This window comes from Balaenoptera ricei, chromosome 4, assembly GCF_028023285.1.
Source record: "Balaenoptera ricei isolate mBalRic1 chromosome 4, mBalRic1.hap2, whole genome shotgun sequence".
In the NCBI taxonomy this organism is placed as follows: Eukaryota; Metazoa; Chordata; class Mammalia; order Artiodactyla; family Balaenopteridae; genus Balaenoptera; species Balaenoptera ricei.
In genome coordinates this window covers 6,551,474-6,623,562 of record NC_082642.1, presented here as the reverse complement: position 1 = coordinate 6,623,562, position 72,089 = coordinate 6,551,474, and the positions used below count along the sequence as shown (strand labels likewise).

The 72,089-nt window shown below is 37.5% G+C and overlaps 1 protein-coding gene across 1 annotated transcript; it reads left to right on the top strand.

Moving 5' to 3' along the window:
- The first annotated feature begins 17,061 nt into the window (after positions 1 to 17,061).
- Positions 17,062 to 70,333, top strand: SUCNR1 (succinate receptor 1). The gene is made up of 2 exons (XM_059921804.1): positions 17,062 to 17,124; positions 69,380 to 70,333. Exons 1-2 carry the CDS (start codon positions 17,062 to 17,064, stop codon positions 70,331 to 70,333), a joined length of 1,017 nt encoding a protein of 338 aa, XP_059777787.1.
- Positions 70,334 to 72,089: the final 1,756 nt, after the last annotated feature.

Sequence of the window (72,089 nt, the reverse complement as noted above, 5' to 3'; positions counted from 1 at the left end):
TTCTGTACTAGTCCCACAAGTTGCTTTTTTTTTTTTTTGGTGGTGGTAAGCTGTTATTACTGACTCCTAGATTGTAATACTCTGTGACTTATAGCTGACAACAGATGCGTCAAACATTCAGCAAGATTGCAGTTTGTCTGGGAGGCCTTATGCCCCTGTGAAGGAAAGCCAAATTATCAATCTTGCATTGCTCTCTAGCTGTTGACACTACCAGCAAATCATCTACATATTGAGTAATTACAGATCCCTCTGGGGGTGGGACAAATCTCTTGCTCACTTTTTGTTTTGCAAATAATTTTAAAAAAATAGAGTCCCAAAAACCTTTAGGAATCCTTTGCCGTAAATACTGGATACTGGATTCCTTTATAAGCAAAAGCAATAATAATTTAGATTTATCCGCGAGAGGGACAGAAAGTGAGAAATGCAGAACATAGATCAACTATTCAGTACAGAGAAAAACCTTGCAAACAATGGTATTGAAGTCAGAACAGTTGCAGGGTTAGGAACCACACTGATAATGGAACAACAAATTTATTTGTTATTTGTCCGAAACAAATAACAAATTTGTTATTTGTCCGAAATTTTGTACAAAGCCGTATAGTCATTGACCATCCATATAAAATTAACGTTCCTTCTTTATTGGACGCATGGGAGTATTACAGAATGAGCATTCTTTTTAAACTACCCCTTATTTTTCTGATTCTCTTAGTGGTTCTAGGGCCAAAAGTGATGCATCAACCTGTTTCAGGGTGCTTTTCCCACATGGTGTCACACTGCTACTCTCTGCAGTATCCCTTTTCTTTCAGACGACACACAGTAAACAAATCAGGTGGCTTTTTCCCCATAGAAATCCACAGACATTCTGCCAGAGTACAGAATATGCTGACTTTTAAGTTGCACAGCAGATCTCTTCCCAGGGGATACAGGAAGTAAGAAAATTTGCACTTCAATCAGAGGACCGATTTGTATGGGAACCTCGGAGGAAAAGGAACATGGTGGATCCAATATACCAATATCTTATATTGATCTATCACCAAATGGAAATGAGAAATTCTCAAGGAAATTGCAGAGTAAGTAGCACCAGCATGACCATTTCACCAGTTTCTGTCTCTGAGATCCCGGAATTTGTCAATTTTAAGCCATTTGTCAATTATTTCCTAGCCTCTGGCCTTTCTTGCTTCCCTTGTTCATGAAATTCTTGCATCCTCCAAAGTAACTTTTTACAGTCCTTCTTCCAACATCCCGTTTTCTTGCAATAATTACATATTATCTCTTTGCTTTCATTCCCTTCATAGGTTGTCCAGAGTAGGGATTATTTCTTTTAGTAAAGAGTTCTCAGCAGCTGACATAGCAGTTTTTAATTTATTCCTTTCTTCTTTATCCTTCTCTAGGTTGTCCCCAAGCTAAGTAGTCACTGTTAAGATTTAAGCAGTAGTCTGTACTGTTCATCCTCCCACCTTTTCCCTAATTCGAGTTTGGATAATCAGTAAAAAAGGCAAGACAAAAGTGGTTAGGGCCAGAGGATGATTTTGATCCATCCTTGCATCCATGCCAATAATTTCTGAGAAAACCTCAATAAAGCACTGATGGAAGTCAATGGGGGAATGTACCCATCTTCTGGATACACCACTTCAACTTCTCTGAGCTCACCTGTAGCAGAAAGCCTTCTAACGTCACTCATTAGCGACCCCTCCTCTGGGTCTCTAAAGTCCTTAGGTCTTCCAGAGCAGTGTGGGTGGGTGGGGGCAGTAGATAGCTGGCTTCCCTTGGCCACCGTACTTTGATGTGGTGATCTTCTGGATGAGCTTGTGCCATCAAAGGAACAAAGTCAGCTGGTGGCAGAATTCCATGCTTTGGCCAGTGCACGTCTCCATCTGTGAGGTTGTAAACTGGACACAAGCTGTGGAGTACGTCTGCAAACATCTAGGGCACTGGGAAAAGAGGTCTTTAAATAAGTAGTATCAGCTGGCGACAAAGTCATGGGAACTACCTGGGTAGCTTCCAATGCTGGTGATCCAAATAGGAAGGTCTGGTTTTCCTATTAAGATTAGAAACATGTAAATTAGATGGCACTTTTGTTTCCTTCCTGTGTTGACATTCATCAGCTTAACACCTTGTTCATTTGCCTTTTGCAAGTGACCGTGATATGCAGCTGATCTCAGAGAGACAGCAGTGAGTGGTCCTGAAGAGAGATCTTATTTCCCTGACCAGGAATTGAACCTGGGGAGCCTGGATGAAAACCAGGAATCCTAACCGCTGGTCCACTAGGGGCTAGAGGCTAGAGGCAAAGCGGCCCTGGCTCTTTTCCCCGTTTAAAAGCAAGAATGTTTCAAGGAGTCAAAAACTGTAAAAACAGGTGCAAAGTTTATTATTAGAGACACAGCATAACATGTGGGAGACCACACAGAGAAACAGTTTGTTTATTTAAGACAGAGTAAGGCAGAAGTACGCACCCAGAGAGAAAGGGTATGGGCGTCCTGTCTAATGAGGAGGAGTGCAGTAAGTCAGAAGCGAGGCAGAAATACACACCCGGAGAGGAGTGCAGGCATCCTAAATGAGGAGCACAGTAAAGAGGTGATTTAAATTACTTATATAGGACAGTCCTTCCCCGTCTCTGTTTACCTTTGGCCAATTATATTCTTTCTTTTTTCACAACTGACTGGTCCTAGGACCCTCCCCAACACGTGTACGCAACTCTTTGCTAAGATGGATCCCACTGCAGAGGCCTGTGGGTGCATGTCCACACATATTATGGGGTGGTGCCCCCTCCCTTTTTGACCCCCAAAGGAGCCTTCCTGTGCATGTGCAGACAGGGAAGTTTTCCTTGACCTCAAGAGTGGACACCTTATCTTTTTTTTTTTTTTTTGTAACATCTTTATTGGAGTATAATTGCTTTACAATGGTGTGTTAGTTGCTGCTGTATAACAAAGTGAATCAGCTATATGTATACATATATCCCCATATCCCCTCCCTCTTGCGTCTCCCTCCCATCCTCCCTATCCCACCCCTCTAGGTGGTCACGAAGCACCAAGCTGATATCCCTGTGCTATGCGGCTGCTTCCCACTAGCTATCTATTTTACATTTGGTAATATATATAAGTCCATGCCACTCTCTCACTTCTTCCCAGCTTACCCTTCCCCCTCCCTATGTCCCCAAGTCCATTCTCTACGTCTGCTCCTGTCCTGCCCCTAGGTTCTTCAGAGCCATTTTTCTTTTTTTAGATTCCATATATATGTGTTAGCATACGGTATTTATTTTTCTCTTTCTGACTTACTTCACTCTGTATGACAGACTCTAGGTCCATCCACCTCACTACAAATAACTCAGTTTCGTTTCTTTTTATGGCTGAGTAATATTCCATTGTGTATATGTGCTACATCTTCTTTATCCAGTCCTCTGTCGATGGACACTTAGGTTGCTTCCATGTCCTAGCTATTGTAAATAGAGCTGCAATGAACATTGTGGTACATGCCTCTTTTTGAATTATGGTTTTCTCAGAGTATATGCCCAGTAGTGGGATTGCTGGGTCGTATGGTAGTTCTTTTTTTAGTTTTTTAAGGAACCTCCATACTGTTCTCCATAGTGGCTATATCCGTTTACATTCCCACCAACAGTGCAAGAGGGTTCCCTTTTCTCCACACCCTCTCCAGCATTTATTGTTTGTAGATTTTTTGATGATGGCCATTCTGACTCGTGTGAGGTGATACCTCATTGTAGTTTTGATTTGCATTTCTCTAATGATTCGTGATGTGGAGCATCCTTTCATGTGTTTGTTGGCAATCTGTATATTTTCTTTGGAGAAATGTCTATTTATGTCTTCTCCCCATTTTTGGATTGGGTTGTTTGATTTTTTGATATTGAGCTGCAAGAGCTGCTTGTAAATTTTGGATATTAATCCTTTGTCAGTTGCTTCATTTGCAAATATTTTCTCCCATTCTGAGGGTTGTCTTTTCGTCTTGTTTATGGTTTCCTTTGCTGTGCAAAAGCTTTTAAGTTTCATTAGGTCCCATTTGTTACTTCCATTTCTCTAGGAGGTGGGTTAAAAAGGATCTTGCTGTGATTTATGTCATAGAGTGTTCTGCCTATGTTTTCCTCTAAGAGTTTTATAGTGTCTGGCCTTCCCTTTAGGTCTTTAATCCATTTTGAGTTTATTTTTGTGTATGGTGTTAGGGAGTGTTCTAATTTCATTCTTTTACATGTAGCTGTCCAGTTTTCCCAGCACCACTTATTGAAGAGGCTGTCTTTTATCCATTGTATATTCTCGCCTCCTTTATCAAAAATAAGGTGACCATACGTGCGTGGGTTTATCTCTGGGCTTTCTATCTTGTTCCATTGATCTGTATCTCTGTTTCTGTGCCAGTACCATACTGTCTTGATTACTGTGCTTTGTAGCATAGTCTGAAGTCAGGGAGCCTGATTCCTCCAGCTCCATTTTTCTTTCTCAAGATTGCTTTGGCTATTCGGGGTCTTTTGTGTTTCCATACAAATTGTGAAATTTTTTGTTCTAGTTCTGTGAAAAATGCCAGTGGTAGTTTGATAGGGATTGCATTGAATCTGTAGATTGCTTTGGGTAGTGTAGTCATTTTCACAATGTTGATTCTTCCAATCCAAGAACATGGTATATCTCTCCATCTGTTTGTATCATCTTTAATTTCTTTCATCAGTGTCTTATAGATTTCTGTATAGAGGTCTTTTGTCTCCTTAGGTAGGTTTATTCCTAGGTATTTTATTCTTTTTGTTGCAATGGTAAATGGGAGTGTTTCCTTAATTTCTCTTTCAGATTTTTCATCATTAGTGTACAGGAATGCAAGAGATTTCTGTGCATTAATTTTGTATCCTGCAAATTTACCAAATTCATTGATTAGCTCTAGTAGTTTTCTGTTGGCATTTTTAGGATTCTCTATGTATAGTATCATGTCATCTGCAAACAGTGACAGTTTTACTTCTTCTTTTCCAATTTGTATTCCTTTTATTTCTTTTTCTTCTCTGATTGCCATGGTTAGGACTTCCAAAACTATGTTGGATAATAGTGGTGAGAGTGGACATCCTTGTCTTGTTCCTGATCTTAGAGGAAATGCTGAGGTGACCCAGCACTGGAGCCTATGGGCTCTTTGGTGGGGTTAATGGAGGACTCCGGGGGAGCTCACACCAAGGAGTACTTCCCAGAACTTCTGTTGCCAGTGTCCTTGTCCCCACAGTGAGCCACATCTGCCCCCCATCTCTGCAGGAGACGCTCCAACACTAGCAGGTAGGTCTGTTTCCGTCTCCTATGGGGTCACTGCTCCTTCCCCCTGGGTCCTGATGTGCACACTACTTTGTGTGTGCCCTCCAAGAGTGGAGTCTCTCTTTCCCCCAGTCCTGTCAAAGACTTGCAACCAAATCCTGCTAGCCTTCAAAGTCTGATTCTCTGGGAATTCCTCCTCCCGTTGCTGGACCCCCAGGTTGGGAAGCCTGACGTGGGGCTCAGAACCTTTACTCCAGTGGGTGGACTTCTGTGGTATAAGTGTTCTCCAGTCTGTGAGTCACCCACTCAGCAGTTATGGGATTTGATTTTACTGTGATTGCGCCCCTCCTACTGTCTCATTGTGGCTTCTCCTTTGTCTTTGGATGTGGGGTATCTTTTTTGGTTAGTTCTAGTGTCTTCCTTTCAATGATTGTTCAGCAGTTAGTTGTGATTCTGGTGCTCTTGCAAGAGGGAGTGCGATCACGTCCTTCTACTACGCCATCTTGAACCAATCTCTCAACACAGAGTATCTCACCGCTTGTTTGTTTATTTTGTTTTTTGGATTCAACATAGGATTGGAATCATATGGTATTTGTCTTTCTCTATCTGAGTCATCTCACTTAACATAATACCTTCCAGATCCATCCATGTTGTCACAAATGGCAGGATCTCATTCTTTTTTTATGGCTTTTTTTTTATGGCTGAGTGGTATATGTGTATATTTACCTCATCTTCTTTATCCATTCATCCACTGATGTACACTTAGATTGTTTCTATATCTTGGCTATTCTAAATAATTCCTCAATGAAGATAAGGGTGCATATATCTTTTTGAATTAATGTTTTTGTACTTTTCAGATAAATACTCAGAAGTAGAATAGCTGGATCCTGTGGTAGTTTTATTCTTAATTTTTTGAGGACTCTCCATCTTCCACATATTTTATTCATAACCCTATGCCTCAGACTTTGAGCATCATTGGATCTGCTTGGTAATAAGGCCTGAGGGGCCTTATTTTTTTCAGTCAATTTACATATCTTCCAGGCTCAGACACTGTAATCATCATTCTAGGTCACCAGGATTTTATTCTGGTTGTGAATCTGGAAGCAAAACAAGGTGATGGGAGTGAATCTTGGAAGAAAACTGACTCAAGTGAGGTTATTACATGATCTTCAGGAATTGGAAGATACATTCTTCAGCCAGAGGATGAAGGAGAAGGATGATTGCTGCAGGCAAGGCAGGTTTTGTGGACCTTTGACGTTTAAGCATTATTTAAGGAATCAGAATCCACACCAATGTTATCAACACAATTCTCTGATCTCACTCTTCTTTCTCAAGTTCTTAGTTGCACATAAGAGGCCTGGAAGGACAGTGAATTTAACTGGCAAAGTTTGGGTTTAATTTTAAATACATTGGGCCTACACCTGTAAGAGATGCTGTTCTGTCAGGGCAGACAGAATTTCTGAATTTCTGATGGTGCCATGAGCTGGATATCTAATGGCTTAGACTTATAGTTTTTTCTTTCTTTAAATTTTCCATTGCAATCCTTACTTAAACTCCTTATTTTCACCAAAATATTTCATTGTCACTGTGATTTAATCTCCCAAATAGGCATTTCTGTATCCATCATAGTTCTGTAAGAAAAATAGCAGTTTTTCTGCTATGTATCTATCTATGTATTTATGTATCTATGTATCTCTATAGAAATAGATAAAGGATAGAAAATTAGGTGTACAGCACCTTTCATATGGTTTGGGAATGAAAGGAAGCAGTAGCCTCAGTTGGCTGCCGCACTGAAGTGCTATTGTGTCTGTGAATCTAAGATATTTCTCCCTGGAGATACCATATCATTAGTTCCTGCTTTTTCATCTGGTCTGACAACATCTGTTTTTTATTGGAGACTTGGTCTATTCACATTCAGTGGAGTTACTGATATCATTGGAATTTTGCTATTTGATATCATTGCCATTTTGCTATTTGTTTTCTATACGGCTTGAGTAATTTTTTCTTCAATTACTTTTGAATGCCTTATTTTTATGAATCTTTATGTACCGGTTAAATCCTTTACTGATGACTTAAATATGCTTGTGTTCTTTTCGTGGTGGTTGCTCTATGAATATGTACCCTTATTGTATCACAACCTACTCTGTTTAATACTGACTAAATTACAGTAAAATATGGCAACTTTACTGCCTTTGCTGCAATATAGCTCAATTTTTTTCTCTTCTTTCTAGCTGTCAGTGTTATATATTTTATATCTGTATATGTAATAAACAGAAGCTAGAAGAGAAAATATATAAGTACGCACACACAAATAAGTTGAAAGTAAAAGGACGGAAAAAGATAAACCATGAAACTATAACCATAAACATACTGAGTGGATCTAATAATATCAGACAAAATGGACTTTAAAACAAACATTGTTAAAGACATAGATATCCACGCAGAGTCTTTTATACTTACCAATATGTTTACAATTTCCAGCACTCTTCATTCCTTCTTGTGGATTTATGTGATCATGTTGTATCATTTCCATTCAGCCTGAGGGATTTCCTTTAGTATTATTTGAAGGGCAAGGTTTTGCAAGCAACAAAGTCTGTCAGTTTCCATTTATCTAGTGATGACTTTATTGATACTTTGACTTAACATTGAAGGATAGTTTTTCTGGATATAGAATCCTTGCCTGACAGTATATTTCCCCACCCCCCACGCCCAGCACTTTGTATGTCATTCTACTGCCCTCTGGACTCCATTGTTTTTGTTTTTTTGGCCATGCCACGCAGCTTGCAAGATCTTAGTTCCCCGACCAGGGATCGAACTCATGCCTAACCACGTGCCTAACCACTGGACTTCCAGGGAATTCCCTAGGCTCCATTGTTTTTGATGAAAAGTCAGCACTGTCCTTGAGAATAGGTTTTGTTTTAGTCTCATGTGTAATTAGGTGACTAATTGCTTTTTTCTTTTGAGGGAGTACTAAATGACATAAACTACTATGAATTTTAAATATATTTTATCACTTCCTCCTCAAAAAAATCCTATGATGTAAAAACTTTTATAGTGATCCCAGTACACAGATGAAGAAACAAGGTAGAGAAATACTATTTAACTTACACAAAGTCAATTAACCTTAAAGACAGGACTTAAACCTTATCTTACATCTCTGGAAGCCTTATTCTTATTCACTCCGATAATTCATGACTGACTAGAAATCCAGTGGTAGCCTTTGTGTCCTTGAGCTGTCATATTTTAATTTTATTAAAACACGTTGGCACTCTGCATTGGTTTCCATGTACATCATTATATCACCTTTTCTCTCTAAGTACTGAAAAGACCGTAACACGCTTTCTCTATCCTCTATTACACATAATTTCATTAGAACCACAGATTTATAACTAGAGTTATAACCATAACTAATCACCATGGAAACTGAGAGTATTATCACATATAAGGCCTTTAGCTTAAAATGAAACTAACATAGAGCTCTTACTTGGCTGGCATGACAACAGAATCCAGCAAGTCTAACAGACATCTGTTTTCATAGATTATAATTATTCAAAACTGAAAAGAAAAGAAAATTAGGATACTAGTTAAAATTGACAAATAAATTGATGGTTATTTTCTTGAGCAGAAACCCTGCAATAATGTTTTTATATTTCCACAGAATGGAAAATTTACAGTAATAAACCCTACAGTTATGTTTTTATATTCCCTTAACTAAAACCTTGCTCTTCGCTGAAATGCCCTGGAGAAAAAAAAAATCTGACATTTAGATTCATCGTAGCTATAGACCAAGGGGCAGCAAAATCTGTCTCCGACCAATTGCTTCTGACTTACTTGGGGACCCATGGTTATCTGGAGAATTTGCACCTCACGTTACATCAGCAGATTTTGTGAGTAAATTTTGCAAGCAACATTATGACGTTCACGTTTTTTGGCTTCTCCTTTTGTTCTGCTTTAAAAGAATTGATTAAAGGGAAGGGTGGGTGGGAGGGGTAGATTGGGAGTTTGGTATTGACATGTACACACTGCTATATTTAAAATAGGTAACCAACAAGGACCTACTGTATATCACAGGGAGCTCTGCTCAATATTCTGTAATAACCTAAATGGGACAAGAATTTGAAAAAGAATAGATACATGTATATGTATAACTGAATCACTTTGCTGTACACCTGAAACTAACACAATTGTTTAATCAACTGTACTCCAAAACAAAATAAAAATTTAAAAAACGGAATGTGTGGAAAAAAGACTGATATAATTTTGACAAATGGGTATACAAATGCTTGTATTATCAGGGTCCAGATAGGAAATTGAAATGATGCTAAGTATACCAAACAGAAAGAATCTGATTTGGATAGTTGATTATACAGGCATCAGAAGTTTCAAAAAACAAAAACAACGAATCCCAGAGATCTGTAACTACGTGAAGCAACTAGCACTCCTAGGACCAGGTGAACAAAAGGGCAAAGGTAGTGACAGAGGAGCATAGAAACTACATCATGAGGAGAAAATCACTGTATCTTCTAACCTTTTAGCATATTATGTTTATATACCTCTCCCAGATAATTTTGAGGAGCCATGGAGAATAATATGGTTGAACACAGGTGAAAACTATAGCACATGTGGTAAGTTTAGAATTTTATGAATTCAGATGTGTGTATGCAACCATTTGATCTGGAGAAGTAAGTTCCAGGATTCGGCTCTTTTGTTTGTTTGATTGATTGATTGATTCACTTTTTAAAAATAAGTGCTGCATCTTTTGTCTATATAATGTTTAGAAATGTTTCCTTGTTTGTTTGCTTTCTAGTTTATATATCAGAATCATGTTTTTAAAAATCAAGAAAAACAAGCAAGGAGGCATTGGAGCAGGTTTTACTAAAAAATGCTTTGTTTAGGTAGCATGAATGTCAAGAGAGTGGCAGTTGTTTGAAATTCTTATCTTAGATGTTGTCTGGTATTTAACTTCATCAACAAATCAGAGATCATCTGACGCTGAGTTAGTTATAGAGTGTTATGCCATCATTTGGGGATCCAGAGTACAGACCAAGGACATGTAAGGAAGGTCTCAAGGAAATGCTCTATAAGCAGGCTGGTTGGCATGTGCCCAGGGTTAACCATGAGAGATATGATATTCAGAAGTGGAAGGAGAGGAGGACCCTAGGATATCATGGCAACTGACTGACTGCCTGCCAAAGCAGCTCTGATGCTGGCCTGCAAGAAAGGTGTGCCTCTGTCTGGCTCCTTGGGGATGTTTTCCTATCACTTCTTTGATTATTTTATTCCTTCAATAAAAAAAAAAACTCTTTCTAGAGATGATCTATTATATCTCTTTTATTAGACAATTGAACTCTGTTAAATTCTACCAGGCAAATAAGGAGTCTGCCCCCACAGAGCTTACATTCTAGTGGTGGAGTAAAATAACAAATTAGTATCAAACTAACGAATAAATGAATAATTTAAGATCATGAGAAGTGTTTTGAGGGAGACAAACAGGAGGAAAAGAGAGTGATTTGGGCAGATGGCAGGGGCAGGGCTGTATGGTCAGAGAGAGCCTCACTGAAGAGGAAACATCGGCTTAGAGACTAAAATAATGAAAAGGAAATAGCCACCCTGAGTGTTGAGGAAAAAGTTTTCCAGCAGAGCCAGTAACAAGAACAAAAGTCCCTGCTACAAAATATCAAGTTCAAGAAATCATATGAGACATCTGGGATTGATGGGGAAGCTGTAATTTAGTTCGAAGATGTTAGATTAACAGTGGTCTGTGGGCAACCGCAGCAAGTTTTGCTTTCATTCTATGTGCAATGCAGAGCTACCGAAGAGTTTCAAGAAGCAGAACAATGTTTTTTCTCATATTTGCTTTTTGCTCTACAATTTATGAGGTCCTTGATTATTTTTTCTTTGAGTCCTGCAATTAATTACTTTTTAAACATTGGCCTTGAAAGGATTTAGTTGTGAAAGGAATAAGCAAGAGGATGATAGATTGAAGGGAGAGTAAAGTGAGATCATTTAATTTTAAATTTTTTTTAATGTGAGAGAGACCTGACAAACTTCATAAACTGAAAAAAAATAAAGTTAATTAATAGCATTATGTTAGAGAAATAGATGGACTGTAAGTGTTGACCAATGGAGGAACATCCCAGAGGAAATAAGAGGGAAGAAGATTCAGAGCATTGGCAAAAGAGTTAGATGCAGATAAAAGGATTAGAAGTGCTTACAGAGAGCATCGAAGCTTCCTCCTAGACAAGAGAAAAAGAGGCAAAGTCAAGTCTTAGCTAGATACGTTTTTAGGATAGTAATGCAGATGTAAGCAGTAAATGAGGGCATTCCAGCTTTGTGTTTTAAGGGAATGTAGTTCTATCCCACTTATTTTCAGACATTTTGCTATTGTCCATGCAGATTTAAGTGGTCCTTCTATATTACCACAATTCTGTTTATAATTCCTTGGCTCACATACCTAACAGGACATTGGTCAATTCAGTGACTTGTGTTTTCATGTTTAAATATCCATCACCTAACACAGAGCCAAATCAGTATCTCTTCCTGTAAGGGTGTTGGGATAGTCTTTTGGAGAACGAGGCTGGTTTAGAACAGCCTATTACCAATGCAGGACAAAAGATGAAAGAGACAGGGCAATTAGGAAGTCCGCTGAGAAACTCCAATTCTACTGAATTTCTTACAGAAAAGTCCAGCATTAAATTTGTCTCCCTAGTATTTCAGTGTGGAACAGATGGAGAACTACCAGAATATAAAGTAAGTGCAGGGACTTCCTTTGTGGCCCAGTGGTTAAGAATCTGCCTGCCAATGCAGGGGACACGGGTTCGATTCCTGGTCTGGGAAGATCCCACATGCTGTGGAGCAACTAAGCCCGGGTGCCACAACTACTGAGCCTGCGCTCTAGAGCCTGTGAGCCACAACTACGGAAGCCCGCGCACCTAGAGCCCGTGCTCTGCAACAAGAGAAGCCCCCGCAGTGAGAAGCCAGCACACCACAATGCTGCTTGCCGCAACTAGAGAAAACCCATGCACAGCAGTGAAGACCCAACACAGCCAAAAATAAAATAAAAGTATGTTTATTTTAAAAAAAAATAAGTACAATAGGATTTTTGTGAAACACCCTTCTCTTCATTTGTTCATTCTCACTAATATCCTGCTTCTATTCCTTTCATTTCAGCCTCACAAAATTATGACCAGCTGTCAAGATGGACAGCAGACTTGATGTTAATGTCATATCAACCAACCAAGAGCTGTGTGGATTTGTTTTCAGACCAGATGCCTTACATACCAAGATTCTCTCAGCTTTATGGGCTGATGTGTGATTATGCCAAAAATAAATGTTTCTTAGATAAGACTGAGTAGGTGATAAAAAGTGAAGGCTAGGCCTACGCTGATCAGAGTCAAGAAAAAAAAAATGTATATGTGTGTGTGTTATTTAGGCAGAAAGGAAGACGTAAAAGTAAATGATTTCATTTCTCAGTGATAATGGGTATCATTTAAAATATGTCAGATCTTACTTTAGGAGACAGAAGTCCCAAGATCACATGGCTAGTAAGTGGCAAGACTGGAAATCAACCCCAGACAGCCCAGCTTCAAAGCCTGTCCTATCATTTACTTAATGATATTGGAGGCTACTCTTCCCTTCCTTAGGGAGGGTGGTTGGGAGAGGAGGGATAAGTATAAAACTGTTAACTACCTAGGTCACCTTAGGTAAGTCTCAAAGTTCCTGGGTCTGCCCCAAAGGCCACAGCTCCACTGGGGATAGTGTATCGTGTAAATCACCAAGAATTAATTATGCATAGTTGTTTACCATATAAACCAATCAACACCTTCATTCAGAACATATTTCTGATGTACCTCAATAGTGCAAACAACATTTAACACTCTGCAAAATAATCACTACAAATAATAACATGTATTCTTCCCAGTGGACCGGGCTCAGGTTGGCTCTTGTCACAAGTGGATGTGTTGGGGGAAGGAGCAGGAGAGTGTTTGAGCTGCACAAATACCCAGGTATTTAGATACTCATCAGCCTCCAGAGGGGGCATGAGACACAGGAGCCAGGAGCCAGGAGCCAGAAAAAAAGGACTTAGATTTCCTCTGTGCTCTGAGCATTTTAACTCGGACTTGAGAATCTGCCCGGCAACCTATCAAAAGGAAGCAGTGGGGGAAAAGCCAAGCTGCTGTGGCTGGTGGATTTAGAACATTTTAGCTCAAACATGGCAAATCTTTGTTTCCAAATCACCCAATATTATTGATTGTGCCACATAATTTATAACTACCCTTCTAGTCTTTAAAACTTTACATATTTTGGCATGCCTCTTTCAATTTCTTTTTTGATATCATTTTTTAAAGTGGAGTCTAATGTTGGTAGGCCTTACTCTAGATAGGAATGTCCTCCCAGGACTGGTATTCACTTCTTTCTCTTGATTAGGGTTGGAATTATTTCTAATTGTATTTCTAAAATAATCAGCTCTCCCTTTTCCCTAGGCTCTAGGCTAGGGTATCATTATAAAATAAAATCATAACCCTTTTTGGAAAGCCTAAGAGCCCTTAAAACTTAAATCTCTTATGAAAGATTGTAGAATTCTGACAGGAGGCTGAGGGTGGGTTAGGGAAGCATCTCATTTGTCAGTTTCTAGAGAACAGTAGTGGGGTTTTTTTGTGTTTTTTTTTTTAAGTACATTTAAGGCTCTGAAGAAGACGAGGTGCCTGCATAAGAAGAATGAATGTTTCATTGTGGAGCTGTTTTCCCTCAGAGAACGTCTGTTGACACCATTCAGAGGGTGTATCTAAGTGAGAGATCTCTCTTGCAAGAAAAACCCTAAATGACTGTCAGAGAAGCATACACTCCATTTTGTCTCCTAGAGATATGATGTCACTCTTCTTTTCCAAGCTGAGGTCTCAGATTATCAAAAGGCCTCAACTCCCCTAAATTCTCAGGAGATGACTCACTCTGGAGGGAACCCCAGTATTATGCCTGTGGTATAACGCAGCAAGCCTGCAGTCTTGGAGAGACATGTTCTCACTACTGTCAGGATAAGCCAGGCATACGAGTTGAGATCATGTCATCCAAAAACTTAGTGTCACTAAAGCTAAAAGCTCTATCCTTCTGATCCTAACAGTCTCCCAAATTATGCTACCTGGAAATTAAATCTCTTCTTCCCTAAAAAGTGGCCGACTCTATGCAATGATCTTTATCAACTTTTGTCGTGGGCTTTAAAATTCTATGCCGGTAAAAGACCTGAAGTTTAGAATATATATTTCCTCTTTTTCAAATGCTTCTCCCTAACTTATGGGGAGTGGGGATCAGTTCAGCAGGGGGTTGATATGTGGGTTGGCTTTTCAGCTATGAACAGTTCTAATTTCAGTTGCTCTTTCATTCTCTTTATCCTTAGGTTGAGATGAATGGTGTCTGTTTAGAGATCTAACCACTATTTTTCAACTTTTAAAATCTTTATTCTTTGAATTAAATACCAAATTTAAATGTGTGTATTTTAAAAATCTCAAACAAAAGAATAGGCAGTGAGAGTAAATTGTGACTATTTGGAGTGTAGGATGCATTATACCTGGGCTAGATCTCACGCAGTAATTTGGAATTAGAGACTGGGGCTAAGTGAATAGGAAACTTCATATTTTATCTATAGTAATTTAAATGAAATACTTCACTTGGATATATTTAAGTATGTAAGCTGTTGGATAACTTCCATGTTTAAATCTAGTTGAATTTAGAAGTAATATAGCTGAACATATTAGCTAAATCTCACTTATTTATAATGGATCAAAACGTTGACTGCAGTGAAGATCTTTTCTTCATTCTAACCATGCATTCATTCTTCATGAACATTCAGTTAATTATTAAGGATTAATGCAAACATGAACTTTTCCTTCTTGTGCCAAAGAATGGTTTTCAATATGTTAGTCTTATAATTGTTACACAATAGTTATCATTTTTAGATAGATGAGCACACAAATATACTTCCCTGAAAAAAAAAATTGATTCTGTTAGAAAATATTTTTCCCAACTAATCAAATTACCTTCAAGTAAATATAGAGGAGTGTTTAAAAGTTTCAATCAAGGGACTTCCCTCATGGTCCAACGATTAGGACCTGGTGCTTTCATTGCCGTTGCCCAGGGTTCAGTCCCTGGAGGGGGAACTAAGATACCACTAAGCTGTGCAGCATGGCCAAAATAAATAAATAAATAAAAGTTTCAGTCAACCTATGAAGTCGAAATAAGAGTAAGATGAATACAAGAGTACCCAAGCCATTTCTTTTAAAAATATTAATCTATATAATTGTTATGAAAACAAATAAGACATTAGTTGTGAATAATATTTTTCCATATTTTAAAATAAAATATCAAAAAGAAAATTAATTAGTGGAAAATAATGGGATGAAAATTTATTCCTCCAGCATAATTTGTGACTTCAACACAGTTCTTCTATCTACCTCTTAGAAGAAAATAAGAGATAAACTGGGTATGGTCAATCAAATAAATTTAGATTTTTAGTGCTCAATCAGTTTTTCAATATTTGCAAAGAGATTGTGAAATTGTTTTCACGGTCAGAAGAAAACAATATAAAATTCAGTAAAAAGAAATTAAAACCAGATCCGTTCAGTCTGAAAGTAACTTTTAACCAGAAAAAGAGGCTATAAATTGATTATTTTCTTTCATTTGTTCTTAGTCTGCCCCCTTGTGGTCTCCAGGAAGCTGTTACCCAGCACAAGCTAAAATGGCAAAGCTATAAAAGCCTTATTATATATATATCCAATAAGATCAAGTTTTAATATCCCTTAAAGTGGTTTAGAAAAATGTCTCATCCTGCTTTAGTTTAGCATACAAAAAAATATTTAAAATTAGAAATATATGCCTCGGGGCTTCCCTGGTGGCTCAGTGGTTAAGAATCTGCCTGCCAATGCAGGGGACACAGGGTCGAGCCCTGGTACAGGAAGATCCCACATGCCGCGGAGCAACTAAGCCCGTGAGCCACAACTACTGAGCCTGCGCTCTAGAACCCGCCAGCCATAGCTACTGAGGCCACATGCCACAACTACTGAAGCCCGTGCGCCTAGAGCCCGTGCTCCGCATCAAGAGACGCCACCGCAGTGAGAAGCCAGCACACCACAACGAAGAGTAACCCCCACTCGCTGCAACTAGAAAAAGCCCACGCGCAGCCACGAAGACCCAATGCAGCCAAGAATAAATAAATAAAATAAATACATTTATTAAAAAAAAAAGAAATACATGCCTCAAAACCTACATCTTTGAATAAATTGAAGATATTTCCTTTAATTCTTAAAATTATTATTATTTTTTTTAAATAAATATCTGTTTTTTTTGTTTTTGTTTTTTTAATTTTTATTTATTTATTTATGGCTGTGTTGGGTCTTCGTTTCTGTGCGAGGGCTTTCTCCAGGTGCGGCAAGCGGGGGCCACTCTCCATCGCAGTGCTTGGGCCTCTCACTATCGCGGCCTCCCTTGTTGCGGAGCACAGGCTCCAGACGCGCAGGCCCAGTAATTGTGGCTCACGGGCCCAGCCGCTCCGCGGCATGTGGGATCCTCCGGGACCAGGGCTCGAACCCGTGTCCCCTGCACTGGCAGGTGGATTCTTAACCACTGCGCCACCAGGGAAGCCCCTGAGCATTTAATATTTAATTTTAAAATCTGATATTCACTTACTTTAAATGGAACTACCAGAGGAAGGCAGCGCACCGCTAAAGAAAGACAAATTGATTTTTCTTTATTATTTTTGGGTGTTCAGTTCCTCTACGCATTTCAAAAGAAGCAAACCAGTTTAGAAGACTATAAGGCATGTGATGTCTAAAGCGAAGCCGCAATAATGTTTGTGAAGAAAACTGACAGCCTCCAGGAAGTGCTGGCTGAAATTTCTAGCATAATGATGGTAATCTGGGGTGCCCCTTGGTGTGGTAGGGGGAAGGGATGTCATGAATTCTGAGGGAAAACATAGGGCAAGAAACCAAAACATATTTGTGACATCAATGATACTTAAGCAAAGAATGTTAAAAGTTTCAAGGAAATACACTCCCCAAGCACACAAGTCATTCCAGGAAGCCTTTAAAATAATTGAGCTGTTGCAAAAATGAGGTTATAAATGAATGGACTAAACAATAATAAGAGCAATTGATCAAGAGACAGGTTGGGGGCTTCCCTGGTGGCGCAGTGGTTGAGAATCTGCCTGCCAATGCAGGGGACACGGGTTCGAGCCCTGGTCTGGGGGGATCCCACATGTCGCAGAGCAACTAGGCCCGTGAGCCACAACTACTGAGCCTGCGCGTCTGGAGCCTGTGCTCCGCAACGAGAAGCCGCGATAGTGAGAGGCCCGCGCACCGCGATGAAGAGTGGCCCCCGCTTGCCGCAACTAGAGAAAGCCCTCGCACAGAAACGAAGACCCAACACAGCCATAGATAAATAAATAAATAAATAAAAGAGACAGGTTGGTTGCTAATGAGGTTCGGAATGAACATACTCCAAAGGAAAAGATGGTTCAGAATACTTGGACTAATCAACTGAAATAACTCCAGACGGAAAGAAATAGGTGGTAAATAAAAATAATATCTATTGGGCTTCTAGTACATGTTTGTTTATAACTAATAATAAACATGTTTGTTTATTTATTCTACAAATAAAAACGATAGGTTCAAACTCTGTCTCCACTAACAAATAGTTCAAGAGCCACAAATTTGTTAAGATCATTTAAAAAAGCAGTATTCAAAACTTGTCAAATACAGCATTTATTATTAAAAGTCAATATAGTTAGCTACCAAACTATTCAATGACTACATTGATGGTATTTCCTGATATGATTATTTGAGTTTTGTTTAATTTGGTCTGATAATTCGAGTATAACACAATCATGTGTCTGTTACCAAAATATTTAATGGTTAAAATTTTTCATTAAATGATTATAACTGATTTAAAATTCATAACTGAATAAGCATTTTATTATAAAACACACTATATTCTACAATTACTTTCTTTCTTAGTCACATAATATGTTTTATTACTCTACGTAGATTAGAAGGGATATACTTCTAGTTAATAATGAAATATCATTTAAATTTCAAAAGCGATGCATTTTTTTCATAAAGAGAAATTTTTTAGTCCTAAAAAAAGAATCTTTATAGCCCTATATATTCATTCCTTATCAAATACAGTTAAAATAAAAACAAAAATTCAGATAAAAACAAAAACTGCACATCTATATTGGATCTGCCTCTTTTCTCTTACCAATAATGGAAAAATAACCAGCTTGAGCAACTTTGTAGAAAAGATGCACGTGACCTCAAGGTCAAAGACAAACAGCAGAAAAGGTCATATTTTATCATGGCGCTAACACAAATAGAAGAGAAAGCAAACATCTCTGTCCCTGCTTTCATAGTACACAGGATTAAAAGCAACAGCTGGCTTTGCCTTCCTGAAGCCATCTATCATGAACACGATTGCCGAACATCAACTTAGAGAGATCGCTATTTCATAAACTGAGTTGAAGGTGTAGGCAAACAAAACGTGCCAACTTGCCACCCCCAAATGTGTCTGGCATGCCGATTATTTAGGTTGAAAACAATCAAGGCCCAAAAGAGTCAGGAAGAAACTGTGACTTTCCCCCTAACTGCCTTAAAACAATTTAGATAGAGGGCCTGTTCCTGGAACAGAGCTATCACCAGAGACCTCTGCAAAGAATATGGGTTAGATGTGGTGAGGGAAACTCAGGGGGGCCTCGTGATTAGAGTTCCCTCAGTGTCCCACTGTCTCTGCAGGGCCCAGCAAACATTTATTTACCAAACATTTGCTTTTCCATCTCCATGTGAATTGCCATTCTCCCCTCTGAAGTCCCAAATCACGATGACCAACACCTTCTTTTGTCTTTAGCTGAAGATGATATTTAAGGTGAGGGTTTTAGCCATTTTGGGGACTTACTCAGTTCTTCTGGGTCTCTCCCATATATACATGTTATTAAACTTTGTTTGATTTTCTCCTGTTAATCAGTCTCATGTCAATTTAATTTTTAGACCAGCCAGAAGAACCTGGAAGGGTAGAGGAGAATTCTTCCTCCCCCACAAAGGTACATGGAGAGAAGGGGCCTCTAATTTCTGTTCTGGGACTTCTAGCTGACAGCACACCCTCTCACAGCTTCTCCCTCAGCTCAGAGCAATGGCTCAACACGTCACTAATTTGTGTAAAATCCTCACAATTTTGCCTTATCTAGGTGAAAACTATACTATTAATTGTCTTAATGTTTCTTAATAATTAACTATTTGTAAATTAAATACATTTATTTTTAAAAAGTAAACTTCAGAGACTTCCCTGGTGGCGCAGTGGTTAAGAATCCACCTGCCAATGCAGGGGACACGGGTTCGATCCCTGGTCTGAGAAGATCCCACACGCCGCGGAGCAACTAAGCCGGTGCGCCATAATTACTGAGCCTGCGCTCTACAGCCCGCAAGCCACACCTATTGAGCCCACGTGCCACAACTACTTAGGCCTGTGTGCCTACAGCCTGTGCTCCACAAGAGAAGCCACCGCAATAAGTCCGTGCACCGCAATGAAGAATAGCCCCCACTCTCCGCAACTAGAGAAAGCCCGCGTGCAGCAACGACGACCCAAGAAAGCCAAAAATTAAATAAATAAATAAATTGATTTAATAAAAGTAAACTTCGGGACTTCCCGGGGGGCGCAGTGGTTAAGAATCCGCCTGCCAATGCAGGGGACACGGGTTTGAGCCCTGGTTTGGGAAGAACCCACATGCCGCAGAGCAACTAAGCCTGCGAGCCACAACCACTGTGCCTGCGTGCTGCAACTACTGAAGCCCATGTACCTAGAGCCCGTGCTCCACAACAAGAGAGGCCACCGCAATGAGAAGCCCGTGCACCGCAACAAAGAGGAGCCCCTGCTCACCGCAACTAGAGAAAGCCCGCGCACAGCAATGAAGACCCAACGCAGCCAAAAATAGATAAATAAATAAATAAATATTTTTAAAAAGTAAACTTCATATTACATCATAAATAGTAAACCAATATCACCTTTCATGAATGTAATGAACATAGAATACTAATAAATACTATCTGAATACTCTTGCCTGTCAATGCTCTGAGCCTGACACCTCATAGCCCCCCCTTTAAAAAGGGCAATAGTAAATGTTAAAGAATTGTTTAAAAACTTAATATTCTTTAAAATATTAAAATCAGGCTTTCTTCTTGATGTATTCCCAAAGGTTGAAAAGGGACTGAATCTTTCTCAGTATGTGAGCAGATGTCATGGTAACCCCTACAATCATGTGGTGTCTTGCCATCAGTAAGAGGACCATACTTGGGAAACAAAGGGTGAGAGCTGAGTATAAGGCCAAGAATGGTGACAGTTCAGACCCTTCATACAGAAAAATGTGAATTTCATATCAAGCTCCAAGATGACTCAGCTTAGACCATTAGGCCTCCCAAGATTGGAGTGGAGTGTATTCAGTACTTACTGCATGAAGCACAACAGATCTGATCCTCCAAAGACTCTGTGCTCTGCACCTGTCCTTATCATTCCTTTTTCCTGATATGCTGTTGTCTCACCGTGTTTGCTCCAAGTCAATTGGCTGTTAATGTACACAAACTATTATATAAGACTCAGAGCAACTTAAGGATATAAGTTAAACACAATAAGATTTGGCAAAAATGTGCAGTTTGGAATTTCCTGTTGTTTCCAAGTTTACTAAAATCTAACAGTAATAGCCTGAAGTCAGAGCCGTGTTTAGTTTGCTTGTTTTATCTTCAGTTTTATCAGTCATTGAGTGTTTAAGATCCATTTTTTGTTTGCCTCCAAAGTCTACCACTGATCAATATATAATTCCATTTCCAGAAACAAATGATAAAACCTGATAAAATAAGTTATGCCCAAAGTCTTTGGTCAATTAACACCACTTGGCTGAATGTAATCCATTTCATTTTCCAAGGCTCAATTCAAAATTGTATCCTCTTCCTTTAATTCTCCAATAAGAACTTTACTTACTTATTTGCAGTGACAATTTCATCCTCCTTTTCCTTAGTAGTAGTTCACCCGGTTTTCATTTCTGTATTCCTCTCTGGTGCCATCACAGGGTTTTGTACTTAAAAACTAAATAAATACTTCCTGAACCAGTTCATGGAATGAGAAAATATGAAGTGATTATATTCAAACAAGTCTATATTACAGTCTTCACAAATAATATGTCGATTTTTATGAAGAGAATATCCATTGTTTTTTGCATAACAATATACTAAATTTGTAATAAAAATGAGCTCTGAAAATATGATATTTAGGAGGTTAACTTTGTATTTTAAAATCCAATGTGCAGAATTTTTACATAGGTAACAGAGTTGCGTATACAAAGGTTCTCCCCCTACTGTTAAGAAGAATGGAAAAAGTCATAATTTTATCCTTATTTCATTTAATAGAATATATATCTGCCCTCAGATAATTTATTTCACCAAATATTTTATTTTTTATAAATTGAAACTGCCATAACTATGTCATATAATTGCAACTTGTATTCAGATGTAGAGTCTAAAGCTTTTAGAGTTGTTTCAAAAAAGCAGAATTAACAAACTTTTTAAAAAATGTTTATTTTTTTGGGCCTAGCTGTAATTTATTACTGAATAAAATAGAAATCAAAGTTAATCATTCTCCATATCTTTATCATTTTAAAAACATGTCTGAAATGGTGGATTATTTCCTCATTGAAATTTTAATCAATTACAGATGTTCTATCTTATAATTTATTTATTTACTCAGCAAATATTTAATCTGCTCTTATGTGTCAGGCACTTCAAGTATATAATAATTAATTAATTTTTGTTCATTCTTTTTTTTTAAACCATTGAATTGTACTCTTTCTTTCTTTCATTCTTTCTTTTTGGCCACGCTGAAACAGGAGGGAAGGGGGCAGGGCACAACCTTTGAAAGAATGGCATAGCCCAAGGACATGACATAAACTGATTAGAACCAAATGGGTCCAAGATGGCAAACAAGTCGACTTCCACTAGACCTTGAGCCTCAGTATACGCTCACTGTAACACATCAGCAAACTAAATGACACACCCACAGGCACCATGACAGTTCCAGGATGGACCATAAGCATCATAAAGTAGGCGGTGACCCAATTCCTGGAAATCCCCGCCCCTTCCTAAAATAGCTGGAATACTCCTCCCACTCATTAGCCTGTGAAATTATACACTCCTATAAAATCTGACAACCCCATACCCTGGTGCCTTTCTTACCTCTGAGATGGCCCACACTCTGTCTGTGGAGTGTGTTTCTCTCTAAATAAACCCACTTCTTACCTATCACTTTGTGTCTCACTGAATTCTTTCTGCAATGAGACATCAAAAACCAGAGCTTCATTAAGTCCTGAAAGCAGGTGTGTGATCACACTTGGAAGACTGTGGGTTTTGGCTGGGTTCGAGTCCCAGCATCATGGGTTCAAGTCCCAATCTGGGTTTTGGCCCGGTTTGAGTCCTGGCACGTGGGTTCAAGTCCCAATCTGAGGTGCACGGTTTCAGTGCCACGTGGCTTGCGGGATCTTAGTTCCCCCACCAGGGATCGAACCTATGCCCCTGCAGTGGAAGCGTGGAGTCCTAACCACTGGACTACCAGGAATTCCCTAATTCTTATCCATTCTGTTTAGTTGGGGCTCCTTTGGTTTAAAGTAAAGGAAACACACTCAAGCCTGCTAAATAATAGAGCAGTACGTGGAGAAGAAATGGGGGAGAGAAAGTACAAAGAATGTCTCATAGAAAGTCAAGGGCAAGAAATGTACAGAGCAAGAAATCAGGGAAATATGAAGGTAACAGCAACTGGGGACACAGTCTCTCTCTCTCTCTCTCTCTCTCCCAGAGAGGGGTCCTCTTCTTGTTCTGGACTGATTTAAAATTGAATGAATGACACAGCAACGGCCTTAACTTCATAGAAAATCTTGATATATGTGTTGGCTTCTGCTCTTGAGGCTGCCTCATTTTCTGATTGTTGTGCTTACTTTTGAAACCAGGCCATTTAAACCAAAGGTCAAACCACGAACAGCTACCCCTTCACAAAACTTCAGAATAAGGACTTACTTGCTCAGCAGGGCCTGGAGGTGAGCAGAATTTCTTAAGTGTGTGAGTGGGCTTTTTCACACATTGCTCTCCAAAGGTTACGATTTTGTTGAGGTAGATAGCACATTATCCAAAGCCTTCTTTGCATGTTCAGAGGTAGAACCTAATTTTACTTACTACTTTTTTCTTTTTTTCAAATAATATGTTGACTTAATATATTTTTTCCTAAGTCACTTTCCAAGTGAAATTTTTAACAGGTTAGAAACTAAATTCTATTTTCTAAGACATTTTTCAGTATTTTATTTTTTAAAATTTCAAACTATTCCCTAAGATTTAATTTCAGCTCTATCTATCTTCATAATACACTAGTGCTAATATTTTCCTTTCAGTTTTGCTTTTGTCAAAACTGGGAAGAAAAACCATATTTTTAAGTTCTTGATATAAGAAACCGGACAATAAACCATGCTTTTTATATTTGAAGAAATATCAGTAGCATAAAAATTATTCATCACTAGAAATTTTTGAAAAATTCCATGTAGTTTAGTGTTTTTTTTTTAACTTTGGGTTTATTTATTTATTTACTTATTTATTTATGGCTGTGTTGGGTCTTCGTTTCTGTGCGAGGGCTTTCTCTAGTTGCGGCAAGCGGGGGCCACTCTTCCTCGCCGTGCACGGGCCTCTCATTATCGCGGCCTCTCTTGTTGCGGAGCACAGGCTCCAGACGCGCAGGCTCAGTAATTGTGGCTCACGGGCCTAGTTGCTCCGCAGCATGTGGGATCTTCCCAGACCAGGGCTCGAACCCGTGTCCCCTGCATTAGCAGGCAGATTCTCAACCACTGCGCCACCAGGGAAGCCCTGTAGTTTAGTTTTGAAGTTATTTCCTTTTTTCCCCATTAATTCCTCTTTTATTGTTCCTGTCATAGTCTCTATTTGATATTATCAGAGATATTTGATATTATCATTTTTGCCATTTTATATTTTTAAGTATAAAAGTTTTCCATTTCCAGTTGGAAATTTTAAAAATTTGTATTATTGAAATATAATATATTATTTCAGCTGAGACTGTATAAGCAACCCTTCTCTATTAATGACAAGTCATATCTTGTCTTTCATTAATTAGGCTATACCTTGTCTATTTGAAAATTCAAATAACTTGATTTCCTTTGCTTTCAATTTTGTCTAGGTTTGCTCTTTTAATATATTTCCTCTTTCTGGGTTTCTTTAGTGGGAGACTGAGTGGTAGTAGTTACATTGTACATGCTTTACAAATATAGACATTTAGGTCAACACATTACCCCTTAAGGAAGAGCTGGAGACAAGGCATACCTTCTGTGAAATGGTATGTTTTTATTTTTAGCTTTTTGTCCTTTCTTTTTCAACATTTAATGTAAAAATTTTCACATGTGCAGAAAAGGTGAAAAAATTTTATAGTGAATACTTATATACCCACCCCCTAGACTTGACAATAAATATCTCATTACATCTGCTTCATTAGCTCCCTATTCATCTATCCATTCTCTATCAACTCCATCAATCCAATTTTTTTTTAATGCATGTCAAAGTTGCAGACATCAGTACATTCCACCCCTAAACATTTTAGCATACATTTCACTAACCAGAGTACAGTAGTTATTTTTGTTTTTGCTTTCTTTGAGACTATATATATATATATATATATATATATATATATATATATATAAAGAAATGCACAAATCTTAAACATATCATCCACTGAGTCCTGACAAATGTGTATACCTAGACAAATCCTATCCTAACAGGATAGAGAGCACGCTAGCACCCCTCAAAAAGTTTCCTTATGCTCCTTCTTCAGTGACTCCTAGCCCATAGCCACAGACGTAAACTTTGTTATGATTTTTTTTTTCCACAGTAGACTTGTATTTGTGGTTGTAAGAAATCTTCTAACATGCTTTACTTTTTATCATTTACTTTTTATCAACCAAAGCATTATTTGATAAGATGCTAAAAAATTTCAGTTATAAGAACAATGTTATAGTATCTTACTGTCTAAAAGTATTTCAACTGTACTGTGACATCTGATTTGACACTCTAGCAACCTTATTTTACAGAGTAAGAATCTTAGGCTGTTAGAGGTGAAAAACCCACTTCAGTGCAGTAAAGACTCAGTCCCAGATTTACAAACTCCAGAGCCAATGCTTTTTCCCATTATTTCATAATGTGTGATTGTTCTGATTTCATTGTACTGTGGAATGAGAATACACAGATTGGCAACAAAGTCTGGAAACATAGATAATGTTTAATTGTTTTAAACAGAATGAGACTACTTATTTTGTCTCTGGAATATGCTAAAAATGAAGTTTTATTCAGTGAAAATGTGAGACACATCATATGAGGTAGCACATCACAGATGCACCTGTATGGTTTAGGGAAATGCTTTGTGTTCACTATAATCTTGCACAGCATCTTGAACTCTGTATTGCTAATAATAACAACACATTGAACATACCATGTGATGTCACTGAACGCTGCAATGCAATATCAATAATTTTTTATGTATCTTTGCATTTGTTTCCAAATTTCATAGAAACCCTGTAGCATTTAGAATTCTGCCTATTAAGAGTATACAAAAGGAAACGTTTCTTGCTAGAATATGAATAATGTTTACTAATGATTTTAATGAATGAAAAGAAAATGATTGTGCTGTTTTCCTGTGTCGGTCCATTCAATTTATTAACTGATCAGAGTAATATTTCGATCTATTGTTTACATGACCTTCAGTATTCTGGAAGTGGAATGCTAAACAAACTATTATATTTCTATTTTTCTGTCTTTTAGTTATCTCATTGTATACTTGATTTCTGTGGTGTGTAAAACAAAACTATAGTATCAAATTGTAAAGTTATAATTTTACCATTTTCACCATTTTTATGTTGGGGGGGTTGGGCTGCACCCCACAGGCCTGAAAGCCCTGTACTTACCCAGCCTTGAGTTGGAAGAAAGAGCCTGGCGTCAGTGGCAGCGGCATCAATGGTTTAGTAGATAGTGGGATCTTACATGTCTGAAGCAAGGTCAATGGAGTGACTCCTGCAGGTGGGCAGGTGGGCGGGACGTGGCAGCAGTCTTCACTATGGGGGCACAGGGAGGGGAGGTTACTAGTTATAGGGGGAATTGACGTCAGGTTGGCTCATCGGCTACCAGGGAAACCAGCAGAGGACAAGCACAACCATCACTGCCCCTTTGATAAGCTATCATGGTGGAGATGTTCTGAGCTAAAGATTAGAACAATTACTAGTTGGGGCTGGGAGCAAGTATGTAGGCATTTACTGATTAGGCTCCGTGATGAAGAGGGAAGGTCACTCAGGTTGTGCAGGGTGTAGGTGAAGCAGGGACTGATCGAGCAAGGCGATGTACTGAGAGCAAGCGAACAGCGATCTTGAATGGCCTCATCATATCGGGAGAAAAGAAATTTTCCTCTACACTTATTGGTTCTTCTGGCTGGTCTACACATTAAATGGACATGAGACAGATTAACAGGTGAAAATCAAACAAAAGTTTAATAACACGTATTCATGGGAGATACCCAGAAACACTGAGTCATTAGCCAAACTGTCCAAAGTCCTCACTTTAAATACTATCCTCAGCTACAGACAAAAGAGGATGTTGAGGGTGGAGAGAGTCAGTTATGGGAGGTTACCAAGAAAAGCACAGTAAACAAGGGGGATTGTGATGCAGATTGACGTCCTTGCCTTCTCGTTGTTAAGAATTTCTAGATTTTGTCATCTTTCTCTTCCAGATATAGAGAGGGAGACACCCTTACAAATGGAGATTTCCTTTACAAATGTAAATTTTTCTTACAAAATAGCAACTCCTATTTGGTTTTTCAGAGCCCTTCCCATGTCTGCTGTTTCTCAGAAAAGAAAGAAGAAAAAACAACTTAAAACAATTAATATGCCAGAGAGACATATCTTAGCATGGGGAATTCTGCTCCTGTATATCATAAACTCCATTGTATCATTCAATCTATTCCTTATCAGTTCTCTTAAATTAAATTACTATACTGAATTGTTCTACAATCACAGAAATTTAAGCTTATTAAATAATATGTGTGTATCCTTTGGTTTCTGGTGTGTATTTTTAAGAGTTTTTAAATGAACTTTATTCAAATATTTTATAAGATTAATCAATTCATAATAAATAAATTTGTATTATTCTTTATTTTTCTGAAAGTTTGGCTTTGAGGTAGGCTTTATGATCTTTAATGTTACCTTTCTGAAACTGAATGATTCCTTCTTCAGATTATACACCAAATATGGTATTAAAGAGAAATTCTAAATGCAGTGAATGAGAATATAATTTCAATTTAAAACTTTTTATTTATTTAGGCCTAGGAAAATAAAAATTAGGGTGAAAATAAATGCTAAATTTATCCTAAAAGTAAATTTAGTAAACTGATTTTCATTCAATACAGGATTTGGATGAGGTGACAAACTTTCCCTAAGAATCTGTGTTGTTTCTCCTTAAACAGAGTATTGAACAAATACAATTCCTCTGCCTGCTCATGAAACACCACTAAAATGAGATGAGGGAATTGCATCATGTAAATTCGTAAGAAAAAGATCACAGAAATGGAGAAAACAGAGCTCTATAAATTTTTGGAAGACAAAAAGAGTTGAAAAAGCTGAAGTAGGGAATTCCCTGGCAGTCCAGAGGTTAGGACTCTGCTCTTTCACTGCTGAGGGCACGGGTTGGATCCCTGGTCAGGGAACTAGGATCCTGCAGGTTGCACAGTGCAGCCAAAAAGAAAAGAAAAAAGAAAAAGCTGAAGTAGTGATGCCAAAAGCTTGACCTCTGTACACTGGTGCCAAATTGAATCTCAGAGACAGGGTTTTGGGTAAAGTAGTAAAGAATAGCTTTATTGCTTTGCCAGGCAAAGGGGGACACAGTGAGCTAATGGCCTCAAAACTATGTGTCCCAACCCAGGGGGATTTGGTGAGGAGTTTTATAGCAATGGTTCAAGGGCAGGGTTGCTAGTAAGGATCAGGGTATGTGCAAGGCCTGTACTCTTTAATCTGGCCTCAGGTGGTTCTCGAAGTTATCAAACTGTGACTGTCTCTGGGATGAAGAATGCTTTATCAAGTAGTTAACATCTTCCTTTTGGTGGGGCTTTTGACTTCTGTAGAAGTGCTCAGAGATACTGTTATGTGTACACCTTGAGGTGGAACCAGAACCCTGCCCCAAGGCTGCCCTATTGTTTCTTGACGGCTCCTGCCTTGTCTCTGCCTCCCCTCCCTTCCCTGATTAACAACTGTTTGAACCTGCCCTTTGGAGCTCAGGGAAGGTCATAGAGGCTGAAGCCTAAATAAGAAATGGGAGATACAGAAAGGCTTCCAGGCCTAGGAGCCCCACGGTGTCCTGCTGGGTTTCAGTAGCAGATCTCACAAGAAGCAAGCTTCTCCTGGCCATAGAAAACGAGGTAAGCTTGGAGTTTGAGATACAAGGTGTTTTGAAAGTCAGTGGTTAGATGAGGGATTAAAACATAGAGAAATTCTCCAAAGTGTTAATGCTAGGCTCCAATTCCTCTCCATTTATCCTCTCTTATATCACTGCACTCTGTGTTTTACCTCATAAATCCACCAAAATACTCTTGGAAACATCACCAATGACTCCACGCTGCTAAATGTAATAGTTAATTCTCAATCAACCATATTTTCTCATCTTATCAGCATATGTCCCTTGGAACTCCTAATGAATATATCCAAGAGTTTAATTCTAAAACTTAGAGAAAAAGGAAAATACTTTAATAAATATGAAACAGAAAAAGAAACATGATTCAATCAGATTCAAACATTCAAACATGATTCAAACATGATTCAATCATTCAATCATGATTTAATAGAGCTTCCTTTTATTTCAGGTGATACTTATTGACGATAGAGAGAGCATACAATTATGTTCTCTCTCTGAGAGGTCTCTAGAACTTCAACAATGGAAATAATAAAGTAACTTTATACAGCAAAATGTGTTATGTGCCCCAACAAAGTTATTAAAAAATGATAAGGGAAAGCTGAGATTTCAATTGGCTAAAGGGAAGGAAGTTTAAAAGCACGGTACAAAATAGTGGCCAATAAGGCAAAGTACATTTTCTCTAGAAAATAAATAACAGATCATAAATCAAGGTCCTGTAATGCTGAAGGGAAAACATTTTGTATATACAATCCCAACTGTCTCTGTAAATATATTGCTGTAAAATCAGTCACAAAGTGGGACATTATAAAATGGTTTATAGATTTCTATATGAATCTAAGAATTAACACCAAGTAAATCATAGCTTTGGCTATCAATGTCATAAGAACAAATATGCAACAATTAGATGCTTATTATTCAAGTGAAGTTAGCAGGAATCCTACTCTAGTTACACAATTTACACTCTTTGCCACCCACACACTCTCTTACACAAACATATGCATGAAGACTTGGGGCACACAATGATCATAAACAATTATTTGTAAAGAATTAAGACTGTTCTATTCTAAATATTGAGGCAAAGATGGCAATGTTTAATCAAATCTGAAATAGGGACCAAGTTGGATAAAGAAAAAAACCAAACTGAAATAATAAAAATAATATTATAGAAATAATAATATAATAGATTCAATTCCCTGCCCCAATCTGAAATTTCTTTAGATGATGGGAAAGAGTAATAAACTGTGCCTTTCTCTTCGTATTTTATTTTTAAGAAGAAGTACTGATGAGTTTGCTTAAGTAAGGTGAGATTGTATTTAAAATTGTCCTTTCAACACTTCACAAAGTGGAGATCCAAGCATTGAACTGAGCCAGGCATTCCGGGTACCAGGATGGTAAGGAATTCTGGCCGGAAAAAGAAATGGAGGCAGGAAATGATACAGACATAAGAACCGAGCAGTCATAATTTCATAATCACCGTCCAACTAGTTTCCTTGCAGTTGATTAAGGTAGGAATTAATCAGTAACGTGCCCAATATAAGGTTAACATTAGAAGTAAAATAACTGCAACAATTTCAAGTTTTCCTGACTCTCCTGTTTACAAGTACTCCAGTCTCCTGTCAGGCTAGGCAAGGGACTACTTACTGCAGCGATATTTCTAGAGTCAGAGTGCTAGGATTAAAAACTCTGTTCTGCCTGTTGCTATGCAGGTCACTTTGAGTAAGTTAGTTAATTGCTCTAAGTATTTGTTTCCTCACCTATAAAATATGGGTACTGTTTTAAATTTGTACTTTTTTTTTGAAATTGAAATGAAATAGCATATATAAAGTTCCAGTAAGTGAATGGCATTAATGTCATAAAATCAGTGAATCATCAGCCTTCAAGAGCTGATTGGATATGTGGAGATAAGGAAGAAAAATCAATCGTGTCTTCCATCCTTTTTGATTGGATAACTAGATTGGATAACTAGATGAACCATTCATGAAGATAGGGATACAAAGAAGATGAGTATGGTGTAGATATGGATTAGGAAGGATGTGGAGAAGAGAAAGATGATTCTAGTTTTAGGCATGTTGTGATTAAGATGCCTGTTTATAAGAGGTGCTTTTCACTGCTTACTCCATCCATATCCCTTTCTAAAGAAAACTACATTCAACATGTACCACTTGACCCCATGCCTTGCTTATTCCTTACTCATGACCCATAGACCCAGCCGAAGAAGGTGAACTTAGAAAGTTAGACCTCTCTTTCAAAAATTGGGAATGAGGTCATTAGGTTAAGAAAGTTGTGCTGAAGGAATATGCAACCTTAGTGGCTAAGATGACCGTTTGGAGCCATACAGAAAGAGAAGATGATGGGGTAAATAATGAGAGATAATAGATGATAGTGATGATAGATAGACAGATGATAGACATATGGACAGATAGATATAAGTAAATAGAGAGAAGAGCTGATAGACAGATTAGCTTCCATTTATTAATTGCTGACTTCTAAATTTCCAGGTTCTTAATGAGGCCTAACTGTACTTATGTTTATATTCTTATTTGTGAGTACATACTTAAAATAAGCCTCCTTTGCAACCAGATATGCCCTGACTAGGATACTGTGGGTGAAACCATATACCTAGTTAGTGTTTTCTGTAATCCCCAAAGGACTCTAAAACAGTCATTAAACTACGGACATGGTCAGTAAAAAATCACAGACATCCTATATTAGCAAGCTGAGCATGATGATATTGCAGAAAAGTTCATATCACAGTCATGCACTATGAACTCAAATATATATGCTCCTCATTTCAGAATTGGCCTGACATGAAGGGCCATGATTATTTCATGGATTATGAAATTATATGTCCTTTAATCTAATCCTCCTCCCAGAAACCAAGAAAATGCTTCACTAAGCAGCCATTTTTGCTTCTCTGCTGCAAGCCCTTCTAACATAATGTCATATAAAATTTAATAAAGATATATATATATATAATATATCAAGGGATATAAAATGTAGTATACTAAGAAACCAAGAGTCACATAATAATTTTACATTTTTCAACATTCCATATTTAGTATTCCACATGTCAATTAGTCTTTGAGGAAAGGTGGAAGACGTGAAGCTTCTTATTAAGAGTCCTGGGTTAGGACTCCGCACTTCCACTGCAGAGGGCATGGGTTTGATCCCATACCTCTGTGGTTCCTGGGTGGTAACTGATAGTTTCAAATACATTATTAAGTAAGTTTTTAAGGCAGGGGCTTTATTTTATTATCTATCTCTACCTCAGGACAAATGGCAGAGTACTTAGCCATAACAGGGATAATTTAAACATCATTAATTTATTTATTACCAAATATATATATGGAAAGTGGCACCTTTCTATTTATGGAAGGTTATGGATAATATGCTGTAATTTATTATAGAAAAGTTAATTTGTTTTTTAAATCATACTTGCCAATCAAAATACAAGTATCCTACAATATACATCATTGGTTCACTGATTCAAACAAGCCATTCCATTGCGTGCTATTCCATTCCATTACATGGAATTCAGATTCAAGAGGGTAATGGGAGCCCCAGAGTTCATGGCCATGGAAAGAGAATATCATTGAGTGTGACTTATGGGAATTTAAAGATATAAGAGGTCAGGGAACCAGCTCTCATAGGTCATGAGGACATAGCAACTATGAAACACAAGAAAGTAAACTTTGTGGAAGAAAAAAATATAGAGAACATAAAAAGGCAAGTAACTAAAAGATATTTGAAACAGTCATGCAAAATTTCAACTATTGACGAATAATATTACTATGTGAATGCTAGTATTAGGAAAATAGATGTTCTGCCAGTAACAATAAAATGTTGCCCATTCAAAATTATAGTCCTCGATGTGTCTTTATCATGCATTTTCAAGAGCTGCAAGTTTTAGCCTGTAAATATCATATCTCAGGGATTTTTAAATCTCAGAGGAAAATACAGGTCCAAAAAGAAACATTGTAATTAAGTCCATTCTGTTTAGTATAATTACCTCTAATCCAGAATTTGGAAAGCTCTATGCCCATGGGGCTCCTTTCTCAAGACTTGACCTCTGGTACATGGGAACTATGCAACAACCTCTGTGCATGGATGTGTAGATATTGTTTTAGAGAAATATTAGTTAGCTATTTTGAAACATCTTGTTGACTTATTATTGGTATGCAAGTTCTTCAGTTATACAACTAAATGTGACCTAATGTCATTTTTGTAAGGGAAAAGGCCATTGAGAGGCAGAGTGGGAATGTGATACATGTTCTTACCATCTGTCACCACAGGACCAGCCTGAGCCATCTTGGGGGTAGGAAGAGTCATTCGTTGGGATTAGAAAATTCCAAGCATTTATCCCCTTTACTTATCAAAGAATGTCTGCAACAGAGGATGTAGGAAGGTGGAATTGCTCTAGTCTAGGAACATTTTTGGAATTAAGCATGGACTTAATTTCTCCTTTCAAGACAAAGAGTACCAATTCCTCAACACAGAACACTCATATCTCTTGGTGCTGATAAGGTCCCCATCATTCTGACTCCCTGAGATTGTACCAGGTTAAGTTCCTAGATATACAGGGACAAAAATTATTTTTATGGGACATTTCTTTCTTTCTTAGATGGTCACTTTTGTAAGAACAGCAGTGTAACATCCTTTTTCTAGTTTATTTTGGTCAATGCTACATGGAAGTTATAAAGCATTTATTGCCAAAGTTAAGACAACTCATTTTATATTTCATTTCTTTCTCTTTATGATACTTGCACAGTCTGAAATGAGATATATTAAACTGGCAGAAATTTAAGAACACAACCATATAAATGATAGTCAATACAATAAGCACTATCAAGAGAATATTTTATTTGCTATTACGACTGCATCTAACAGCAATGTGTAACTTTAAACTAAACTAAGACAGGTGCAAATCTAGATGTACATAATTTTCCCTCTGAGGATTATGCAGCAATTATTTATTTGATGACATGAATAACAGGCTTAGATTTCATGATTCAAACAAGCTCCACAATTTCAAGTCATTTATCATTTAGCTCCTTAAAGACAATAATGATACATCTGAAACAGAATCATTATTAGTTCAAACTTAATGATCCTAATCATGAACCATGTTTTCTTATTGTACAGATACTTTCTTATTCTATATTTAACTGATAAGTGCCTGAAGAAAATGAGGAATAAAATAAATCAGCACCCAACATTTATTTCCTATAGCTTTCTCTCCCTTCAGGCCTATACAACCAGTTTAAATCTTTTCATATTAAGAAATTTAAAAATGAATTGATTGTAGTCGGGAGTGAGAGGAAGGCTGTCTTCTTATTTAGTGAGCTGAATGGGGTAAACACCATGATTTCCTTCTCTCTCAAAAGTGAAGCCATGAGAAAAGTAGAACTACCGTATGACCCAGCAATCCTACTACTGGGCATATACCCTGAGAAAACCACAATTCAAAGGTGTCATGTACCACAATGTTCCTGGCAGCCCTATTTACAAGAGCCAGAACATGGAAGCAACCTAAGTGTCCATCGACAGATGAATGGATAAAGAAGATGGGGCACATATATACAGTGGAATATTACTCAGCCATAAAAAGAAATGAAATTGAGTTATTTGTAGTGAGGTGGATGGGCCTAGAGTCTATTGTACAGAGTGAAGCAAGTCAGAAAGAGAAAAACAAATACCGTATGCCAACACATATATATGGAATCTAAAAAAAAGAAAAAAAAAAGGTTCTGAAGAACCTAGGGGCTGAACAGGAATAAAGACGCAGACGTAGAGAATGGAATTGAGGACACAGGGAGGGGGAAGGGTAAGCTGGACGAAGTGAGAGAGTAGCATTGACATATATACTCTACCAAATGTTAAATAAATAGTTAGTGGGAAGCAGCTGCATAGCACAGGGAGATCAGCTCGGTGCTTTGTGACCACCTAGAGGGGTGGGATAGGGAGGGTGGGAGGGAGATGCAAAAGGGAGGGGATATGGGGATATATGTATACGTATAGCTGATTCACTTTGTTATACAGCAGAAACTAACCCAACAATGTAAAGCAATTATACTCCAATAAAGATGTTAAAAAAAAAAAAAAGTGAAGCCATGAAGAAAGATTGGGAGTGCTGAGCTGGGATACTAGAGGGAAGAGAAGGAAGCAGAGTTCAGATCCCTGAATCCTTATGGTGATTCTTCTTGATCTCCACAGCCTTATCACACAGGCCCACCTGCCCACCTGCTGCATTCAAACAGGAGAGATTCTTTATCCTTTGCTGGAGGGTGGATACCTGCAAGAAAGGGAGGATTCCTACGCATTTTTGCAATATACAATGTAGTGCTTTATATCAGTACTATTTGTTTGTAACTTCCTGCGGGGAGAAAACCTGCACGTGCTCACCAAAAGAACTAAGGGATTTTCAAGCAGTCATTTCTGTAAATATTTGTTTAATTATCAGCCGTTTCCATGAAATATTTATTTCACGACTCCAAGGAGAAAATGAGGCAAAGGTGAGGGAGAAAATGTCACAATGTTGTTTTCATTTTTGTTTCAAATTAGGTACTCTAATGAAAAACAGGCAGGGGACTTCTTTTAGTCACTCTTGTGTTCCCTAATGCACCTAGCATGGGTTCTGCCACAGGGCAGCGTTAAGACACACACTGGTGGGAAAAGCAATCTTGGACTGTAGATGTGTGTGTGTATGTGTGTGTGTATAAAATATATATACTGATATATAATTAAAAATTATTTCTGGAGCAAATGTATATATACTTGCCATATACATATTTGCTATACACATTTGCCATATACATTTATTAAATATATATATTTAATATATATACACTTATTCAATATACATATGTAAGTGACAGTAATGATGACAAATACAAGGGTTTATGGAGTGGTGTGTTTGTAAATATTTAACAACCATCTCTCTGTGAAAAGTAAGAGTTGGGGGGAAAGATGGTGCTGATTTAAAGGATTTGCCGATTTCCAGGGTGTAAATATTCTCACTATGGCAAGGTTCAAACAATTTCCTTGACCTCAGCTAGCTTGAAAAATTCCTGAAAATTTAACAATAGGTTCTTATGAACTGGTATGAGTGAGATCCAGCATAACATTGGCTATATATGTATGCATTTGCTTATACATGTAAGTAGGTAGAATATAAGGTATCTGCTTATGTGAAAATGTTTTCTGAATATCAGAGGAAATTACTTCTTTGTTTCACATTACTCTAGACATGACTATTCTAAATAGCCAGTGGCTTTCTGTGACCTGTGTCACAATATAATAAATCAGATTATAATTGTATCAACAATGAGCAGTTTATCAGTGTTCTTTAGAAGTTGGATACAACTTGCTGGGCAAAGTTAATCTTCAGACAACAATGCATAAATTATTTTTATTTTTTATTTATTTATTTTTAAAATTTATCACCTTAACCATTTTATTTATTTATTTATTTATTTATTTATTTATTTATTTATTTTGGTTGCACTCTGTGGCATGTGGGATCTTAGCTCCCTGACCAGGGATGGAACCTGAGTCCCCTGCATTGGAAGCGTGGAGCCTTAACCACTGGACCTCCAGGGAAGTCCCCATAAATTATTTTTAAAAATTTAACTGGCATACACTTACAGCATGCATACATATTCGGTTCTGAAAATCCTGTGATACATGGACAATGAAAGAAATTTAATGTCATTTCATTCTATGAAAGAAATTATTGTTTTACTGACACAAGAGGTTTTGCTATTTAAACTACAGCTACTATTCTCATTTTTTCCTAGCATTATCTTCAAAAACTCACCTTCGAATTCTATTTTTCCTTCAGATGACTTTTGTCAAGGATATACTTTGTAATTAAACATAAAAAAAAAAAAAAAACCAAAACACCTCAGTTTAATATACTGGAACTTTCTCATCTCCAGAATAATTCTCTGGTTATACTTGGTACATCTTTGAAACTTTTAAAAGTACTTTCTAGACAGATTTAAAACATAACGTGGGGACAAAGATAATGTCAAGCTGAAAATTAATCTAAGCATTGAAGCTCCTCCCAGTAATTTCACTCATTTCTAATATCACTTACCTTCCTGCTAATCTTTGAGCAAAAACAAGGCAATACTGTTTTATTTCAAATTTTGAAGGAACCACTACACATAGCTAGGATATGGAAATATAAGAACATATGCATTAACAGTGTGATTTATTTCTCTTATTTTAAAGAAACAATTATTAACTTATAATGTTTGATTTAAATTCCTGTGTTGGGAGACCGCTGCTTCTGGGAAGATGAAACAGATATAGTTTTTCCTATTCTTTCTGTTAAGTGCAACTAAAAACATGAGAAGATTCTGAAAGCGGGAGAGAAGAAGACAGATCAGCCAAGACTTTTGTACCCAAGGAATGACACAGTGATGATGTCCCTTGGTTGTTTTTTGGGTGTTTTGTTAATTTGTTGTTATTTGCTTCAGGTAGACCAGACTTGGAGCTAAAGAAGCATAACCTAGAAATGGCAACAGGCATAGACAGAAAAAAAAAAAAAGAGCCACAATAAAAGCCTGTTCTCTCTAGCCCAAGGGATAGGAAAGGGACAGTCTAGCAAGATACAAACCTTTTAAAACCACTCTAATTGAATCAAACACCAGAGCAGAAAAAACTAGACCACTCCCACCACACCAGCAAAGGCTGAGTGAGGATCCCAGACCCTCACCCTTTCCAGGCTGTAAAGGCACCTCAAACTCTCCTGTAGGGATCCAGAACTTTCATCCCCACGGGACAGTATCAAGGCACTTCCTCCCCTACCCCTACTCCCTGCTGGGACGGGGTCAGAGGAGGCCCAGTGGGCAGTATTCTTATTACTTGCTTCAGTGTCCTGACTGAGCTGGAATCTCTTTTATTGATTCACATTCACCTTTTCTCTTCACATATAATATTTTCCTGCTGCCTCTTTCATGCCACACAATTAAATCTTTGTTCTTTTCCCTTTATTGCTCAGTTTAATAGTAGATGTTACATTACTGACTTTCTGCCTAGAAAATATAATTTTATTATTTTTTAATTTACCTAAAATTAAAAATAATAAAATTTTATCTGTAAATTTAGAACTTTGTCTAGCAGAATACCTATAAATAAACTTTAAAAATTATGACCTGCAAATATTTCCTATTTTGTAAAGATAGAGTATGCAAACTAAAATTAACAAAAACATCAATTCTGGCAAAATCTTCCCATCTGTGTAAATTAAACAGTTATAAGGTTAATAGAGGCAGAAGATTGTCTTAATTAAAATAAATATGCAACAGACCTAGTTAAGAGAAAGGTAAGGCAGATTTCTTGAATTTTGTTAATTTTTACCATCAGCAGTGAATTTATTGCTTGCTATTAGTGAAGTACTTGGTCTTCTCATTAATTCTTGTTCTTTGACCTAGACATGCATGTATCTATGTTTCCAAACATTCCCCAAGTCAGTACCACTCTTTGATGTCTTGAATTCTAAGAGGATTTTCTCCCCATTTCTATGATTTATTTTCTTCTTCATTCTCTTCTTGAGTTCACAAAGCATGGTACTATGGGATAGAATTTTTTTTTTTTGCATTCCCCACCTCCCCACAGATTTTCTAAGAGGCTGGGTTTTCATTTCTCTAGGGAATAATATGTGGAAACTTATTCTTGCCCTTTGTCCTGTATACACAATTCTTCCTGCTATTTAAAAGGAGACTTGACTAATAACCAAAGATGGGCAAGGCTCTTGCATTAGTCACAAATCTACATATTACAAAAACAAATTGTGAAAATTTCAAGCACTACATGTTGGATTCTAAATCAGTCAGCATGCTAATACTCTGAATTAATTTAAGTTGAAATTGGTACCCTATGAGTCTTGAATAAGATTATAAAGACCATACAAATCACTGAAACATTAATTCACTTACTATTTAGAAGCTCACATTTTGCAGACAGTATTTGAAGCAGTTTATAATAATTTCCAGATATAATAAAACCATTAAAACTTGAGTAAACAAGTCTAGCTAGTATATTAACTGTAGTCAAACTCACAACCAGGAATTTTCTAGGAGCCCAGGACAATACGGAAATATGAAATGGCCGAAAAAAATTTTTTAAAATTCTTGGTACCACATTATAAGAGGACATTATCATATGGTAGAATCAGATAATTATATTTAAATAAGAGCTACTATATTCAAGACAAGACACAGCAAGAGTGATATCTTTAATTGGTAGGGATGTCCTGGAGCACTCCATTAAGAAATATTCTGAGGTTAAGTTTGGGCACAGCAGAAACAACAGAGTGACTGATGTCCGCCGTGGACTCAAGCATGGGGGCAGGTAACCCTTATTATTTGCCATTCATAACTCAGTCCACCAATTTGCTTCATTTTTTTGAGAAAATCAAGGCTCAGATAATGCTGTAAATTTTTCTAGGTCACATATTAAATATTTAACTTTGCACACCAACAAAAGAGGAGATTATGGAAAATCTAGATATTTAGCAGAGTATTATAGAAATTCTATTGTTTAAGAATTCAAACAATAACAAGTATCATTGTAGACTAGCTGAAGACAAAAAAGGAAAGCTTCATATGGGATAAGACTTTGTTGAAAATTTTAACTAGATTTGTGTGTTAAAAAGTCACAATTTCCTTATACTTATTTATCCCTTATTTCCTATATGGCCCTGAACATAGTAGTTGATCAATACATGTTTGTTGAATTAATTATTGAAGTAATGAAGTATTAGTGTTTAAGTTATGAGGACAGAATAAAAATTAGGAGAGAAGAGAAATATCAGGTACTGTTTTCTGAAGAGCTTTTCTAATCTCTGCTAATTTTCCTCCTGTCACGATGCTTGGTATTTCAACTTCAAGAAGCTAGTGTCATTGGAAATATTTATTTCATTTTCCCTGTATTCTAATCTCTGCTACAAATTACCATTTCACCATTTCCAGTTCCTGATAGATATACACGGAGGCCTTTAAAAGATGTTGAGTGAAGGAGAAAGAATGGCAGCACACAGGAAATGGGCCATTTTTATTCAAAACATTTACTTGGACTTTGGGGATTAAGGTCCTATCAGTGGCCAAACAAATTGATGCAGCTGGTGCATTTCATTATGGTCACAGTGTACAGACACACAGAATTCCGTTTAGAGTGAATGGTCTTTTGGCATAAACTTTTGTGTTTTGCAGTCCTTTGGCAGTGAGAAGTTTCTGGCCAGCTCACGTTTGTCACATCCCTCCCCTGACCATGGAGACATCATGGAGGGTCAAATGGCTGGACCCTGTTTCTCAAGATTGTTGTTATTTTTCTTTCCTTCTTTTTTGTTAATTAAAATAAATAATGTTAGGCGCCAGTCCAGGGATGGATCAAATAGTGGTTTTATCCTCTTCCAGCAGGAAACAAAGTGCATACATGGCTCTCAGGGAGGACTCCCTAGTACTCTGTCTTCCCCAGCGTGGAGCCTGGCGTCTCCACTGTGCACAGAACATCCCTCATTGTTCCTGAAGTCAGCCTTCCAATCCATGTGCGTCCCTCTTAACCACTCTTAGCCTTTTGTCCTTGTGCTTAGGGTGAGGGAGCTCTATGCAATGATTTCTAAGCATTTCTCCAGATCTGACAGCCCCCGCTAGGAGTTTTGACCAGCAAAAATTCTTTTAAATAATACAAGTGATGTTGGGTTTTAAAGTTAGGTTGGGAATTTCCCTGGCAGTCCAGTGGTTAGGACTCGGCACTTTCACTTCCAGGGCCAGGTTTGATCACTGGTCGGGGAACTAAGATCCTGCAAGCTACACAGAGTGGCCAAAAAAAAAAAAATTTAGGTTAACATGAAAAAAAAAAAAAATGCTACCTATAGACGCATAAATGATACATACAGGGTAGAAGGATATTTTAAAAGGCAATATTTGTAATGTAAAAGGTTTCTTAACCTTTTACATTGTTTAATTGTAATTGTCAAAATTGCTATAATTTGAAAGTTTTTCATTTACTATGTTACAAATATTGACCTAATAGTGAAGTCAAATTTTATTAGTTTTGCAGTGTAATAAGCCAGCATAAAACACACTTTAAAATTAATAATTGCATCAGTATGTCATAGAGACAAAGAAACTAATACAAGAGAATCATATCACTAAATGTTTTATTAGTGGAGACAGGTAATTTTTAAAATTTAATTCATAACACAGTCACAGAGCACTTAGCTCTCTTAATGAACATTCTTCTCAACTCCAGGGAATTTTAAAAATCTCTCAATTCAATTACAAAATGCTCAGTGAGACTCAATCATACTGATTTCTTGTTCTATATTCCAGGGTAAATAATATATTAGAACAAGCAAGAGGTGCAAGATGGGGAGTGGTTAATTAGCATCCAATCCAAAGTGCTTATAGGTACATCAAAACAATGAACTAGCTGTTTTTTGTTTTGTTTTGTTTTGTTTTCATAAATAATGCAAAATATTCCAAGAATCAAGCAAATTTGTACAAAATACAATAAATGTGACTGGAAAAGACTGAGTAGCTGTATAGCCAATTAGATGAATAAATTATTTCAATATTTCAGGCTAGCTCTCCTTTTTTAATCAAAAAGACTGTGCCTTGGTCAGTGATAGTTAAGAATGAAAATTGTCTCCAGAATTTTACATAAATGTTTCAATTTCATATCAGGAAAACAAGACAACATTATTTCTGTAGGGAGACACTGGTGATTAATGCTTACCATATATCAAAAAAAAAAATTTAACTGTTGGAATTTGAGTATAAACTGAAAAATAAAAAGTGAGTTTCTTGTGTTTCTAGACTATTACTAGTTCAAAACACTTAGAGTCTTTTCAGCTATAGCCAGATATTTTAACAAGTAACATATTTAATTCAGCAGAAAACAATTCTTTTTTATAAACTCTTTTCTTTTTTAAATTTATTTATTTATGGCTGTGTTGGGGCTTCGTTTCTGTGCGAGGGCTTTCTCTAGTTGCGGCAAGCGGGGGCCACTCTTCATCGCGGTGCGTGGGCCTCTCAATATCGCGGCCTCTCTTGTTGCGGAGCACAGGCTCCAGACGCACAGGCTCAGCAATTGTGGCTCACGGGCCTAGTCGCTCCGTGGCATGTGGGATCTTCCCAGACCAGGGCTTGAACCCGTGTCCCCTGAATTGGCAGACAGATTCTCAACCACTGCGCCACCAGGGAAGCCCAGAAAACAATTCTTTCGAGTTATGCTCAGAAATAATAAACACACACATTTTATTCAGTGGGATAAGAAACAAAGAAGCAGCAATGTTGTACAAAATCACATTATTCATGTGACTCTTACATGACAAGGATTTTTATATTAAGTAGAAACAAATTGCTTTGCCTCAGCTGGAATGCTCATCCTGGATGGACTACTTTCCATGGTAAAGTAAATTTGGTCAATAGAAGGTTTGTTTGAATTTCAGAATCTGGAAGAGTTTAGAGACAATCTACATATACCCTCTATTATGTTTTCTGTTTTGCTGTTCTCTTAATTTCTCTTTTCCTATCCAAACCCATTCTTTGATTGTTGTACACCTGAAACTGACACAATATTGTAAATCGACTATACTCCGATAAAAATTAAAACAAAACAGAACAACAACAACAACAACAAACCCATTGTATGAATAGAGAAATAGCCTTTGGTAAATCCACCTAGCACAGCAACACCAAAACAATATCTTCCTCAATAATCTTCTTGATTCATTTCAACCTCTTTGGGGTCATAATGTTATTATTATTACCTATAAAGGTTTGATAGAAATTCCTTGAATTGAATTAATTGTCCTCCTCTTTCCCTGCTTGTGATTTCTTGATGATCAGTGTGACGCTTAGACAAGCTTGTTTTCCACTCAGATTGGTTCACGCTGTTAAAAGAAATGTTTTATAAACATGATTAGGGCTACTGTTAGTAGAACCGTCCCATAAACACCTTACTTATTATTTTTTATTTATATTAATAAATTTATTTATTTTATTTTTATTTATTTTTGGCTGCACTGGGTCTTCTTTGCTGCGCATGGGCGGCGAGCCGGGGCTACTCTTCGTTGTGGTGCGCGGGCTTCTCATTGCGCTGGCTTCTCTTGTTGAGGAGCACGGGCTCCAGTAGTTGTGGCACGTGGGCTCCAGAGTGCAGCCTCAGCAATTGTGGTGCATGGGCTTACTTACTCCACGGCATATGGGATCTTTCCAGACCAGGGTTCGAACCCATGTCCCCTGCATTCGCAGGCAGATTCTTAACCACTGTGCCACCAGGGAAGCCCAACACCTTATTTATTTTAAATGTGTCTAGTTGTCTGATTTCTTGTGTAAAATGTCCTATTCTCTTTAGTTGTCAGATTTAAAAACTTAAATTTGATAACCAATAAATCTGAAAATTAGTAATTAAACTTAGTGTTAAACTTATTTTTATTAGTTTAAAACACATGAAATTACAATATATAAAGTAAAAATTACCCAATGTCAGTCACTTTATATTTTGACCTGGTATTTTCTCCTTTACCATGAGAGGGACAGAATAAGAGTCAAAGGCTTGGGTTCAGGAGTCAAACAGACAAGCCTTCAAATTATAGTCCAGTCATTTACTAGCTGTGTGATTCTGGATAATTATTTAATCTTTATTTGGCCTCAGTCTCTTCATCAGAAAATTAGGGATATAATCCCTAATATATATATGTATTTTTATATAATTAAATATAATTAAATATATTAGATATATAATTAGATATATAATTAAATTCTTTTTTTTTGAATTTTGAAATTAATTTTATTTATTTTTTATACAGCAGGTTTTTATTAGTTATATTTTATACATATTAGTGTATATATGTCAATCCCAATCTCCCAATTCATCACACCACCACCACCCCTGTCACTTTCCCCCCTTGATGTCCATACGTTAGTTCTCTACATCTGTGTCTCGATTTCTGCCTTGCAAACCAGTTCATCTGTAACATTTTTCTGGGTTCCACATATATGTGTTAATATACGATATTTGTTTTTCTCTTTCTGACTTACTTGACCCTGTATGACACTCTCTAGATCCATCCACGTCTCTACAAATGACCCAATTTCATTCCTTTTTATGGCTGAGTAATATTCCATTGTATATATGTACCACTTCTTCTTTATGCATTCGTCTGTCGATGGGCATTTAGGTTGCTTCCACGACCTGGCTATTGTAAATAGTGCTGCAATGAACATTGGGGTACATGTGTCTTTTTGAATTATGGTTTTCTCTGGGTATATACCCAGTAGTGGGGTTGCTGGGTCATATGGTAATTCTATTTTTGGATTTTTAAGGAGCCTCCATACTGTTCTCCATAGTGGCTGTATCAATTTACATTCCCACCAACAGTGCAAGAGGGTTCCCTTTTCTCCACACCGTCTCCAGCATTTCTTGTTTGTAGATTTTCTGATGATGCCCATTCTAACTGGTGTGAGGTGATACCTCATTGTAGTTTTGATTTGAATTTCTCTAATAATTAGTGATGTTGAGCAGCTTTACATGTGCTTCTTGGGCATCTGTATGTCTTCTTTGGAGAAATGTCTATTTACGTCTTCTGCCCATTTTCTGATTGGGCTGTTTTTTTTTTTTAATATTGAGCTGCATGAGCTGTTTATATATTTTGGAGATAAATCCTTTGTTGATTGGTTTGCAAATATTTTCTGCCATTCTGAGGGTTGTCTTTTCATCTTGTTTGTAGTTTCCTTTGCTTTGCAAAAGCTTTTAAGTTTCATTAGGTCCCATTTGTTTTTTTTGTTTGTTTGTTTGTTTTTATTTCCATTACTCTAGGAAGTGGATCAAAAAATATCTGGCTGTGATTTATGTCAAAGAGTGTTCTTCCTATGTTTTCCTCTAAGAGTTTTATAGTGCCTGGTCTTACATTTAGGTCTCTAATCCATTTTGAGTTTATTTTTGTGTATGGTGTTAGGGAGTGTTCTAATTTCATTCTTTTACATGTACCTGTCCAGTTTTCCCAGCACCACTTATTGAAGAGGCTGTCTTTTCTCCATTGTTTATTCTTGCCTCCTTTATCAAAAGTAATCTGACCATATGTGCATGGGTTTATCTCTGGGCTTTCTATCCTGTTCCATTGATCTATATTTCTGTTTCTGTGTCAGTACCATATTGTCTTGATTACTATAGCTTTGTAGTATAGTCTGAAGTCAGGGAGTCTGATTCCTCCACCTCCATTTTTTTCACTCAAGACTACTTTGGCTATTTGGGGTCTTTTGTGTCTCCAAACAAATTTTAAGATTTTTTGTTCTAGTTCTGTAAAAAATGCCACTGGTGATTTGATAGGGATTGCACTGAATCTGTAGATTGCCTTGGGTAGTATAGTCATTTTCAAAATATTGATTCTTCCAATCGAAGAACATGGTATATCTCTCCATCTGTTTGTGTCATCTCTGATTTCTTTCATCAGTGTCTTATAGTTTTGTGCATAAAGGTCTTTTACCTCCTTAGGTAGGTTTATTCCTATGTATTTTATGCTTTTTGTTGCAATGGTGCATGGGATTGTTTCCTTAAATTCTCTTTCTGATCTTTCATTGTTAATGTTTAGGAATGCAAGAGATTTCTGTGCATTAATTTTGTATCCTGCAACTTTACCAAATTCATTGATTAGCTCTAGTAGTTTTCTGGTGGCATCTTTAGGATTCTCTATGTATAGTGTCATGTCATCTGTAAACAGTGACAGTTTTACTTCTTCTTTTCCAATTTGTATTCCCTTTATTTCTTTTTCTTCTCTGATTGCCATGGCTAGGACTTCCAAAACTGTGTTGAATAATAGTGGTGAGAGTGGGCATCCTTGTCTTCTTCCTGATCTTAGAGGAAATGGTTTCAGTTTTTCACCATTGAGAACAATGTTGGTTATGGGATTGTCATATATGGCCTTTATTATGTTGAGGTAGGTTTCCTCTATGCCCACTTTCTGGAGAGTTTTTCTCATAAATGGGAGTTGAATTTTCTCAAAAGCTTTTTCTGTATCTATTGAGATGATCATATGGTTTTTATACTTCAATTCGTTAATATGGTGTATCACATTGACTGATTTGCATATACTGAAGAATCCTTGCATCCCTGGGATAAATCCCACTTGATCATGGTGTATGATCCTTTTAATGTGCTGTTGGATTCTGTTTGCTAGTATTTTGTTGAGGATTTTTGCATCTATATTCATCAGTGATATTGGTCTGTAATTTTCTTTTTTTGTAGTATCTTTGTCTGGTTTGCTATCAGGGTGCTGGTAGCCTCATAGAATGAGTTTGGGAGTGTTCCTTCCTCTGCAATTTTTTGGAAGAGTTTGAGAAGGATGGGTGTTAGCTCTTCTCTAAATGTTTGATAGAATTCACCTGTGAAGCCATCTGATCCTGCACTTTTGTTTGTTGGAAGATTTTAAATCACAGTTTCAATTTCAGTGCTTGTGATTGGTCTGTTCATAGTTTCTATTTCTTCCTGGTTCAGTCTTGGAAGGTTATACCTTTCTAAGAATTTGTCCATTTCTTCCAGGGTGTCCATTTTATTGGCATAGAGTTGCTTGTAGTAGTCTCTTATGTTGCTTTGTATTTCTGTGGTGTCCATTGTAACTTCTCCTTTTTCATTTCTAATTTTATTGATTTGAGTTCTCTCCCTCTTTTTCTTGATGAGTCTGGCTAATGGTTTATCAATTTTGTTTATCTTCTCAAAGAACCAGCTCGTAGTTTTATTGATCTTTGCTGTTGTTTTCTTCGTTTCTATTTCATTTATTTCTGCTCTGATCTGTATGATTTCTTTCCTTCTGCTAACTTTGGGTTTTGTTTGTTCTTCTTTCTCTAGTTCCTTTAGTTGTAAGGTTAGGATGTTTATTTGAGATTTTTCTTGTTTCTTGAGGTAGGCTTGTATAGCTATACACATCCCTCTTAGAAATGGTTTTGCTGCATCCCATAGGTTTTGCATCATCGTGTTTTCATTGTCATTTGTCTCTAGGTATTTTTTGATTTCCCTTTGATTTCTTCAGTGATCTCTTGGTTATTTAGTAACGTATTGTTTAGCCTCCATGTGTTTGTATTTTTTACGTTTTTTCCCCTGTAATTGATTGCTAATCTCATAGTGTTGTCATCAGAAAAGATGCTTGATATGATTTCAGTTTTCTTAAATTTACTGAGGCTTGATTTGTGACCCAAGATGTGATCTATCCTGGAGAATGTTCTGTGCACACTTGAGAAGAAAGTGTAATCTGCTGTTTTTGTTGGAATGTCCTATAAATATCAATTAAATCTTTCTGGTCTATTGTGTCATTTAAAGCTTGTGTTTCCTTATTAATTCTCTGTCTGGATGATCTGTCCATTGGTTTTAAGTGAGATGTTAAAGCCCCCAGTATTATTGTGTTATTGTTGATTTCCTCTTATATAGCTGTTAGCATTTGCCTTATGTATTTAGGTGCTCCTATGTTGGGTGCATATATATTTATAAGTGTTATATCTTCTTCTTGGACTGATCCGCTGATCATTATGTAGTGTCCTTCCTTGTCTCTTGTCACATTCTTTATTTTAAAATCTATGTTATGTGATATGAGTATTGTTACTCCAGCTTTCTTTTGATTTCCATTTGCATGGAATATCTTTTTCCATCCCCTCACTTTCAGTCTGTATGTGTCCCTAGGTCTGAAGTGGGTCTCTTGTAGACAGCTTATATATGAGTCTTGGTTTTGTATCCATTCAGCAAGCCTGTGCCTTTCGGTTGGAACATTTAATCCATTCACGTTTACGGTAATTATCGATATGTATGTTTCTATTACCATTTTCTTAATTGTCATGGGTTTGTTTTTCTAGGTCCTTTTCTTGTCTTGTGTTTCCCACTTAGAGAATTTCCTTTAGCATTTGTTGTAAAGCTGGTTTGGGGGTGCTGAATTCTCTTAGCTTTTGCTTGTCTGTGAAGTTTTTGATTTCTTCATTGAATCTGAATGAGATCCTTGCCGGCTAGAGTAATCTTGATTGTAGGTTCTTCCCTTTCATCGCTTTAAATATATCGTGCCACTCCCTTCTGGCTTGTAGAGTTTCTTATGAGAAATCAGCTGTTAACTTTATGGGAGTTCCCTTGTATGTTATTTGTCGTTTTTCCCTTGTTGCTTTCAATAATTTTTCTTTGCCTTTAATTTTTGTCAGTTTGATTACTGTGTGTCTTGGCATGTTTCTCCTTGGGTTTATCCTGCATGGAACTCTCTGCTCTTCCTGGACTTGGGTGGCTATTTCCTTTCCCATGTTAGGGAAGTTTCGACTATAATCTCTTCAGATATTTTCTCGGGTCCTTTCTCTCTCTCTTCTCCTTCTGCGACCCCTATAATGTGAACGTTGTTGCTTTTAATGTTGTCCCAGAGGTCTCTTATGCTATTTTCATTTCTTTTCATTCTTTTTCTTTATTCTGTTCCATGGCAGTGAATTCCACCATTCTGTCTTCCAGGTCACTTCTCCATTCTTCTGCTTCAGTTATTCTGCTACTGATTCCTTCTAGTGTATTTTTCATTTCAGTTATTGTATTGTTCACCTCTGTTTGTTTGTTGTTTAATTCTTCTGGGTGTTTGTTCTTTAATTCTTCTAGGTCTTTGTTAAACATTTCTTGCATCTTCTGGATCTTTGCCTCCATTCTTTTTCTGAGGTCCTGGATTATCTTCACTATCATTATTCTGAATTCTTTTTCTGGAAGGTTGCCTATCTCCACTTCATTTAGTTGTTTTTCTGGGGTTTTATCTTGTTTCTTCATCTGGTACAATGTTCTCTGCCTTTTCATTGTGTCTATCTTTCTGTGAATGTTGTTTTCCTTCCACAGGCTGCAGGATTGTAGTTCTTCTTGCTTCTGTTCTCTGTCTTCTGGGGGATGAGTCTATCTAAGAGGCTTGTGCAAGCTTCCTGATGCGAGGGACTGGTGGTGGCTAGAGCTGAGTTTTGCTCTGGTGGGCAGAGCTCAGTAAAAGTTTAATCTGCTTGTCTGCTGATGCGTGGGCCTGGGTTCCCTCCGTGTTGGTTGTTTGGCCTGAGACAACCCAGCACTGGATCCTACCCGGCTCTTTGGTGGGGCTAATGGCACACTCTGGGAGGGCTCATGCCAAGGAGTACTTCCCAGAACTTCTGCTGCCACTGTCCTTGTCCCCATGGTGAGCCACAGCCACCCCCTGCCTCTGCAGGAGACCCTCCAACACTAGTAGGTAGGTCTGGTTCCGTCTCCTATGTGGTCACTGCTCCTTCCCCTGGGTCCTGATGTGCACACTACTTTGTGTGTGCCCTCCAAGAGTGGAGTCTCTATTTCCCCCAGTCCTGTCAAGGTCCTGCAATCAAATCCTGATAGACTTCAAAGTCTGATTCTCTAGGAATTCCTCCTCCTGTTGCTGGACCCCCAGCTTGGGAAGCCTGATGTGGAGCTCAGAAGCTTCACTCCAGTGGGTGGACTTCTGTGGTTTAATTGTTCTCCAGTTTATGAGTCACCCACCCAGCAGTTATGGGATTTGATTTTATTGTAATTGCGTACCTCCTACCGTCTGATTGCGGCTTCTCCTTTGTCTTTGGATGTGGGGTATCTTTTTTGGTGAATTCCAGTGTCTTCCTGTCAATGATCGTTCAGCAGTTAGTTGTGATTCTGATCCTCTCTCAAGAGGGAGTGAGCGCACGTCCTTCTACTCTGCCACCTTGATCCAATCTCCCCTTCATTAAGTTCTTGTGTATGTTAAAGGAATTAATAAGCACAGTGTTGTTACAGAGTGAGTGCTCAAAAAACATTAGTGAAAGTTATTAACATTGGATTTAATTAATATTTTGATTGTCTTTCCCACTATTTTCTTTTTCCTATTGAATTTCCTGATTGGTACCCCTGGTTTATATGAACTGCTCTTGTATTCATAGCTCATTACATATTATCTCATTTGATACTATGAACATTATGAGGTTTATGGGGTAGGAATTATTATCCCCCTTTTCCAAACAAGGAAACTAAGTTTTATTATCTTTTCAAAGAGCGCACAGTGAGTAAAAGGCAAAACCACGTGAGAATTCACTAACCTTTTTTCACCAAGCTTCCTTTTATAAGGTCATTTGAAATGGATATTCCCGGGCAACAAATATTCTAACATTGATGGCATTGGATTGACATGATCATTCTGAGGAAGTCTTCTCATTTATTACAAACTTCTGTAATAGCCAGCATTTATTTAGCACTTAGTATATATCCCATACTACATATGTATAAACTATGTGCTTCTATTATCTACATAACAACTCCATGAGACTGGCACTCTTATAGTCCCTGATTTACAGATAAGAAAACTGAGAGCTAGTAAGTGGTGAAGCCAAGGTCTGAAAGGAGGAAGTTTGCCTCCAGGGCCTGTGCTCTTAACCAGTACACTGTATTACCTATTAGTAAATTATACTGCAAACTTACTGCTTTCAAAGTTTCATTTCTCCTCAACCAGTAAATTTCAACATGTCACTGTTTCTAAAACAAAACAAAACAAGACCAAAAGCAAAAAAAAAGGAAAAACCCAAAACACTGTCCCCATTGAAAATTTGTGTGCTGAATAGAAATATTTCCTAGGAGGTTTGTACTCTCACAGGCAAGACTGCTACATAATTTTCAGAGTCCAGTGCAAAATAAAATTAGAGGACCCCACTTTAAAAAGTTATTAAGAATCCCAATTAGAATGTGACAGTAGAGCATTAAGTCAAGTGTGTGGTCCTGTGGAGCATGAGACCCTGTGCGACTAAAAGGTAGTCCACCCATGACATGGGCCCAAGCAGGGCCCATAACCCCATACCTGGCCTCGGGCCAACACATCTGTCCTATTGTAGACTCCAATGAAGCCTCGTAATGGAACAGAAGTACTGGAGACCTCTTATTGAGTCTGTCTCAGAATCACTCTAGTTTTTCCAATGAGAGCACCCTGAGGCAATGGGACCTTTTGGCGAAGTAAGACTTGGGAGGGAAGCAAGGCTACCAGATCTGCTGTGAAAAAGGAGAAACAGAGACCAGATTTTATCTCAGCAGTCCAGAGTGAGATAGTGGTCAGGATGTGGGGAGAAGAAAGAGGAAGTTCTGGGGAACTCCCACTGTCCCACAAAGAGGGAATCACGCTTGCCTCCCATCAGAATGGTGGCAGAAACCTGTAAAATATATCCATTTATCTTGGTCATTTGGATGGGGGGGTCCATGTTAATTTTGTTTAAAATTAGTAAGCCTGGCACTGGTCATTCAAATGCTTTGTGTTTTGCACTCTTAAAATTGTAGACAAAAAATAATGTTTTTAGTCTTCCTTCTAAAAGTAGAAAAGAGTTGCATTTCTGAAAAATAGTTGTCATTAATTTTTTTTTTAATAAATTTATTTATTTATTTATTTTTGGCTCCATCGTGTCTTCGTTGCTGTGTGCGGGCTTTTTCTAGTTGTGGCGAGCCCTTTGTTGTGGTGCGCAAGCTTCTCATTGTGGTGGCTTCTCTTGTTGCAGAGCATGGGCTCTACGTGCTCAGGCTTCAGTACTTGTGGCACACGGGCTCAGTAGTTGTGGCACATGGGCTTAATTGCTCCAAGGGCATGTGGGATCTTCCCGGACCAGGGCCCGAACCTGTGTCCCCTGCGTTGGCAGGTGGATTCTTAACCACTGCGCCACCAGGGAAGTCCCAGTTGTCACTAATTTTTGATCTTTGATTCAATCTGTGGTGTACATCAAAAGTATTGTCATTCTATATTGGAGGCAATCAAGAATTAGAGCAGGGGGCTTCCCTGGTGGCGCAGTGGTTGAGAATCTGCCTGCCAATGCAGGGGACACGGGTTCGAGCCCTGGTCTGGGAAGATCCCACATGCCGCGGAGCAACTAGGCCCATGAGCCACAACTACTGCACCTGCGCATCTGGAGCCTGTGCCCTGCAACAAGAGAGGCCACGACAGTGAAAGGCCCACGCACCGCAATGAAGAGTGGCCCCCGCTTGCCACAACTAGAGAAAGCCCTCTCATAGAAACAAAGACTCAACACAGCAAAAAATAAAATAAATAAATAAAGTAAATAAATAAATAAGTCAGGAGCTCTAAAAAAAAAAAAAGAATTAGAGCAGGTTTGAATCAAAATACATAGGTTTAAACTCAGGTCCCTCTCTTTACTGATTCTGTGATCTTGAGAAAGTTACTTAACCTCTCTGAGCCTCAGTGTTTTTTAATCTGTAAAGTGAGAAAATTTTAGAAATAATAAACAACCTCAGAGGATCTTTACAAGTATTCAATACATAAAGGTGCTTAGTGCAATACCTGGCACATCACAAGAATTCAACAAATTATAGAGACATTATTTCATATAAATATGCATACATTTCATATATGAGTACATTTGTATTTCATGTATGTATATACTTTTAAGTGTATAGTATAGGTAAATAAATACATATGTGTGTATACTTATAAAATATATTTTTTAGGTTTCTGAGTTTTGAGTTCTTGTATATCAGAGAAGGGGAAATACTTGGCTAGGAGGACTGGCTGCAGTAGTTTATTCTGGGGCTTCTGTCTGTCACTGCCAATTGAACATTCAACTTTTATGGCATTCAAATTAAATTACTACTGCCTGCACAATTAGGAACTTTTTCAGCATCATCCCTATGCTTCAAATCAAGCAGACTGAGTGTTTACTTGAGTATAAATGTAATGTAACCCAAAGAAAAAGCCAGGTGTGTTTCCTGTTTGAAATGGTGGTTATGTGTTTCCAGGTGTTATGCAGAGCATTGATTGGGACGCATAAATTGCCTTCTATTGAGGTTATCTTACTTAACTGCCACCTCTCTCCCTAATCCCTAGCTACCTGATGTATTTTTTATGTGTCTCTTGTTTTTAATCACTGAAAATAAAATGGGAAATACCTGAAGCTCTAGTATCCCTTTTGATAGTACACTGACAGCATATATCCAGCTTTCCCTCCAAAATTTCAGTTTTATAGTTCCCTCAAATTTGTTGAAAACAGCTGTTTAGTTATTATTTGCCTAATACAGAATTCGCCAAAATTTGCGAATTTGAAAAATGAAGAAAAAACAGAAGCAATTGTAAACCCGACATAAACAGTGCTTTACCTGTTTCTTATTATTTAAATATGCAAATAAACATGAAAATAATGAGTGCTTCTCTGTTGTTTTGCTAGTGAATAGAATAATTTCAACAGAAGTCTTTTTAAAACCTATATGTGAAATGTGTTTTCCATGAAATGAGTCATTTGTTTTGTGTCTCAACTTCTCAGGAAGTTCGCTTACATGAACGTCTGACTTGGAGGCTTGACTGAAGAAATTTCTCCTGGACTTTTGAATTATTAATCTTGGCTGCATGATATGCAAATCAGACTGCACTAACTATGGCCAGCAGCACAGCACTGGGTCAGAAGCTGTGTTAAGCGGCTGGTAAAGAATTTCTGTCAAGGGATCAGGGCCTTCTGACACAATGGTAAGCTCTAATGCAATTCATGTTGTCCAGGTATATAAAGTAATGCTAGACCTCCCATTTGTTAAGGGTTTCTTTTAAAAGTGTCCTGTGAACAATTAAGGTTTTAAATAATGTTTAAATGAACTGTCTGAACTGTCATTTGTAAGTACATGTAGAACAGCAAAAGAAAGGAAGTCATAGTTGTTTCCTCATTTATTTTTTACCAAATTTTGTCTTGTTTTAATTGCCAAATACTAAATTTATTTTATTAAATTTAATACTAAATTTATTTTATTTTATTTTATTGCCAAATACTAAATTTATTGTATTAAGTACTAAATTTATTTTATAAATTTTATTAAATTTATTTTATTAAATTTATTTTATTTAATAATGTCTTGGTTACTGATATTTCAACAAAAAGAGTAATTGGATTTACTTAAATGCATATAACTACTTATGAATGTAATTTAAAGTTTCTAAATCAGATGAAAGACTCTAGTCTATAATATTTGCATGTTCAGAAAATAATGTGTTGGAGGAAATTTTAAGGCATTCTAAAAATGAAATTTAGCATTTATGTTTGTAAAAATTACATTATTCAAGAATATATATAGTTCACCAAGGAAAAAAAGAAAATTGCAGAAACTATTGCTATTACACCTTTCAGAACTTTTAATAATTGGTGAAGTATTTTTAAAGAACTTCATAAACACACAAGTTGATACCATACTATCACTTTTTAATATCTTGATTTCTGGTATAATTTTTGGAATATATAAAAATATATTAAAAATGAAGTCATCAATATTAAATGATTGTATATTTTCAGTGTAAATATTTTCATTCAGTTTATCAATGAAAAATTAATTTGTTTATAAATACTCATGTTGCTATATAAATTTGTCTTGTAGTTAAGAATTAAAATTTCATAAATGTTCTTTGTTTAATTGTGATGATTATAAGAAAAAGCAGTTTAAAAGCTAACAGACTATCAAACATATTTTTAAATTTAAGTTTTTAAAATGTTCATTTTTAAAAGGCTGAATACAATTAAAGTGAAAGAAACATTATTCCCAAATTAAAAATGAGAACTACTGATCTGCTTATGTAAGTAAATTGAATGTTATTTATAGTTTAATACCTCTAACAGGTTTGGATATATTTTTATAAATATAATTAAAGATTTCACTTTAATTGCCAATATCTAAAGGAAAAAAAAAACTGTTAAAAATAATTAATCCAAATCAGCTATAACCTATTTATTATGATTTCTATTTCCTAAAAATTAAAAATATAACCACTACAAAGCAGAAGAGAAATATTAATTTTTCATGAGAGAAGTTCCTCTTCAACAGGAATTTTGCTTAAAGGACTAGCTTACTTCATCAATTTGTAGAATTGTGATGGCCACACTAAAAACACATGCAGCTACAAATATCATCTAATTTGAAATCTAAAAACTGTGGGTCCTGATGAGGTTAAATTGGTTTGCAAATATTAGACAACCTTACCTTTATAAAACCACAAATTACTAATATTGGACTTAGAAAAATTATTTTAAGAATGAAATAAATGTATCAAAAAAGCAGATTATAAAACATCATAAAGAGTATAATATCATTTTTGTAAAGATAAATTCAAGTATATATTAAAGTGTAGGAGGGTATCCAAATATTAGGAGTGGTTGGTTATAGAAATTTTTGATTTTTTTTTTTTTTTTTTTTTGCCTATCTGCCTTTTCTGAGTGAGTGTTACATAATAACAGGTGTTTTTAAAAGTTATTCTTTAAAAAAAGAATGAAGCAACCACTCTAAGCAGGACAATGGTTAGTCATTCACTTCCCTTATTCTAGTTGTGGTATTTTTTATCCCTGCTACCTCCCTTAATCTCCCAATCCCAGTGGATGACTCAAAAGCAGAAGAATTCTCTGTGGCATCAACATGGCCCCTACCTGCCCGAGTGGTAGCTATTGGTAATCTGGCTTCTAGTTATACAAGTCTTCATGGATGTATTTTTCTTCCATGGCAGACAAACCTTTATGCTACACATAAGCTACTGACATAAGTCAGTACATTTAAGAACTGACTAGGCAGAAAGATAAGAATTATGACTAGAAAAGGAGGAAATACAAAAATAAAACAAGTAAGTTTCTTGTCATAATGAGACTTCCTATTGTCTTAATATTCATTTGAGTGTGTGCATCAGCGTTTTGAGTATTCCCAAAATAGAGTTGCCTAGAACTGAGCCCTGAGAAACTCCAATATTTACAACTTGGGCAAAGAAGGATTAGACTGTAAAAGAGTCTACAAAGAGAGGAAGGAGGACAAGGCGATTGCCATGTCATAGAAGGCAAGGAAGGGAGAACTTCCAGAAATTGTGGAATGGGAAGTTGCTGGGAATAGAGTAAAAAATAATATTGAAAAATTACCAATGAGCTAGAAACTAAAGCCTATTATTATTTTTTAAAAGACCATTGACCTTCGGCTGTATTCCTAAGAATTTTTAATTTTTAATATTATACATGCTGATATGCAGGAAAAAAATAGGAAGTCCAGATAAACCAAAAGGAGAAAGGACACAATAAAAATTATCTGGAATCTCATCACTAGGGATAAAAGTATTAATACTTTGGTACATGTCCTAAGCTTTCTAAGGTTTATTAATTTCAGATGTAAATTTCTAATTTTTTTGGTTAATTTTCATCTAAAAAATTGATCTTAGAAGATATATATATCAAATTTTACCTTCTACAGCAATATGTCTAAATCACAGCTATCACTCCTCCAGTTGCCAGTTTTGAATATTTGTCATACTATATGCAGCAGCATCTTTTATAGGGAAATAGAGCACAGAGCTTAATTTGGTGGACTTACTACTTATCTGACCTTGGAGGAAATATTTATAAAGATGTTTTGTAAACAGTCAAGTGTTTATATTCCTCTTTCCACTGAGCAAGCATTTACAGACCATCTACTTACCTGGTAGTCACTGTACCAGGTGTAGAAGGTAAACTGTGAGTAAGATAAAGTTGTGAGAAATGCTAAGAGCAAGGTAAGTATACAATGCGGCGGGGAGGGGTTGCTAATTAGACTAGGGAGTCAGAGATCCTATCTTGGGAAACCCACACTTAAATTGAGGTCTGAAAAGAGTGTAGATGTAAGACAGAGTATGTGATGGAGCAAGGATCGTAGGGGGAAAGTGTCAGAGAAAAATTCAATGAATTGAACATTAGGAAAGTTCTCTGTGCATTCAAAGGGCAGGAAGAAAGATGAGAAAGGAGGAGAATAATACCAGGTGAGACTGAAGTGGAGTCCAGGAGCCAGACCATGCAGGCCTTGAAGTCTCTTTAAAAATTTTGGACTTTATTCCTTAGACAGTGAAAAGTCATTGAAACGTTTTGGTTGAGGAGAGTAATATGATTGGAATTTTGATTGTAGTTTTTCTAAGATTGTTTAGCTATCATGTTGAAGGTAGATTAAAAGGGGGCAAGAGAAGATGTGAGGAGACCATGGAAGGATATGGTATAGTCCAAGATTATAGTAGCCCGGATTAGAATGGTGATGAAGGAGATGGAGCAATAGTGGTGAATTTGAGAAATATCCAGACATTATAGTCAACGAGACATGGATAGTTTAGTTGTTATTGGAGGTGAGCAACAGATGACTTCAAGGATGTTGCTCGGATGTCTGAGGTGACCACCTGGGTAAATGGTGTGGCCATTCACTGAGTTAGGTGGAGGTACAGCAAGACTGAGAAGGAAGTTGGAGAGCTTATATAGGATTTCTGGAGGTAGAGGTACCTCTGAGAGATCAATCCGTGGTAATAAGTATAAACCACTAGAGCTTATAAGACAGGTCTGTGCTGGGATAAACATTGAGAGGTTGATATGTGGATGGTCATTAAAGATAGAAAGTGGATGAGATCATCCGGGCAGAGCCTAGATAAAGAAGGTGTTCAATACTGATCCTTGAGGAACTTAACATTTAATGCTTAACACGAAAAGGCTTAGGTCACAAAAGAGCCTGCAAAGAACAACCAGGGAGAAAGAAGGAAAACTAGGAGACTGTCAAGTCAGAGAAGGCAAAGGAAGAGAGTGCTTCCAGAAGTTATGGTATGAAAAACAGCTGAGAAGTCAAGTAAGAAGATGACTGAAAAATGAGCATTAGATGGAGGAACGTGGAGGCTATTTTGGTGGAATGATGGATCAGGAGCCAAATTAGAGTATGTTGAAAAGGGAATAGGGTGTCAGGATGTCAAAACAATTAGTGAAGACAGCTATTTTTGTTGCTCAAGGTATGACAAGGAGAGAAACATGTGAAACCAGGGAGAGTTGTTGATGTCTTATCTATGCCTTGTTTATCTTTTTATTTCTTTTTTAAACTTAACTTTTATTTTATATTGGAGTATAGCTGATTTACAATGTTGTGTTAGTTTCAGGTGTATAGCAAAGTGGTTCAGATATACATATATCCATTCTTTTTCAGATTCTTTTCCCATATAGGTTATCACAGAATATTGAGTAGAATTCCCTGTGCTATACAGTAGGTCCTTGTTGGTTATCTATTTTATACATAGTAGTGTGTATATGTTCATCCCAAACTCCTAATTTATCCCTCCCCCGCTCACCTTTCCCCTTTGGTAATCATTAATGTATTTTTGAAGTCTGTGAGTCTGTTTCTGTTTTGTAAATAAGTTCATTTGTGTCATATTTTAGATTCCACATATAAGGGATATATGATATTTGTCTTTCTCTGTCTGACTTACTTCACTTAGTATGATACAGATGCATTCTTATTAACTAAAGTCCACATTAGAGATATACATTAGAGATCACTCTTTGTGTTGTACATTCTCTGGGTTTGGATGATGCATAATGACAAGTATCCACCATTCCAGCATCATACAGAACAGTTTCACTGTCCTAAAAATCCTTTGTGCGCCACCTGATCATCCTTCCCTCCCTCCCCCCAAACCCCTGGTAACCCCTGATCTTTTTATTATCCTTATAGTTTTGCATTTTCCAGAATGTCATAGAGTTGGAATCACAGAATGTAGCCTTTTCAGATTGGCTTCTTTCGCTTGTTAATATGCATTTAAGGTTCCTCCATATCTTTTCATGGCTTGCTAGCTCATTTGATTTCAGCACTGAATGATATTCCATTGTCTGGATGAACCACCGTTTATTTATCCATTCACCTGCCAAGGGACATCTTGATTGCCTCCAAGTTTTGGCATTTGGGAATAAAGCTGCCATAAACATCTGTGTGTGTATTTTTTGTGGGCCTAAGTTTTCAACTCCTTTAGGTAAACACCAAGGAACGTGATTGCTGGATGTTACGGTAAGAGTATGTTTAGTTTTGTATGAAACTGCCAAACTATGCCTGAAAGTGACTGCACCATTTTGCATCCCCACCAGCAAAGAATAAGAGCTCCTGTCGCTGCCCCATATCCTCACAGATACTTGGTGGGTAGTGTTTTGGATTTTAGCTACTCTAATATGTGTGCAGTAGTTTCTCACTGTTGTTTTAATTAGCAACTCCCTAAGAACATACGATGTGAAGCATCTTTTCATATGCTTATTTTCCATCTGTATCTCTTTTTTGGTGAGGTGTCTGATCAGATCTTTGGCCCATTTAAAAAATTGGCGTGTTTTTTCTTATTGCTGTGTGTTAAGAGGTCTTTGTATATCTTAGACACCCATCCTTTATCGGTTACATGCTTTGCAAATATCTTCTCCCGGTCTGTGGCTTGTCTTTTCATTCTCTTAATCAAATATACATTTTGAGTAGTGATACCATGTAGGGAATAAGTTCATAGGTTTCAAAGTGGCTACATTTAGTTGATGAAGAAATTTCCCTAATTCTCAGTATGGCTCGTTTGGAGCAGAAAACTTTATATTTGGGTGTTTGGGAGTGGTTGCTAAAAATTGCGTCTTACTTTATGCCTGTGAGTCCTCCTGCTGACCAGGAGGGCCTTGCTGGCTGAGGACAGTATTCCTGCCAATATGCAGGCTCATTCCTGGAAATTCCTTGTGGCCACCACATGGCCTCTGACTGAGGTCTCTCCTCACTAATCCATTCTGCTACCAGCTGCCAGACTAATCTTAAAATACTGCTTTCATCACAACCTAGTGATTCCCTGTTGCCTGTCTCAGCAAGTCTAAACAATTGGCTTCCCTTTTTATGGTATTTTTATTTATTTATTTATTTATTAACATCTTTATTGGAGTATAATTGCTTTACAATGGTGTGTTAGTTTCTGCTTTATAACAACATGAATCAGCTATACATATACGTATATCCCCATATGTCCTCCCTCTTGCGTCTCCCTCCCACCCTCTCTATCCCACCCCTCTAGGTGGTCACAAAGCACTGAGCTGATCTCCCTGTGCTATGCAGCTGCTTCCCACTAGCTATCTATTTTACATTTGGTAGTATATAGAATTCCGTACAACTCTCTCACTTCGTCCCAACTTACCCTTCCTCCTCCCCGTATCCTCAAGTCCATTCTCTACGTCTGCGTCTTTATTCCTGTCCTGCCCCTAGGTTGTTGAGAAACTTGTTTTTTTTTTTTTTTAGATTCCATATATATGTGTTAGCATACAGTATTTGTTTTTCTCTTTCTGACTTACTTCACTCTGTATGACAGACTCTAGGTCTATCCACCTCACTACAAATAACTCAATTTCGTTTCATTCTATGGCAGAGTAATATTCCGTTGTATATTTGTGCCACATCTTCTTTATCCATTCATCTGTCAATGGACACTCAGGTTGCTTCCATGTCCTGGCTATCGTAAATAGAGCTGCAATGAACATTGTGGTACATGACTCTTTTTGAACTATGGTTTTCTCAGGGTATATACCCAGTAGTGGGAGTGCTGGGTTGTATGGCGGTTCTATTTTTACTTTTTTAAGGAACCTCCATACTGTTGTCCATAGTGGCTGTATCAATTTACATTCCCACCAACAATGCAAGAGGGTTCCCTTTTCTCCATACCCTCTCCAGCATTTATTGGTTATAGATTTTTTGATGATGCCCATTCTGACTGGTGTGAGGTGATACCTCATTTTAGTTTTGGTTTGCATTTCTGTAATGATTAGTGATGTTGAGCATCCTTTCATGTGTTTGTTGGCAATCTGTATATCTTCTTTGGAGAAATGTCTATTTAGGTCTTCTGCCCATTTTTTGATTGGGTTTTTTGTTTCTTTGATATTGAGCTGCATGAGCTGCTTGTAAATTTTGGAGATTAATCCTTTGTCAATTGCTTCATTTGCAAATATTTTCTCCCATTCAGAGGGCTGTGTTTTCGTCTTGTTTATGGTTTCCTTTGCTGTGCAGAAGCTTTTAAGTTTCATTAGGTCCCATTTGTTTATTTTTGTTTTATTTTCATTTCTCTACAAGGTGGGTCAAAAAGGATCTTGTTGTGATTTATGTCAAAGAGTGTTCTGCCTATGTTTTCCTCTAAGAGTTTTATAGTGTCTGGCCTTACATTAAGGTCTTTAATCTATTTTGAGTTTATTTTTATGTATGGTGTTAGGGAGTGTTCTAATTTCATTCTTTTACATATAGCTGTCCAGTTTTCCCAGCACCACTTATTGAAGAGGCTGTCTTTTCTCCATTGTATATTCTTGCCTCCTATCAAAAATAAGGTGACCATATGTGCGTGGGTTTATCTCTGGGCTTTCTATCCTGTTCCATTGATCTATATTTCTGTTTTTGTGCCAGTACCATATTGTCTTGATTACTGTAGCTTTGTAGTATAGTCTGAAGTCAGGGAGCCTGATTCCTCCAGCTCCATTTTTTTTTTTTCAAGATTGCTCTGGCTATTCGGGGTCTTTTTTGTATCCATACAAATTGTGAAATTTTTTGCTCTAGTTCTGTGAAAAATGCCATTGGTAGTTTGATAGGGATTTCATTGAATGCATAGATTGCTTTGGGTAGTATAGGCATTTTCACAATGTTGATTCTTCCAATCCAGAAACATGGTATATCTCTTCATCTGTTTGTATCCTCTTTAATTTCTTTCATCAGTGTCTTATGGTTTTCTGCATAGAGATCTTTTGTCTCCTTAGGTAAACATTCCTAGGTATTTTATTCTTTTTGTTGCAATGATAAATGGGAGTGTTTCCTTAATTTCTCTTTCAGATTTTTCATCATTAGTGTATAGGAATGCAAGAGATTCTATGCATTAATTTTGTATCCTGCTACTGTACCAAATTCATTGATTAGCTCTAGGAGTTTTCTGGTAGCATCTTTAGGATTCTCTATGTATAGTATCATGTCATCTGCAAACAATGACAGCTTTACTTCTTCTTTTCCAACTTGGATTCCTTTTATTTCATTTTCTTCTCTGATTGATGTGGCTAAAAGTTCCAAAACTGTGTTGAATAATAGTGGTGAGAGTGGGCAACCTTGTCTTGTTCCTAATCTTAGTGGAAATGGTATCAGTTTTTCCCACTGAGAATGATGTTTCCTGTGGGTTTGTCATATATGCCCTTTATTATGTTGAGGTACGTTCCCTCTATGCCTACTTTCTGGAGGGTTTTTATCATAAATGGGTGTTGAATTTTGTCTAAAGCTTTTTCTGCATCTATTGAGATGATTATATGGTTTTTCTCCTTCATTTTATTAATATGGTGTATCACATTGATTGATTTGCATATATTGAAGAATCCTTGCATTCCTGGGATAAACCCCACTTGATCATGGTGTATGATCCTTTTAATGTGTTGTTGGATTCTGTTTGCTAGTATTTTGTTGAGGATTTTTGCATCTATTTTCATCAGTGATATTGGCCTGTAGTTTTCTTTCTTTGTGACATCTTTGTCTGGTTTTGCTATCAGGGTGATGGTGGTCTCGTAGAATGAGTTTGGGAGTGTTCCTTCCTCTACTATATTTTGGAAGAGTTTAAGAAGGATAGGTGTTAGCTCTTCACTAAATGTTTGAGAGAATTCGCCTGTGAAGCCATGTGGTCCTGGGCTTTTGTTTGTTGGAAGATTTTTAGTCACAGTCTCAATTTCAGTGCTTGTGATTGGTCTGTTTATATTTTCTATTTCTTTCTGCTTCAGTCTTGGAAGGTTGTGATTTTTTAAGAATTTGTCCATTTCTTCCAGGTTGTCGATTGTATTGGCATATAGTTGCTTGTAGTAATCTCTCATGATCCTCTGTATTTCTGCAGTGTCAGTTGTTACTTCTCCTTTTCATTTCTAATTTTATTGATTTGAGTCTTCTCCCTTTTTTTCTTGATGAGTCTGGCTAATGGTTTATCAATTTTGTTTATCTTCTCAAAGAACCAGCTTTTAGTTTTATTAATCGTTGCTATTGTTTCCTTCATTTCTTTTTCATTTATTTCTGCTGTGATCTTTATGATTTCTTTCCTTCTGCTAACTTTGGGGTTTTTTTGTTCTTCTTTCTCTAATTGCTTTAGGTGCAAGGTTAGGTTGTTTATTTGAGATGTTTCTTGTTTCTTGAGGTGGGATTGTATTGCTATAAACTTCCCTCTTAGAACTTCTTTTGCTGCATCCCATAGGTTTTAGGTTGTCATGTTTTCACTGTCATTTGCTTCTAGGTATTTTTTTATTTCCTCTTTGATTTCTCCAGTGATCTCTTGGTTATTAAGTATTGTATTGTTTAGCCTCCATGTGTTTGTATTTTTTACAGATTTTTACTGTAATTGATATCTAGTCTCATAGCGTTGTGGTCAGAAAAGATACCTGATATGATTTCAATTTTCTTAAATTTACCAAGGCTTGATTTGTGACCCAAGATATGATCTATCCTGGAGAATGTTCCATGAGCACTTGAGAAGAAAGTGTATTCTGTTGTTTTGGATGGAATGTCCTATAAATATCAATTAACTCCACCTTGTTTAATGTATCATTTAAGGCTTGTGTTTCCGTATTTATTTTCACTTTGGATGATCTGTCCTTTGGTGAAAGTGGGGTGTTAAAGTCGCCTAGCATGATTTTTTTAGTGTTGATTTCCATTTTTATGGCTGTTAGCATTTGCCTTATGTATTGAGGTGCTCCTGTTGAGTGCATAAATATTTACAATTGTTATATCTTCTTCTTGGATTGATCCCTTGATCATTATGTAGTGTCCTTCTCTGTCCCTTGTAATAGTCTTTATTTTAAAGTCTATTTTGCCTGATATGAGAATTGCTACTCCAGCTTTATTTTGATGTCCATTTGCATGGAATATCTTTTAAAATCCCTTCACTTTCAGTCTATATGTGTCCCTAGGTCTGAAGTGGGTCTCTTGTAGACAGAATATATATGGATCTAGGTTTTGTATCCATTCAGCCAGTCTATGTCTTTTGGTTGTAGCACTTAATCCACTTATGTTTAGGTAAATATTGATATGTATGTTCCTATGACCATTTTCTTAATTGTTTTGGGTTTGTTATTGTAGGTCTTTTCCTTCTCTTGTGTTTCCTGCCTAGAGAAGTTCCTTTAGCATTTGTTGTAAAGCTGGTTTGGTGGAGCTGAATTCTCTTAGCTTTTGTTTGTCTGTAAAGCTTTTAATTTCTCCATCAAATCTGTATGAGATCCTTGCTGGCTAGAGTAATTTTGGTTGTAGGTTTTTCTCTCTCATCACTTTAAATATGTTCTGCCACTCCCTTCTGGCTTGCAGAGTTTCTGCTGAAAGATCAGCTGCTAACCTTATGGGGATTCCCTTGTATGTTATCTGTTGTTTTTCCCTTGCTGTTTTTAATATTTTTTCTTTGTATTTAACTTTTGATAGTTTGATTAATATGTGTCTTGGCGTGCTTCTCCTTGGATTTATCCTGTATGAGACTCTGCACTTCCTGGACTTGATTGACTATTTCCTTTCCCATACTGGGGATGTTTTCAACTATAATCTCTTCAAATATTTTCTCAGTCCCTTTCTGTTTCTCCTCTTCTTCTTGGACCCCTATAATTCGAATGTTGGTGCATGTTAATGTTGTCCCAGAGGTCTCTGAGACTGTCCTCAATTCTTGTCATTCTTTTTGCTTTATTTTGCTCTGTGGTAGTTATTCCCACTATTTTATCTTCCAGGTCACTTATCCGTTCTTCTGCCTCAGTTTTTTGCTATTGGTTCCTTCTAGAGAATTTTTAATTTCATTTATTGTGTTGTCCATCATTGTTCGTTTGCTCTTTAGTTCTTCTAAGTCCTTGTTAAGCGTTTCTTCTATTTTCTCCATTCTATTTCCAAGATTTTAGATAATCTTTACTATCATTACTCCGAATTCTGTTTCAAGTAGACTGTCGATTTCCTCTTCCTTTGTTTGGTCTGGTCGGTTTTTACCTTGCTCCTTCATCTGCTGTGTGTTTCTCTGTCTTCTCCTTTTGCTTAACTTACTGTGTTTGGGTTCTCCTTTTTGCAGGGTGCAAGTTCGTAGTTCCCATTGTTTTTGGTGTCTGCCCCCAGTGGCTAAGGTTGGTTCAGTGGGTTGTGTAGGCTTCCTGGTGGAGGGGACTGGTGCCTGTGCTTTGGTAGGTGGGGCTGGACCTTGTCTTTCTGGTGGGCAGGACTGCATCCAGTGGTGTGTTTTGGGGTGTCTGTGACTTTATTATGATTTTAGACAGCCTCTCTGCTAATGGGTGGTGTTGTGTTCCTGTCTTGCTAGTTGTTTGGCATAGGGTGTCCAGCCCTGTAGCTTGCTGGTCGTTCAGTTGAGCTGGGTCTCAGCATTGAGATGGAGATATCTGGGAGAGCTTTCACCATTTGATATTACGTGGAGCCGGGACGTCTCTGGTGGACCAATGTCTCAGCTCTCCCACCTCAGAGCCACATTCCTGACACCCGGCCAGAGCACCAAAACCCTGTCAGCCACTCAGCTCAGAAGTACAGGGAGAATGAAAGAAAGAAAGAAAGAAAGAAAGAAAGAAAGAATAAAATAAAGTTATTAAAATAAAAAATAATTATTAAAAATTAAAAAATTAAAAAGTAATTCAAAAAAGAAAAAAAAAAAGAAAGATAGAAATAAGAGAGCACCAAACCAAAAAACAAATGCAGCAATGATAACAAGTGCTAAAATCTATACTAAAAAAAAACCAAAATAAACCCCCCAAAACAGACAGACAGAACCCTAGGATAAATGGTAAAAGCAAAGCTATGCAGACAAAATCACACAAAGAACCATACAATACACACTCACAAAAAGAGAAAAAGGAAAAAAAAATATATATCTTTGCTCCCAAATTCCACTGCCTCAGTTTTGGGATGATTCATTGTCTATTCAGGTATTCCACAGATGCAGGTACAGCAAGTTGATTGTGGAGATTTAATCCGCTGCTCCTGAGGCAGCTGGGAGAGATTTCCCTTTCTCTTCTTTGTTCGCACAGCTCCTGGGGATCAGCTTTGGATTTGGACCCGCCTCTGCGTGTAGGTCTCCTGAGGGCGTCTCTCCTTCGCTCACACAGGACGGGGTTAAAGGAGCAGCTGATTCTGGGGCTCTGGCTCACTCAGGCCGGGGGGAGGGAGGGGTACGGATGCAGGGTGAGCCTGCGGTGGCAGAGGCCGGCGTGGCGTTGCACCAGCCTGAGGTGCGCTGTGCGTTCTCCCGGGGAAGTTGTCACTGGATCACGGGACCCTGGCAGTGGCGGGCTGCACTGGCTCCCAGGAGGGGCGGTGTGGAGAGTGACCTGTGCTCGCACACAGGCTTCTTGGTGGCTGCAGCAGCAGCCTTAGCATCTCATGCCCGTCTCTGGGGTCCGTGCTGATAGCTGCTGCTTGTGCCTTTCTCTTGAGCTTGTTTAGGCGGTGCTCTGAATCCCCTCTCCTCGCTCACCCTGAAACAATGGTCTCTTGCCTCTTCGGCAGGTCCAGACTTTTTCCCGGACTCCCTCCCGGCTAGCTGTGGCGCACTAGCCCCCTTCAGGCTGTGTTCACGCTGCCAACCCCAGTTCTCTCCCTGGGATCCGACCTCCGAAGCCCGAGCCTCGGCTCCCAGCCCCCGCCCGCCCCGGCGGCTGAGCAGACAAGCCTCTCGGGTTGGTGAGTGCTGGTCGGCACCGATCTGTGCGGGAATCTCTCTGCTTTGCCCTCCGCACCCCTGTTGCTGCGCTCTCCTCCGTGGCTCCAAAGCTCCCCCCTCCACCACCCCCGTTTCTGCATGCAAAGGGGCTTCCTAGTGTGTGGAGACCTTTCCTCCTTCACAGCTCCCTCCCACTGGTGCAGGTCCCGTCCCTATTCTTTTGTCTCTGTTTTTTCTTTTTCCTTTTGCCCTACCCAGGTACGTGGGGAGTTTCTTGCCTTTTGGGAAGTCTGAGGTCTTCTGCCAGCGTTCAGTGTTCTGTAGGAGTTGTTCCACATGTAGGTGTATTTCTGATGTATTTGTGGGGAGGAAGGTGATCTCCACGTCTTACTCTTCTGCCATCTTGAAGGTCTCCTATGTCTTGTTTTTAAGACTGACAAGATGAGATTATCTAAATGATGATCAAAAGGATGCAGTTCAGGTGGAGAAGCTGAAGCGACAGAAAAGAGACAAGATGGATAACGTGTAGGAATCTTGAGAATTTGGGAATGAGTTGGATCTGGAGTAAGCCCAGAGGAATAGATATTCTCTGTTGTCACAGGAAGGAAGGAGGAGAGGACAGTAACGGAGGAAGGAACCAGAGAGTGGACACCCAGTGAACGGGCTCTGTCTCAGGGATTTGTAGGAAAAACTCATCCATGATGAGTAGGACAGAGGTTTAAAACAATTGGAAAGTTATGACAATGAGACATGTAATAAGACGCGGGCAATGTGAGAGAGTAGAATCACATAACCTCAAACACAGAGTGAAACCAATTTGCTTAGTTCTTCAGCATTGTTCAATGTGTCTGCTGCCTGAGGAAGTTCCAATCTAGCTTCTTCTAGTGTTGGACTTTGTGGCAGGTTGCCATGGAAAGCCTTGAGGAGAGGCTCAGAGGAATTTAGGATGTTTTAAAGTAAGTGATTAAAAATAACTTATCAAAATATTGCATTTATCATATCTACAATTCCATGAATTATTTTTGTAAATAAAACACTCTCAAAGTAGCAGCGATCTTGGGAACTCCCTAGCAGTCCAGTGGTTAGGACTCTAGGACTCAGTGCTTTCACTACAGGGGAGCTTGGATCAATCCCTAGTTGAGGAACTAAGATTCCGGAAGCCTCCTCGTGGCACAGCCAAAAAAAAAAAAGTAGCAGTCACCTTCAACTGAAACAAAACACTTGAATTTGACAAAAATCAATAAAAGTTCTCCAGATGCCTTAATTTCAGAAAATTCTGCTCAGTGTTTACATGCTTCCCAGAAGAGGCGGTTCAGATGCATTTGTTCTTATTTTGCTCTATTCACCAAAATACTATACTAAGAGAATCATTTGATTGCAAGTAACACTCTGAGGCCTATTTGATAGGAAATTTTTAGAAAATTTTATTTTCAACCTTGCTAGAAATAAGTAGGATTTAATATTTCAAAATGGCAATCCAGTACCTTTTTAAGAAATTCAATTCTTTAGTCTATCCAACCACAAATAATCTTGCCTCTTTAAAGAGAGAAAGTGGCAGGTGAGCAAGACTTTTGAAGTTTGAATGAATCAGATTGCTTATTTTCATGGTCCCTATTCAGAAGGGGCTATGATTGAGGTCTATTACTAAATGTATGACCTTTCAAGACTCAGTGACTTTGTGTGTAAAGTGAAAGTAGTAACAATCCCCAGTTCCTTATGTCACTGTATTAAATGAGATAATCCTTGGAAAGTGGTGAGCACAGTGCCTAGTACACTATAAGCTTTCAGTAAATCGTGGCCACTGGTATTATTATTACTAATATTTTCAGCTTCATATTTTAAATTTTTAAAATCATGTTTTAACACTGGAGTTGTACAGATTCTATTAAATGTTAAGACTACTATTTTGAGCACTATATTTGTTGCTAAGTCTGCCATAACAAAATGTTTTGGATTGGGTGGCTTAAACAACAGAAACTTATTTTCTCACAGTTCTAGAGGCTAGAAATCCGAGATCAAGGTGTCAGCAGGTTTGGTTTCTCTTGAGGCCTCTCTCTCTGGCTTGCGGATGGCTGTCTTCTGACTATGTCCTCACATGGCCTTTCCTCTATGTGCGTGCATCCCTGCCGTCTCTTTCTCATCATATATGGACACAAACATATATGATCTCATGTAACCTTAATTACTTCTTTTAAGGTCCAGCTCCAAATATGGTTAAATTCTGAGGTACTGGGCTTTGGGACCTCACCATATGAATTTGTGGGGAGCACAATCCATCCCATAACAAGCATGCTGAAGTATGTAGTGAAAGATCACTGTGTGTGGTGCAATAGGCTGCAGGTCAAATTCTGGCTCTGGCATATGGTGACCTGTGATTAGTAATTTAATTCTTCAACCCAGGTTGTTCTCATGTCTAGTAGGATGGAAGTGGGATTGAGTTAAATGGATTCTTCTGAAAATTAGAGATAATATTTGTGATGTGCTGGGCATATAACATGTCAATAAATATGTTGTTGCAAAAATTCTTAAAAACTGGCGTTGTGTTTTATAAACTTAAAACAACAAGCATAATCCTTTGTCAATATGGAAACATAATCAAAGCTATTAAAATTGCAAGACTGGAGTTATAAGAATCCTTGTTTCCTCTTCTAGGTTATGGTTCAATTAAATTTAACTCAGAGGATTTGTTGAACAACTGTGATATGCTAGGGACCACAGTCAATCCTGAAGACACACATTGAATTCGACTCTTCACTTACTTCACTGCACTTTCTCTTGGCCTCCTTGCATTTGTCAAGTCCTCTATGCATGTTTCCACCTCTGGGCCTTTGTGTGTGCTTTTCTTTATGTCTGATACTCTTTATCATGACATGATATGCACTTATTTATTTCCTGATTTTTCCCAAGAGAGTATAAATTATTTGAGATGAGGAGCTTTGTTTTACTCATGGCTGTCATCCCGCGTCTAGCACATAGTTCAAAGGAACTCAATAAATATTTGTTGAAATAATATATTAGTGATATATATGTACATGATTGTTTGTATACATATGCACTCCTTACTAATGTAACCAACTCTCTGCAGTTCAACTTTTAAGTGTTATTTGATGATGATGATGATGATGATGATGATGGTGGTGGTGATGATGTTCTGCACAGTTTTGTCTGCATTCGTGGTCTAGTGATTCATCCTTATATTTTCTCTCTCTCTTCTTTAGGCATGGAATGCAACTTGTGAAAACTGGCAGGCAGTGGAGGCTGCTCTGGAAAAGTACTACCTTTCCATTTTTTACGGGTTTGAGTTTATTGTGGGAATCCTTGGGAATACTGCTGTTGTTTTCGGCTACCTCTTCTGCCTGAAGAACTGGAACAGCAGTAACATCTATCTCTTTAATCTCTCTATCTCTGACTTGGCTTTTTTGTGTACCCTCCCCATGCTGATGAGAAATTATGCCCAAGGAAAATGGACATATGGGGATGTGCTCTGCATAAGCAACCGATATGTACTTCATGCTAACCTCTACACCAGCATTCTTTTCCTCACTTTTATCAGCATCGATCGATACCTGCTCATGAAGTATCCTTTCCGGGAACACTTCCTGCAAAAGAAAAAGTTTGCTGTTTTAATCTCTTTGGCCATTTGGGGTTTAGTAACCTTAGAGCTCCTGCCCATACTTCCTCTTATAAATCCTGTTATAGCTTCCAAAGGCACCAACTGTACTGATTATGCAAGTTCTGGAGACCCCAGTAACGTCCTCATTTACAGCATGTATCTAACCTTCTTGGGGTTCCTCATTCCTCTTTTTGTGATGTGCTTCTTTTATTTCAAGATTGGTCTCTTCCTAAAGCATAGGAGCAGGCAGCTCTCTACTGCGTTGCCCCTTGAGAAGCCTCTCACCTTAGTCATCATGGCAGTTGTGATCTTCTCCGTGCTTTTTACTCCCTATCACATCATGCGAAACGTGAGGATTGCTTCACGCTGGGGGATCTGGAAGCAGACCCCATGCACTAAGGCCACCATCAACTCTTTGTACATCGTGACTCGGCCGTTGGCCTTTCTGAACAGTGTCATCAACCCTGTCTTCTATTTCTTTATGGGAGATCACTTCAGGGAGATGTTGATGAATAAACTGAGACACCTCTTCAAGTCCCTTACATCCTTCAGAAGATGAGCTCATGGACTAACGTTTTCATTCAGGGAAAACTGAGGTGCTTGTGTAACAGATTGTTTTACACAGCAGCTGTAGGCCAGTTAGAGTTTGATTTAACTCACAGACGTAAATCAGAGAGGGTCACAGATTTGATCCTGTTTTAAAGGCATGTTGGACCCAGGGTGTGTGAAAAGGAGAGGACAGGAAGTACTTATTGGTTTCTTGACCTAAGCACCAAAAGGAGTTGGACTAGCACTGTCTAATGTTGGAGCACATAAGTCCAAAACTCTAGGTGTTATAAGACCTTCTCAATCAGTGTAAAAGGAACAGAAGATAGATAAAGCAGCAAGTTGTCTGTGTTTAATCACTGGTCAGATTGTAATAAAAACAATTTTGTTGGCACCATTCTGTATGTTATTCATACAATCCTATAACTTTGTGGGAGAACCACATAATAGAAGGTTGGTCATATGCTATTAAATATTGTTGCTAGAAGTGCTCTTGAGCATATTTAGAGTAAACAGTAACAACGAGCAGGAAGCAATATAAAGAGTTCAAGGATGCCTATATTTCTTTATATTGATCATGAATTGGGGTCAAGTTGTAATTTTAAGCCCTTTTTTATTGTATGGTTTTTAATGAAAAGAATCCTATAAAATAGAAAGAGATGGTTTAATAAAGAGAGCGATATGAGATGGTTTAATAAAGAGAGAGATATATTTGAGCTTGGATCTCAGGGGACTTGGGTATAAATGATTTTATGAGAATGCTAGAGAGAGATACCAAGGATTACTGCAAAAATTCCAAAGTCATAGAACAAAGCACCTACCAGGAAACCCAAAGCAAGACAAAACAAAACAAAACAAAAGTGAGTGCACTGTTTTTGTAATGAGTGTGCCATCTGGCATTTTCTGATCACAATTTGATTGTCAGTGCATGGAAATATATTAAGTTCATTAGCCTTCCTGATCTTGATTAAGTAGTAAACTTTAAAATATATTAATATCATAAAACCAGCAAGTAAGAGGAAATGAAATGGTAAGACCAAAATTTGTTGGGTTATTTTCCCTTTCAGAGGGAAAAAAAAATCACAGTTTTTCCACCTCCCCACACACATTTTTTTTTTTTTTTTGTAAGCAATGGGATCATTTACAAGGACAACTTTATCTTGAGAGAGTGACTCACATCTTCAATGAGACTTATTTTCATAGAACATTACCTAAGACCATTGGAAGGAATGTCCTAAACAAAATGCATTATATGAACTTGCAGAATATATGGAACATTTATGTATATATCCATATAGATTATCTCAGGAGGGTTACTTAGACACCATTCCATGCCACAAAACAAATTTAGGGGAAAAAAATGAGTGCTGCATTAGCTATTTGAAGTCAAAAAGTATCACATAATAACTCACTTATTGATATAATAAAATGTTTGCATGGCCACATGTGTATGCTCTTTTCCTTGAGGCCATTAGCTGTAATGTGAAGGATAAAATAAGCCTTATGAGAGCAAAGACATAAAATTCCATTGTCCTTCCTGTTTTGAGATACTCTGGTAATATTATATTCTGACATTCCAAAAACCCAAAATATTCCCATTGAAATATTGTAAAAACACATTACCCATAAAGGATTTGTTTTCCTACCTAAGATTAGGCTTTAAAATATTTTTTCATGCTTTGTCTTTATTATCAATATTTTTGAAATGTCAATGTAATTTTATAACTGCCTGATAACAGTTAATCTTCTGAATTTTTTCATCAGAAAAG

Excerpts from the sequence above, each read along its gene's own strand:
- SUCNR1 (XM_059921804.1), top strand. The coding sequence starts at position 17,062 with ATGTTTGTGAAGAAAACTGACAGCCTCCAGGAAGTGCTGGCTGAAATT. Across the intron at positions 17,125-69,379 it reads AAATTTCTAGCATAATGATG|GCATGGAATGCAACTTGTGA; the intron begins GTAATCTGGGGT and ends TCTCTTCTTTAG.